Source organism: Trachypithecus francoisi, unplaced genomic scaffold (assembly GCF_009764315.1).
Source record: "Trachypithecus francoisi isolate TF-2019V2 unplaced genomic scaffold, Tfra_2.0 Lachesis_group16, whole genome shotgun sequence".
In the NCBI taxonomy this organism is placed as follows: Eukaryota; Metazoa; Chordata; class Mammalia; order Primates; family Cercopithecidae; genus Trachypithecus; species Trachypithecus francoisi.
The window spans coordinates 78,199,571-78,271,659 of record NW_022681461.1 but is presented as its reverse complement, the minus strand read 5'-3'; the positions used below and the strand labels follow the sequence as shown (position 1 = coordinate 78,271,659).

General features: G+C 41.9%; 1 protein-coding gene across 1 annotated transcript in view; it reads right to left on the bottom strand.

Moving 5' to 3' along the window:
• LOC117099260 (small EDRK-rich factor 2-like) overlaps positions 1-195 on the bottom strand; it is a 3,080-nt gene extending 2,885 nt beyond the window's left edge. The window contains exon 1 of the mRNA XM_033238713.1: positions 1-195. This exon is cut by the window's left edge and continues 61 nt beyond it. Coding sequence (XP_033094604.1) covers positions 1-151 — 151 coding nt within the window. The 5' untranslated portion in view covers positions 152-195.
• Positions 196-72,089: the final 71,894 nt, after the last annotated feature.

The window sequence follows — 72,089 nt, the reverse complement described above, 5'->3', positions numbered from 1 at the left end:
TGAGCCACCGTGCCCGGCGTGGGTCCTCCTTCTTTTCATTTGCCCTTTTCTGCTTCTGCTGAATGGTCTCCAAGTCCCTCTGCTTGCAGGAGGAAACAGAAAGTCCATCACATTGGTGCTTTCCCTTAACCAAGTCACTCTGCTTTTTCATATTCTTCTGGGGGCAAGTTCACCACAGTCATGGCTATGGCAGGGCAGCAGCTCTCACCTGCCTCTGTTGTGTCCCCTCCTTCTGGCTGTATCTCACTTAATACACTCTGTATACAGAATTGTATCTTTTTTATCTCGTAGTTTTAACTACAGTTAACTATTACAATTAAAATTAACCACAATTTCAATCCTTAGTAACCCTAATTTCCAGTGAAAAACCTAGGAAGTAATTTGAACTGTTTTATATCAGTTTTTATAGGTAAAAACCATTTCATAATTTTTTAGGAAGATATGTTCCCAGCAGGGCATGGTGGCTCACACCTGTAATCCCAGCACTTTGGGAAGCCAAGGCAGGAGGATCACTTGAGCCCAGGAATTCGAGACCAGCTTGGGCAACACAGCAAGACTCTCATTTCAAAAAATAAAGATAAAATAAAATAAAAGAGATGTGTTTCCTCAATTTTTAAATTTACTAACAGATCTAAATATATTTAGCTTTTCTATATGATATAAAATAAGATAAAGTATAGAAACTTAAGCTTATGTTTAACAATGAATGTTTTGGTATGTTATAATAACTTAGAAATGACTCAAACATTTTATTATTATCTATTACTTAATTTAACATAATGTGTCTTTAAGATTTTTAAATTACTGAAAAGAATGTTCAAACTATGACACAGGCACACTACTGAATGTCTTCTTCAGTCATACTGAGTCTCGAATACCACATGGCACCCAGGACAGCTATGAAAGGCAGGGACCTTCTGAAACCTGAATTTACACAACAGGTGTAGACGTCAGAACACAGGACGGAGCTGTAAAGAGAATGCCTGGAGGATCTGACTCTTCCTAGTATAACTAAGAAGCAAAGCTGGGCCATATCGGGTCTGGCTCTGCCTTGGAGCTGGTGCCCCAGGCATTGAGAACACAGGCTGTGTCCCCAAGCCCACAACAGCCACTTGGCCATGTCCCAGTATCCAGAGGCTCAAAACCAAATACTTATGTAAGCTCATAGTAAGATGTGTGCAAGGCTTCAGGGAAGCCCAGCAGCCAGCCCTTATAACTTTAGCTTACAGATAAATCAAGCAAGTATCAAAAATATTACAGAAGCAGCAGTTTTGTTACCTTAAAACATGTATTAGAGACAGCATAAACCTGTCTGATCAGTAGATCCAGGCAAAAATGTTTGAATTATATTTAATAGTGACAATTCTGGAGATATTCCTATTTTACTATACCAACAATTTTAAAACTAGTTTTATCTAGCCAGTATCATTTTAGAACACATAGAAATATCACATACACCTAACATATATAGATACATAGATATACAGACACACAGAAGCACGTCTTATAGCTTTCATGAAGGTTTTTCATTGGCCAGTTTACAAATAATTTTTCTTTCCTCTATTCAGACTATCCATTTTCCAATTACCTATTTCATTGTCCTAAGTAATTGTTAGTTATAGAACCGTACATTTACACTTCTAAAGGGATGCCTCTTAGGTGAAACAAAGGAGAGAAAATGTGTATCTCAAAAGCACAGAGACTTCAGGCCTAATCATCTACCATCATTTGCTCAGATCAACAAAGGAGGATGTAGGTAAGGGCCTAGTTAAGACAAGATGGCCAGGAAAATCACCTTAAAGGTAAGACATGTTATGTAAATCTAAACTACCTTTCAGACTCAGTCCTCCCTCTCTTCCCAGTGCACAGAGTAGTCAATCTTAAAATCAAGATTTCCTTTATAGACATATTTTTTAAAATATAAAATGGTTTTACAATAGCTAGCTAAATGCCAGAAAGATGTATTTTGGAGACCAACTTAGTTCAATAGGTGGACTTTTAAACTTAGTGTCTGTTTCTTAGCTAAAATTACAGACTGCAGGGTGAAACCCATTAACGAATAGGGCAGGGAAAGCATCCCTATGCCTGAACTCAGCATGGATAGCTCTGAAAAAGAACCAAGCCCACTTGACCTGAGGCCTACCTTTTATAAATACTACAACCAACTTTCTTTTCACCTTCAGGGCAGAATAGAAACTAAGCCAAAAAGTGAGCAGCTTCAATTTTTCTTATCAATTAGTTGCTTAAGCTTTCTATTTGCCTCTCAAAAAGCCTTTTTAAAAAGATAATAAAAATGTCAGAATCTTTTTAGAAGCTTCTGCCCATCACTAAGCATTCCTGGATGCGCCTAATGGAGCCCTCACTTTTAAACGCCTTTCTTAAAGTGCAGCGTTGTTCATTTGGAATGTTCTACTGTACTTTTAAATTATCTTTAGTAAGATTTCATCAACTTTGTAAGTGTTTTCTTCTTCTGTAGCTGGAAGATGGAGAGCTCAGTTCTTCAAAAATGAAGGGTCCTATTGTTGCAGTACTTTTCCTTAGCTCAGCTAAAGACGGGGTTCTTGTTTCATGGCCACGAAAAATTAGGCTTGCAGACAATTTGAAGGGTGAGTAAGGCAGGGTTTTATTGCGTGAAAAGGGAAAGAATGGGAAACAGGGGCCCTTGGCAAAGCCAGAGTCCCTGCTGGTGCGCTTCCAGCTTCGCAGTTTGAATCCCAAGTTCCACACAGGAGGAGGAGGGACCAGGCTCCTCCCCACTGCAAACCGTGCGAACTTCTGTGACTCAACTCAGTGTGCACTCCTCCCAGTGCGCAGGCCAGCTGGGGTCTCTCTGAGGACCCCTTCTCACCTGGCTGTCTCACTATTTTTACATTGAATCTTGGCTTTAGCTTTCAGATCCCTTTGATCAACTTAGCCAATAATTCATTCCTACCTAAGCACAGAAGAAAAAGGATTGGTTACAGCTGGATGTCTGTTTAAACAGTTGGCTGCCTTGGATTGGCTGAAACTCTGTAATTGGTACAAGAATAGGTTACTTTGTGTGTGACTTTGAAAAACTTACTTAAAACTCAGTGAGGCCGGGTGCGGCGGCTTACCTGGGAGGCGGAGCTTGCAGTGAGCCGAGATGGTGCCACTGCACTCCAGCCTGGGTGACATAGCGAGACTCTGTCAAAACAAAAAACAAACAACAACAACAACAAAAAACTCATTATGCCTCACTTCCCATATCAGCAAAATGGGAATATTAATAGTTTCGACCTTGAGGGGTGACTGTGAAGATAAAATGAGTCAATGCCTTCTTTGCCTTCCCTGCCTTCCCAAACTACCAGGCCAAAGCCATATTAGTATATATCTTAATATATATTAGAAAGATATATATCTGTATGTGTATATATATATTAAGACGGAGTCTCTCCCTGTCGCCAGGCTGGAGTGTAGTGGCACGATCTTTGCTCACCACAACCTCCAACCCCCTGGTTCAAGTGATCCTCCTGCCTCAGCCTCCTGAGTTACTGGGATTATAGGCATGCACCATGAAGCCCAGCTAATTTTTGTATTTTTAGTAGAGATGGGGTTTCACCATGTTGGCCAGGCTGGTCTCGATCTCCTGACCTAGTGATCTGCCCGCCTCGTCCTCCCAAAGTGCTGGGATTACAGGCGTGAACCATAGCAATCGGCTTGTATATATTTTTAAATTCATGTATTCATTGATGGACGCTTAGGTTTACGTAGAGTTAGGGATGTACGGAGACAAAATCTCAGCAAATTTCTGAATGCTAGAGTTCCCAAGGCATTTTCTGCAGGATTGTCATTTACTACCAGTTTTCGTGTGACCCAGTCAGACACCTAGGCCTGTAACTGGATCCAATCTAGTTAATTACTGGATCCAATCTCATCCTAGAGCCAGGACAGTTTCTGTTGGGAATACTAAACTCGGTTTGGATAAAAAATTTACTCAAACAAACTCAAATAGGTCAAAACACAAATCTATGGTGCCTCAAAATCCAAGAGAGAACTTACCCAGCTGCTGTGAGAGAGCAATGGACACAGTGGGCCCAGTGAGAACCTTGCTTGGTCACTCAATGCTTTCAGGGCTCCCTGGAAGTTCTACCTCAAACCCACTTCTGATGCCATCTGTTGAAAGAAAAACTTTAGACAAATTAAATTTAGCATAGTTTAATTGAGCAAAGAAGAATTCATGAATTGGGAAGTTCCCAGAACCAGAATAAGTTCAGAGGAACTCTGCCCCATGGTTGGATAACATTTATGGAGAGAAAAAGGAAAGTGATATACAGAAAATGGAAGTAAGGTACAGAAACAGCTGGGTGGGTTACAGCTGGATGTCTGTCTTATCTGAACACAGTTTAAACAGTTGGCTGCCTTGGATTGGCTGAAACTCTGTAATTAATTAATTGGTACAGGAATAGGTTACAGTCTGGTTACACATCCAGGTTTTTCTTTTTTTTTTTTTCTTTCCTTTTTTCTTTTTTTTTTTTTTGAGACAGAGTCTTGCTCTGTCGCCTAGGCTAGAGTACAGTGGTGTGATCTCGGCTCACTGCAACCTCCAACTCCCTGGTTCAAGCGATTCTCCTGTCTCAGCCTCCTGAGTATCTGGAATGACAGGCGCCTGTCACCACATCCAGCGAATTTTTGTATTTTTAGTAGAGACAGGGTTTCACCATGTTGGTCAGGCTGGTCTTGAACCCCTGACCTCATGATCTGCATGCCTCGGCCTCCCAAAGTGCTGGGATTACAGGCGTGAGTCACTGCACCCGGCCCACATCCAGTTCTGTACACTTCAGGATATATAGAGAAACCTTTGCATTGAGCTTAAAATATGTAAGGAGGCAGCTTTAGTCAAAACATAATTTAACATTAGTTACCTGATGTTGAACAAGTCATTAAACCTGTCTGTGCTTTGACTTTTTTATCTGTAAAATGGGGATAATATTAGCTCCCACCTCCTAATGCTCCTTGGAGGATTAAATGAGTTGATATCTCTAAACACTTACAACAGTACCTGCATTAATAAGCACTATACAAACGCTAATTCAGATCATCATTGTATTCTATAAGAATCTAAATAACTCAATAATCCCATTCAATAATTCAATATTTCTGAGTCCCATTCTGTATCAGGAGCAGCACATGGATGGGAGGCTCCAGATAAGCAAGTCCTGACTTTGGACCCCAGGGTGCTTACAAAATGTTTTTAATGGGAGAAACATGAAGGAAGAATTTACCTGATCCAATCTTGGGCTTAGAAAAGAGCAAACCTCTATGAAAAAGACCTGGGCCAGACATAGCAGCTGTATCTATCTTCATTATATGGGTAGAAAGGTGAAGGCCTCGAGTGAGAAATATCTGCTGCTACCTGTGGGAGATTGTAATTTCCAAGAACGACAGCAATAATACCTCCCATTCCACATGGTTTTCTGGAACCTTGGCACTTCCCCATCGTGAAGTAGAGTCTAATTCTCTCCTCTTAAACCTGGGCAGGGCTCCCCGCTTGCTTGGAAGAAACAGAATGCTGTGAAAGTGACACTGAGTGATTTCTGAGGCTAGGTCATCAAGATCAGGAATAGGGATTGGAGGGGGCTTCTGCCTTTGTGGCGGCAGCATTTGCCTTTGGAGCTCAGAGCTGACACTGAAGAAGCCTGAGGCTGTCGTGCTATGGGGAAGCCCAGGCCACATAGAAAGGCCATGTGCAGGTTCTCTGGATGACAACCTCAGTTGTGGAATGAGGTCCCTACTGGCAGCCAGATATGTGAGTGAATACACTTCCAGATGCCTCCAGCCCTTATCTGCTTTGTCTTCCCTAGTCTGAGTTTTCCCAGATGAGGCTTCAGACATTGAGGAATAGGGTAAAACTTAAAACTTGTTCCCTTTGCAAATCTCCAACCCACAGAATCAGTGAGCATATAAAAATGGTGATTCTAAGTCACTAAGTGTTGGAGTGATTTGCTATGCAGCAGTGAAACCGGAACACTGCAATAGGCACTTCTTTCTCTAGAGATCTTAGAGCAAGAAAATGTATTCACAGCACAGTTAGATTTATTTCTTAATGAATCTAGAAAATCCCCAGTGATTAAACATGTTGCAGCTGGAAGTTTCTAGAGTTGCCATCCTTGCCAGCATCAGACTGTGATGGTGCCCTTAGAGAGTCATCACCAGCATCACCAGCAGAGAGGGCAAGGGGGGTGATGCAGACTCCTCACCTGCCCAAGACTGTTTCACAGCTCTTCTGTGGAGCCAGTGCAGATTACAACAGCGCATGCAGATGAAAGTACCAGGTTAATAATGGTAAATGTTAAATCCACCTGGAGGAATGCAATTCCCCTTAAAAGAAGAGAGGAGCTTTTCATTTGATTTGTGAGATGGTTCTCACATTTTCCAGCTTCTGTGATTCATTTTACTGTCTGATGTTTTCTTAGAACTCTATATTTCATGTCTATTATTTAGTTCTATTCTCACAATCAAAGTGGGTAGTAGTTTGTCAACCTCATTTTAGAGATGTAGAAACTAAGATTCAAAGACTAACTCAGGCCGGGTGCAGTTGCTCACGCCTGTAATCCTAGCACTTTGGAAGGCCGAGGCAGGTGGATCACCTGAGGTCAGGAGTTCAAGACCAGCCTGGCCAACATGGTGAAATCCCATCTCTACTAAAACTACAAAATTAGCTGGGTGTGGTGGAGCATGCTTGTAATCTCAGCTACTGGAGGCTGAGGCAGGAGAATCACTTGAACCCAGGAGGCAGAGGTTGCAGTGAGCTGAGATCGTGCACTGCATTCCAGCCTGGACAGCAAAGTGTGACTCCATCTCAAAAACAACAACAACAAGAAACTAACCCAGAGCACATTTATCTAATCAATGGTAAAGCTCAGACATAACCCCATGTTTTCTGATTCTGAATTCAGGTCTCTCTTATCATTGTACTCTGGAAAGAATTACTGTCCTGGAGCAAAAAAAAAAAAAAAAAAGAAAAGATTTTTGTTTGTTCTAAAGTCATCAGAAGAGTGCTCATTAAAGGTGTGACGTTTCTTACTTTTTAGTTCTGTCCAAAGTAATATAATTCTGCACTTCATCTGTGCAAAGAATTTAGTTTTCTGTTCTGAGTGCCAGCTTCGTGTACTTCTTCCCAGGAGTGAAATGAAACAAATGTCATGATGGCTGATACACTCCTGCCCTTCCCCAACCCTCTGAAAATGATTTGAAGTATTTGCCAACACCCATGGTGTAAATGCTCCTATCATGGTTGTCTTCAAGCAACTAAGTTGATGTCATTCACCATTAAATTGAGAAGAGATAGGCACATTGAGCTTTTGAGAGCCAGCACTAGCCCCCTCTAGCAATGGATGAAGCCAGTGCAATTATAGGCAGTTTGTAACTGTTTCTTCCAAAGCAATCAAATGTCTTCCACTCAAAATTTTCAAATTATTGAAGATAGTGAAAAAAGACAGTGCTGCTATTCACATGTGAGGACAGGACTATTTTTGCTTCTATAAAAGGTCACACTCTGAAGCAGCCATCAACTCTAGAAAGCTCCTTGTATCTGTCACCAGTAACACAACCGCAATGATACAAGTACTGAACACAAACCTAGTGTGGTGTGACCATCTTGCTTACATTGGTGTGGGGGTGGAGGGCAGTATTGTAGGGCTGAGTTGGAGCAACCGACAAGTCTGGAAAAGAATCCCACAAACTTCAGTCGTACTCCCCAAGTCAGTTTTGATAGGCCTGAAGCTTATTTGGTTGCCTTGGCTCCCACCTAAGGAAAACATTGAAGGGGAAGAGGGTCCCCAGTGTTTGCTGGGACTGCTCCTCCAAGGGGTGACTCATTTAACCAGGAGGGAATGCACAGACCTCCTTCTTGCCCCACTGGTCTCCCCAGTGTCTCCCTCTCCATTTTCTTTGTTTTCTCTTCCCTGTCCTTTTTGTCCCTAGATGTCTAGTAGCATGTCCTTCTTCTCCCACAAAAGAGCAGATGGAGAGAAGTGGGTGGAGACCTCAAGAAGGAATTTGGTTCAGATGGAGCTAAAGATCTAAGAGGTGTTGGTGCCTGGAGGCAGCTGATTCCAAGGGAGTGGACAGTGAGTTTCCCAGCATGAGGATGGACAGCTGGTGGGGATTTGACTACACTCTTCAGGAGTCAGAAGCTTGCATGAAGGAGGTAGAGGTGGTTAGAATACATGTGAAGGTTTATGATCTGGCTCCTGCCCTCCTCCCTCCCAATATCTACTCATTTCCAAACTGAACTTGCCATTCTTTCAAACCCTAGCCCAGTCACACTTTGCCACTGCTATTCTCTTGCAGTAAATTTCCTACTCTGACCCTGCCCTACCTTTGTAATTCATGCTCACCATTTGACACCCAGCTTAGGTGTCACCCCCTGAGAAATCCTTTTCTGACTTCAGCCTCACCTTGACACACAACACACACACACACACACACACACACACACACACCACACCATACCATACACACCACAATATGAGCTAGAAGTGCAGCCTTAAATTCTGGCCCACAGTTGCCATGGTCTGAATGACCCCAGTCAAGACCTTCCACCCTCTCAAGTCACATTTCCTCATCTGTAAAACCAGGGGTTGGGTAAGCACTTCAGTTATTCTGAAGTTCTGAGGAAGTGTACACCATGAATATGTGCCCACACTGGTACAGCAAACAGCACAGCCTCTTCATTCTATTCTAAGTAGAAAAAAAAAGCACCTGAGGTCAAAGCAATTTATTTGCAGGTAATCACAATGCAGCTTTGCCCACAGTGGCTTTAATTCCATGCTGACATTTTCGAGGAGCCTGGCTTAATAGAGAAAAATGACTCTATTGCCTAAACAAGACAGACTTTAGTAGGAGTTGAGATGGATAGTGGGGGAACTTTTATTTACATGTCACATTTCTCTAATTCTAAGGAATTTAAGCATCCTCTTTGCTTTCCATTTCCATTTCCTACCCATCCCATTAATAAAGATTAATGAGAAGACTAGAATTGGTTGAGAAAAACAAATCAAAATAACAATTTTCAGTCCTTTTGCCTAAAAACATGGCATGCTCAATTTGAGCAACTCATAAAATTCCATCCAGTTAAAACTGTGGCTATTAGGCAATTAATACTTAGTTTTGGTTCTGCTTACTCTCTGGAAAGTCTGTTTTCCAAAAGCATAAATGTGACAGGAAATTTCTTCACTCCATTTATCCCTAGTAGTTTAAATATTATTTCATAATTGCAAATGGGCTTTTTCCCACTTCCTGCATAGGCAGGCTATGGCTGGTCTTCTTTTTGGTGGTATGGGCATGGTAATATGTTTTTTCCCAGAGTGACAGAGAGAAGCAATTGAGCTCATGGATGAGAAAACTCTCTCTCCAAACTCCAAGAAAAATGCAAGGAGGCAGCATTGCCAGCAGTGGTCCCGGACAGGCTTTAAGTTCTAGGAGGTCAAGTGTCTTTTGGTCAGGATTACCCTGGGCTCTCTGGAGAGAATGGGGTGATACTCAAGGAAGGCCTGTCAGATGGAACTAGGGGAATACAGACCCCGTTAGCACAGTTTTTTTTTTTTTTTTTTTGAGGCGGAGTCTCGCTCTGTCGCCCGGACTGGAGTGCAGTGGCCAGATCTCAGCTCACTGCAAGCTCCGCCTCCTGGGTTTCCGCCATTCTCCTGCCTCAGCCTCCCAAGTAGCTGGGACTACAGGCGCCCGCCACCTCGCCCGGCTAGTTTTTGTATTTTTAGTAGAGACGGGGTTTCACCGTATTAGCCAGGATGGTCTCGATCTCCTGACCTCGTGATCCGCCCGTCTCGGCCTCCCAAAGTGCTGGGATTACAGGCTTGAGCCACCGCGCCCGGCCTGGACCCCGTTAGCACAGTTTAAGAGGAGTCTCAAATTGAAATGCTTGCACAAGACAAAGGTTTCTCCATGTTCTTTATTTCTCCTTTTCTTTCACAACTTTTTCTAAAGGAGTGACATTTCTTGCCAGTCTAGTTCCTCAACCTCAAAATTCGAGGAATTTGCAAATAGTTATCACACGTGGCTCTGCCTCAAAGTTTCCTCGTGAACACTTCCATCCCACGTCTAAAAGTATGTCTATAAAGAGTAGATCTTTGGGTCCTTTGGTGCACTGGAAAATTTTAAATGCCAAAGCAGTATTATTTATACTTACCCTTGAGTGCAAGTGTTCCTCTGAGAATAACACTTAAGAATTCTTTATATATAAGGAATGGCTTCATTAGACATTTAAGACTTAAGGGACCAGGGCATCGTGTTTTCAATAGAGGCTTCTAGATTTATGTATTTGCTTCTCAGCCTGACAAAGTTCTGGCTAACGATCTGTTGAGGAGGAATAAATTCATGCACATTTACAGCTCCTTCCAGTCACACTGAAGACTGAGCTACACTGGTCCTGTCCTTATCATTTATGCTGCCAAGTAAAATGCAGTCCTTCATGTTTTACTCACATGTACCAGAAAACCAGCACCAGAGAAGGACTAACCAGGTTAACTCTCCATTTAGAAGAACGTGTCTCCTAGACTCACGCAAAGGAATGGATCTCATTATTCAAAGTATCAAACAGGCAGAAGATTTGAAATGCCAATCATTTTTTTGTGTATGCCAATAAATGCTTTCTTCTGAAGAGTATCAGGAATTCACTTTAATAAGACCAAGTGTTTCTTGATCCATTACTTTGTATTAGGCATAAGGATGACAGAATACAGAGCTGATTAAAGCCCAGCACCACCGGTAGAAATATACATCTCACATCTAAGTAGTGTCTCACAGATCATTCTGTATTTGCCCATCATCTTTAAATTCCCTCAATACTCTTTCTTAGAAACTAAAGATCAAAGAGGAGACTTGACTTACAGAGGATGCACAAAGAGTCTACCTGTGAGTCCATGTCAACTCTCCCAGGTTCCTGCTTCTCAGGTTTTCCCTAGGGCCATGGGTTGTGTTTCTAGGAAGCAAGAATCTAGAATCTGGACTACTTGGGGATGACAAATGTTGAATTGAAATGAAGGAGGAAAACGTCCCTAAGATCTCAACACAGGGCAGTGCAAAAAGAGAGCGTGGCCAGACGGTGATCTGGGGAGGGGATAATTGCAGCAAGCACAGAACCTCTGACGTGGCTCTGGGCAAGCCCACCTTTGACAGATTGGCCAGAGGGTAGCCTTGCGGCAGACCCAGACTTCAGTTATATATCAGGTGTTTTTAGGACATCCAAATGTCTTCCCAGAAACCAAGAGCTTTAGACTTTTCCCAGACTCTTCTGAGATACTGGAGGTTCCAGGGGTTACAGCAACTGGGTTTCTGATCAAGGAATATAGTCCCAGCTACCTGGAAAGAAGGCCAAAGATTTCCTGTAACTTTTTCTCCCTGAGCAGGCTTCACAGATGCTGTGGTCATAATCTGACTGCTCAGCACTTTAGAATCCATTACCAGAAGCTTCAGTGGACCTGTCAGAATTCACCCTTAAGATTAAGAAGAGTAACAATAAAAAATGAAAGAGAAATTGGTTTCTCAGTAGAACTGAATAATTCTTCTTCCATTTGCACAAAAGTAAACACCTGGGTGAACTCCTGCTGCTACCTTACACTGCAGCGTCCAGAGCACTTACTTATATATTATTGCATGCCATTTCATGTTGACATTAGTAATTGTTGTTTTCTCTGAGTGACAAGGAAATTGAGACTCAGAGAAGTTAATATTTGAGTTTCTGTATCCAAAGCTGCTGCTTGTTCTATCACATTAATGGTGGTTCCATGATACTTGATGAAACTCAAGAGACCCCACGAAGATAATTTTGGGATGCTTTAGTAGAGAAAGAGAGGGCCAAGAGGCCTGCACCCTAACCTTGATTCAACCAAAGCAGTTACAGTTTTAATTTATTTTATACAGTGGATTTCATGTATTATTTCATTTGAGTCAAGAGTTCTGGACATTTAAAACTTGTTGCAATTCATGATTCCTGAACTTTTAACTAACACTTTCGAGTGAATAGGCCCAAACACCTTAGATCTATATCCACCTATATCCAACTGTGGAGTTGTTTGAACTTTGGATCATCCTGGGTGAAGGCCCTTATAGTAACTTGGGCCTCTTTGTCATTCATGGCAAACCCAACTGGGGCAATGAGAATGTTTTTATTCTTATTGTGCCACTGACTCCCTGTGTGACTTTGAGCAAGTTTCTTCTTCTCTCTGACTTCAGTTTTTTAATCTATAAAATGAGGACACTGGCCGGGTGCAGTGGCTCATGCCTGTAATCCCAACACTTTGGAAGGCCGAGGTGGGAGGATCACGAGGTCAAGAGATCAAGACCATCCTGGCTAATATGGTGAAACCCCATCTCTACTAAAAATACAAAAATTAGCTGGATGTGGTGGGGCGCACCTGTAGTCCCAGATATGCAGGAGGCCGTGGCAGGAGAATTGCTTGAACCCAGGAGGCAGAGGTTGCAGTGAGCCGAGATCGTACCACTGTACTCCAGTCTGGCGACAGAGCAAGACTCTGGCTAAATAAATAAATAAATAAAATAATGAGAACACTGAACGGGATCAGCTTCCAGGCTGGCATTCTGTGAATGTTGAGGGAGGGGTGGAGATTGTTGCAGTCTTCCAAAATAAAGTACTCATGTGTGCTGGCTCGAGGCCTGGCAATAAGGTTGCCAGATTCAGCAAGTGAAAATGCAGCACTGTCATTTAAATTTGAATTTTAGATACAAAACAAAGTCTTTTTTTTTTTTTTAGTATAGGTATATCCCATGCAATATTTGGGACATACTTACACTTAAGAATATTTGTTGTACATCTGAAATTCAAATTTTGTCTGAGTGTTCTGTATTTTAATTGCAATTCTGCTTTAGAAGTATGTTTCCTGTAGCAAAGAGTCAATATAAATAAGCAAACAAATGAACAAATGAAAAACTCTTTATTAATTATGGTCTTGTTGCCTTGGTAAAATCTTCCTCTTTCAATTTGTAACATCATAGCACCCAAAAATATTAAATGTAGAAGGTGATAACAGTAACATTCCCAGAGTTTCCTTTAATTTTATTGACTTATTTTTTAACAAATTTTTTCTTATTTTGACAAATTTTTTACAAATTTTACAAAGTTTTTACTTGTTTTAATTTACTTATTAATTAACGTACTTATTTGTGTTTAAGAAACACAATTCTGTGCCTGCATATAACACTTTGTTCTTGCATTGGGGATATCTCTTTTTTCATATCTGATGATTTAACAAAAGCTCTTGACTTGAACAAGCCTCTCTTCTCCCTGCCCCAGACATGTTCTTTCAGCCTAGACTCACACTGCCATCACAAGGAATTTTATTGGCTGTTTGCATTTCCTTCAAATTCTGTTACTTTGTGTTTTAATATGCACACACACATGCTCACACATACACGCTTCTCCAATCCAAACTCTTGCCCTTTTTGCTTCTCAACCAGTGATTGCATGTGGCTGGTGGTTTGGTGATTGTGAAATCATCTTGAAATATCAGTGAAGAAAGTGTTCCTCCTGCATTTGTGGCTAAACTCCCCTCAGGAACTTCAGGTTTCTTTCTGCCTCCTTGGGCAGAAGGAAGCACTCACTTGGGGTGGCCCTGGGGCAGGGAAGCAAAGAAGCTGTCAAAAGTAAGCCTTGTGATAATGGGCTCCTGGCATTTTTTCAGATGTCTTTTGCAAACATTATTTGGTCCTAATGGAAATAGCATGCATCCTGAGTAGAATCACTGGTGAATCTGGGCACTGCTGAACCTGTAGATCAGAAGGTATAGAGGGACTGGACCCTAAGCCTAGGCAGAGAGCCTCTCCAGAGCAAGAACTGAGTAACAAATGTGGCCCTGACATTGGCTCAATCCTTTGAGGGAGGAGGAGAGCTTTTCAAGGAAGGAGGTCAGTGCAGGGGGGAAGTTTGTGCTAGGAGCCACCAGATATGCAAATGTACAGTGAACTGGACCCAGAGTGGGTGTCAGCATTACTTCAGCGATGGCCCCTCCATAAAAGAAGTGGCAAGGGCCTTGTACGCAGGCCTTACCTCTTGATTTGGCTGAACATCCAGCTAAAGCCCCTCCACCCAAAGCCCCTACTAAAAATACAAAAACTACCCAGCCCCTATATGTGCTGCACATCCTGCACTGAGGATTATATAAAGAGGAGGTGTGTGGAGGGAGGGCCATGCCTGAGGGACTGGAGATTTGCACTTTCTTCCCGTGTCTACCGGAAACTTACTACAAGACTTCCGGTGTAGAGATCCATCTGGTCATAGAGCTTGGTTGAGCGAATTTCTAAGAAATGTTCCAGACTTGCCTTTCTGTGATTCTTTTTTTTTTTTTTTTTTTGAGACGGAGTCTCACTCTGTAGCCCAGGCTGGAGTGCAGTGGTGCCATCTTGGCTCACTGCAAGCTCCGCCTCCCGGGTTCCCGCCATTCTCCTGCCTCAGCCTCCCGAGTAGCTGGGACTACAGGCGCCCGCCATCTCGCCCGCTAGTTTTTTGTATTTTTTAGTAGAGACGGGGTTTCACCGTGTAGACCAGGATGGTCTCGATCTCCTGACCTCGTGATCCACCCGTCTCGGCCTCCCAAAGTGCTGGGATTACAGGCTTGAGCCACCGCGCCCGGCCTCTGTGATTCTTTTTAAAATTATTATTATTGTCACCATTATTGTGCAACAGTTCATTCATCCAAACATAGGTCTAGAAATAGGAAATTCTGCAGCTTAGGAAGAACAGCAACAGAACATATAGGACATACTTTTTTCCATGCATATTCACCCAGAGAGACTTTAAGAAATTAAGGTATCAAAACACAAAGGTATAGCCAACTTTCATTATATTCTATTCATATCTAATAAACACATATCTACTATGTACCATGCTCTGCTTATGGGACAGAAATAAAGCAGGCAGCAGCCCTGTCCTGGGAAGCTCACAGTCCCAAGGAGCCCTGGCAATCCCAAGAGCTGGGGCATTTGTGATAGAGAGGAAGGGCAGAGCCCTGCGGGGACCTGAGGAAGAAGTGGTGCATTTACCTCTGCTTGTTTCTCTTGTGGAAGTGATATGTGGGGGTGGAGGTGGCTTGAACTATTGGGGCAGCAAATAGAGGAAGTATATGCTATCAAAAATAGAGGGGCAAGGAGGAAATAAAAGTTCTTCTAATCTAACAGAAACACAGAGGGGCCTGACAAGGCCAAGGAATGAGTAGTTTTCCCTGGTGCTTTTGGACCTGAGCTGTCTCTAACATAGAACAGGGTTCAGGAAAGGGAACCTGCCACAGCCACATTGTGACACTTGCTTGGTGTCAAAAGGCAGACCAGTGGGTGCTCTGGAATCCCTTAGTAAGGGATATAGAGAGGGGCTTCCCATGGGAGGATAAGAAGGTTGCTCCCAGAGGTTTTGTGTTCCTCTTTAGGCCACCTGGTGTAGCCACTATCACAGATGGGGACAGGCTGGGCCCAGAGATGCCTTCTGTTCCGTTCCTGGACTCAGTGCTGAGGATGTGAGCCTCCCATCCCAAAGAGGGCCTCTGCATATCTCGGCTGCAGCAGTCCACGCAGAAAGTGAAGACTGACCAGGGAACCAGCGGCTATCCTGCTCTCATGACACAGGGCCCTCAAAGGCTCCCTGCCATGGAATGTGGGCATGGCATCTGTAATTGTCCTTTGTTTTACTTCCCTGGGACCCCCAAGTTAGGTCCTTTGGCCCTTTACACACAAGCTCAAACACTCTTCCACCTGAGAATTCACAGAACAATCCATCCACTCATCGTCTCCAGCCATTGCATGTTATACACAGTTCCTGGCCCATAGTCAGCAGTCAATAAATATTTAATGGGGCTGACTAAATACTCAAATGAATTTAATAAACAAATGAAGAACATATAGAAAGTGATCATAATGAAGTGTAACAGAGGGCTCTTTGGGATGGCATGTGAGCTGGGGCCTTAGATGCTCAGGGTCTCAGCAGCTCTCCCTTCTGCAGGCACGAAAGTCAGAGAGACACCCCAGCAAGAAAGAGAACATGTACAAAGCCATGGATGTACTAAGTCATGAGATCTATTTAGGGAATGTCAAGCTAGTGCCCAGGTTTTAGGGAAATATGAACCTAGAGAGACTGGCTGAGGATATGTCATGAAAGCATGCAATGGAGTTCAGATTTCACCTCATCAGAAAAAAGAAACTATATAGATAGTGTAAGAACTTTATTTCCATTGGAGCTCAAGAATCTTCTTCTAGACGAGGTGCAGTGGCTCCCACCCGGAATCTCAGCACTCTGTGAGCCTGATGAGGGCAGATCACCTGAGGTCACGAGTTTGAGATGAGCCTGGCCAACATGGTGAAACCCCGTCTCTACTAAAAATGCAAAAAAATTAGCCGGGCATGGCGGTGTGGGCCTGTAGTCCCAGCTACTAGGGAGGCTGAAGCAGGAGTATTGCTTGAACCAGGGAGGCAGATGTTGCAGTGAGTCGAGATTGCACCACTGCACTCCAGCCTGGGCAACAGAGTGAGACTCTGTCTCAAAAAAGAAAAAAAAAAAAAAGAATATCCTTCTAGAAGCCTTTTCAAGTTTGTCTAAAACATTCTTGAGTTGACTTTAATATTTCTTTGTCACCCTTAAACAATGCTGTGCTTCTGCAGAACACTCTAGACTTTCCAAATGTGGGTATGCCCCACTTTTGTTTCTGCCTCTGCTGATGCTGGCCCACACTGATGCCTCTCTGCCACCTTTTCCCCCACACTGTAGCCTCCAAAGTCCAAAAAGCTGGGATAGAATCGGTCATGTAAATTATAAGTCTTGGGGAATTCCATGCTCATTTTATTTCAATGTTGCTAAGGCCAGAGCAACAAGGGGCTAATAGAGCGTCATAGAACTCAATAGCTCTCAAACTCCAAGTCAGAGAGCTCCTCAAAAAATCCTCATTGAGATTATTTCTTAAGTCAATCCTCATATCTCCTCTTCAAGGCAATTCCAGCAAAGAATATCAGTGGCTGGGTCCAAGCCTCCAGAACTGACAGAGAATACATGTTCATGGTTTAAGCCATCCAGTTGTGGCACCCTGTCACAGCAGCCCTGACAAACTAGTACCCACACATATTCCAAAACGGACTGAGAGCCTTTAAAGCTATCTTATCTTCCTGTCCCAGGAGCAATGCTCTTGCCTGTATTCGAGGTGGACTGTATTCCTGGGCAGCAAGGTCCAGTGAGTTCTTAAGTGCATTCTGAAGTATCTGCAATCACATCGCTGCATCCCACTGGTGCTCAATAATGCTTTAGTTTAACCAGGTTTTAAGTCGTGGCTAAAGCTTCATTAGAAAAATGATGATGGGAATTCAGAATATGGGAAATATTCATCATATTCTTCTTTTGTAAAACTTTCCATTTTCTATGGCCCTTGCCATTTCTCTGCCATTTGTACACATACATATGTACTTGCAACCTTAGTCCACATTCATCTTTGTGAAGTCTCCTCTTTACCCTGCATGGTATTGTTATATCATCTTATAATGTCTGCCTAATATTCCATCTGGTCGTTATACCACAATTATTTCCCCATTACACTCTGGCTGGTCATTAATTTGAACTTTTTTTACTCATTTAGATAATGTTACAAAGAACATTTTGCATGTATAAAAATTTTATTCTTTTGTATAATTTCTTTTGGATACATTTCTAGGATCCATTTACTGGCTCAAAGAGTACACAGAGTGTCAAGGATTTTGTTACATATAGTTCACTTTTATTTATTTATTTTTTAAGAATCTAGTTGCTGTTTTAAAAAATTTCTTTTCTTCTTTCTTTCTTTCCCTCCCTCCCTCCCTGCCTCCCTTCCTTCCTTCCTTCCTTCCTTCCTTCCTTCCTTCCTTCCTTTCTTCCTTTCTCTCTCTCTCTTTCCTTCTCTCCTCTCTTTCCTTTTCTCTTTCCTTCTCTCCTTCTCTCTTTCTTTCTTTCTCCTTTTTTTCTGAGACAGGATCTCGCTCTGTTGCCCAGGCTGGGGTGCAGAGGCCTGATCATGGCTCGCTGCAGCTTCGACCTCCTGGGCTCAAGTGATCTTCCCATTTCAATAGTTGGCTCATTTTAATAGTTTATTAAATGGCCTCCTGAGTAGCTGGGTCTACAAGAGTGTGCCACCACGCCCTACTAATTTTTGTATTTTTTCTAGAGAGAGACGAGCTTTCACCATGTTGCTCAGACTGGTGCTTTTATTTTTATCCTTTAAAAATAAATTATATTATGTTTATTTAAGGTATACAACATGTTATGCAATACACATAGCAAAAAGGTTACTATAGTGAAGCAAATTAACATACCCATTATCTCCCATAGTTACCTATTGTTTTTTGTTTTGTTTTTATGATAAGTGCAGCTAAAATCTACTCACTTAGCATGGATTTCACAGAAGTACAATTTTATTGCCTATTGTCCTCGTGTTGTACATTAACTCTTTAGATTTGTTTATTCTACGTATTTTATTAAACCATTTTTTCAAAAGAAACCCCCCCTAAAAAAAATACAGGGGTACCAGAAAGTATGTATCAAATAGTGCTTCCTTATACTTCATATTTTTATTTCCTGGATTAAAATGTATGTATTTATTCTGTAGGACTGTCCTTGTGTTAATTGATATTTACCAACTACTCTATTGGGTCCTAATTACACTGGCTGTTTATACATCACAGATACTAAGTCAAACTATCTGTGCCATGTTTTTGAAAATAGTTTTTCTTTTTGCTTCAGTGGCACTTGTTTTCTTAAAGAAAGTTACATTTTATTCACAGGAAATTGTTAGAGGGTTGAATTTTTCATTCTTTTGAAACTTACACTATTTGTTTGCTATTTACCAAATAAACATTCCTCTAAAAATTACAATTAAATGTTCAGTTCTGTTATTTTTGTGGCTCATTATAATCGTTTATTTTCAACCCATTTCGAGTTTTTTATATAAGGTGTAATCTAAATAAATTTATCTCTAAATTGTGATCCAGTTACATAAAATAAGTACTTACATGTGTTAATTATCCCAGTTAGTTTTGATGCTGACTTGATCACATGGCAAATTATGCCATGGACTTTTTTCGTTATAAAAATTTATGTTCTTTATTCTTTAAGTATTATACATTTTTATTATTGTTGCTTTGTGATATGGTCTGCTTCTATTATTGCTTTTTTAGCATTATTATTTTTTAGCATTATTTTTGTGTATATGTTCTCATGCATTTATTTTTCTTAAGAGTTTTAGATTAATCTGTGCAGTTCTAAAAGGAGATCATTTGATGTTTGGGTTAGGGCCTGTATAAGCTTGCATCCGTTACTGGGTGGGTCAGGATAGAATGGCCTGGAGCAGTTTGTTCTAAGTGGTGTAGTTGGATGGAAAGAGCTGGGCTTTACGATTGGATATGTCTAGGGATGAGCCCCATCCTACTACCAGCTAGCTTGTCCAGGTTGAGTAACCAACCAGAGCCTAACTCCACTCCTAACCACATAGTGGTAGTACAGCCCACCTCAGGTGGAGTTGTTATCTTGGCTCTGCCACTGCCTGCCTGTCACTCAATCATTTCCTTACATCTCTCTCAAAGGGGGGTCATTCTAATTAAATGAGAGAAAAAGACATGTGAAACATTCAGCATAATGTCTGCCACAGTATCGGCAGCTAATTTTCATTTCCTTTTTATTTTCTCCCAATCACAATTTGTAGCTTCATTTGAACTTCTTAAGCTTCCTGCAAATGTGGATGTGTTTGAAACGGATTCCTCTGTCTCTTTACAAGTGCATGGCTGTTTCTGACTGACACTCAAGGATGTTGTAGATTATTGTCCTTTTCTTTTGTTCCCTGCCCCTTTGTGAAGCTCTTGTATAACTGTGGATGGTCCACGGTTCTTTTCAGGCTCTTATGGATTTTTTAGGTAGATGCAGAGCTACCTTTTGGCTCAAGGTTTCTGAAAGTCATGGTTGTGTTCCTAAACAGATGCTAGAAACTGTCAGTTCCTTGAGCCATGTGAAGGGTGGCCTCTACCCAAATTCAGGAGTTATTCTTGGTTCGCTCCCTCAAGGACTATACTCTTGGGTACCCAATCTTTGAACCTCTCACCAAAAGAGCTAAGTTCTTCCACAGGAGGATTTCAGGTCTGATTTCCACCTCTGCCCCACTCCCACCCTGTCCTCAGCCAGAACCCACATGACCTATGGTATTTTCAGATTAGGAGTCACCTTTTGGCCTCCTGTGGACTTTTCTTTTTTTTTTTTTTTTGAGACGGAGTCTCGCTATCTGGCCCAGGGTGGAGTGCAGTGGTGCAATCTCGGCTCACTGCAAGCTCTGCCTCCTGGGCTCACGTCATTCTCCTGCCTCAGCCTCCCAAGTAGCTGGGACTACAGGCACCCACCACACGCTCAGCTAATTTTTTGTATTTTTAGTAGAGATGGGGTTTCACTGTGTCAGCTAGGATGGTCTCGATCTCCTGACCTCGTGATCTGCCCACCTCAGCCTCCCAAAGAGCTGGGATTAGAGGCGTGAGCCACTGTGCCCGGCCCTCCTGTGGACTTTTCACTATTGCAAATGCACATCCGCCAAGCAAGTAGTCCACTCCAGAGCAAGGTAACACGTGATGCAGCTGACTCAGGAATCTGGGAATGGGGTTCTCATCTTGGTTCTGCCACTGCCTGGCTGTAAGTCATTCATTTATTTACATATCTCTCTTATCCAAAAATTATTTGAAATTGCTTTACAACTACAGGAAAAAGTAGAAATCATAAAACGAGGAGGAAGAAAATAGGAAAGTAGGGGCTGGAGAAAAAAAATGGAGACTGAAATGACAGAAACGCAAGTATGAACCCCTGTGCACTTGTATTTGACCGCATTTGACCTTGAGTTTCCTAGCAGTCAGAAGAAACAGAGAAATGTTTTGGGCAAATTAGTTTATCTCTAAATCTCGATTACATCGTTGATAAAATGGAAATAGAAACACCTGCATCAGAAGATTGTTCTGAAGATGGCATGAAATAAGGGATGCAAAACCCTTATGTATAAATGTACAACACAGAGTAGGGACCTCACGGTTGCTAGTTTTTGTTGTTACTGTTATTTCTGCTAGCAGCTGCTTTGGGGTTAGACATCAGCACTATAGCTGGTACATAGGTTGACTCAGCTCCAGAGGTCCTGTCCCCTTTTCAGCGTGGCGCAGTCTGAGAAATGACGATGTGAAGTTAACTATACCACTGATGTAAATGTGAGGTGTGAGAAATTAAACTGCTTCCAACAGGTATGATGACAGGTAAGGACAGTGATGTCACTTTGTGTCACAGGACACAAAGGAACAATACCTTTTAGATGGAATAGATGTCCCACATATTCCAACCCACTGGCCAAGTAGTGACCTCAGTAGAAACAAATGCTAGAGCTTAAAGGCCTCCACAGCCCAACCTCCTCTCTTTTCAGGGTGAGGGAGAGAGTTGAGTTTTCCGGCATTACACAGATAAATGCTCAAATTCCAGTTCCTTCTCTTAAAGTACCCATGGATGGGAGGTGACAAACGTGGATTTGAAGTAAAGAAAAAAAGATGCTGATTTATTTATAGTTTAGGGAAGTGAAAGTCAGCTTGAGTTTGGACAGTTCATTGTTTCATTGTTATTACTTTCAGCGCAGTGCAGTTGTCCATCCTTCTTTCCTCTGCTGGCCCTGGCAAGTCAGATCCCCTGGAATGTGTTTAGATGTCTTGTGCAATTTCTATCTGATATGAAGGAATGTAGGTATTTAAAGGGCCTTGTTTTCCTAAATACTTTTATACTTTGACAGAGAGTCTCACTCGAGCACATCTTTGGGCTATTTAAAACACACAGAGGAATGCCTTCCGCATGTGCACATGTGCCCTGGAATCTAGGCAGAACACCGGTTTATTTTGACTGGCGGTATTTGACACTCTGAATCACAGGCCAAGTTCGTCACGGGCTCCTCTCTGCCTGTTCCTAGCAATTGAAAGCCCACATGCATGTAAGAAGCAGTCAGAACGATTATGATGAAATGATGTAGAAAGAGAATCTAGCTCCCAGCACGTGGTTAAATTCCTCGTGTCTAGGCCACTTTGTGCCAAATGTTTGGCTCGCAGTTTCACACGCACCCTCATCTTCCCCTCCCATCAACTTGGGGAGGAGGGCGATATTATCAGCCTGCGCTGTTCACAAAGCCACTCAGAGAAGTGGGCTGACGTGCTAGGATCACGGTCATAAGACAACCCAGGTTCCAGACTCCAGCAAAGCCTAGCACCACTTCCTTGATATCACTGCCATCTACTCTTGGCGAAAAGAAAAGGAAAGGAAACAAACAACTCCAAACCCCAAATTAAATCAATGATTTCCAAACAAGCTTTATTTTCTCCAGTCTTTGGTGCAGCCTTTGGATGACCACTTTGGTATTAGCTCTCCCTTAGTCAACTGTGTGCCTGGGAGATGAGTGTTCATACTCTTTGGTACAATGGCGAAGTAATTGGATGATTTTAAATCATTTATTTGTGAGGTCCAAAGCAGTGGTGTCTGTGTATCTGGCGAGTTGTACTTCCTCTCTTCCCTCTCCTATTTCCCTTTCTGAATTGGTCACTTGGAATGCTGGGCTCCATGCGCATCTGTGTGCACTTGAGATCTGAAACCCAAGCCGGTGCCACCACCAGCTGCAGAAGCATGCCACTCGCTGTCATTTTTGGAAACCAAAAATGACTGGTCACATAACGGTGATTAGATAAAGCTTGTAATTTGTGTTTGCTGTAGTCAGCGACGTGGTATTTTGGGACAAACAGCCACTCGATGCTACATATAGCTTGGAATTTGCGGCTTTTTTGTAACCTGCCATTGTATGGTCAAGGAGGTAACGGAGAAAGAGGGGAGAGAGAATGGATGAAGGGAGAGAGGTCAGGAAGCCCCCCTCAGCAGACAGGCAGAGGACCAAGGAAGCTTTAGAGCTCAAAGAGCCTGCAGAAAAATCTGTAGGTGACTCACCCTTAAGAGGGACCCCATTCTATGTCAGGCACTGCCTAAATTCCTGATAGTATAACCTTCCTTTCCTGACAGTTGGAGACTCTTGACTCCCAGTGAGAGTCTCAGCCTTACTCCAGGCTCAAGAAACCCTAAGCTGAGCCAGCGCATGACTGAAGCAGCTCAAGTTCAATTCTCCAGTTACTCAGCTTCTTAGTCTGGTTGATAGGTATTCTCTGATTGGCTGCTCAGCTCTAAAAGGCTTTCCTGTCCCCAGTTCTAGAAAAAAATGCCCTTGCCTTTCCCTGAGTCCACATCTCAGCTGGATAAAACCTTTTTCTGTTCACCAAACATTGACCAAGGGCCTTTACGTGTCAGGCCAGAAAGGATATTGGGGATGTGGAAATAAGTCAACCCTGCAGTCACTTGTAAGCTAGAGAAAAGCCAAGACTCTTTAGGAAGCTGCCAATGTTGTTTTAACCAGACCCCGTTGTTCCAAGCAAACTGGGAACCACCGTCCCATCAACATCCCCTAGTTGGAGTGGGAGAGAATCAATTTCCCAGGAAAGTGTGGTGCTGCAACTGCAATATAGAGAAATGGGGGCAAGAAACGGGAGACATGCAAATCAAGAGATTTCTGATAATTGCTCATCAATACTCCCAGTTAAGGGCTTAAAATTAAAAGCCCAAATCTCAAAAGTTCATTAGCCTCTTGAGGTAACGTGAATATGCAATAGAATTATCAATACTTGGTGAATTGCTTGTCCGGCAAATAAAGAACAATTTGTGTTCCAATGGGAATCTTCAAGGACTTACAGGTACTCCACAACATGAAAAGCAACACTGATTACAACAAGAAATCATACTTAGGGCCAGAGTGGTGGCTCACACCTAAAATCCAAGCACTTTCGGAGGCCAAGACGGGTGGATCACTGGAGGCCAGGAGTTTGAGACCAGCCTGGCCAAGATGGCACAACCCTGTCTCTAGTAAAACTACAAAAATTAGCCAGGTATGGTGGCTCAGGCCTGTAATCCCAGCTACTACAGAGGCTGAGGCACAAGAATTGCTTGAACCTGGAAGGAGAAAGTTGCAGTGAGCCGAGATTCCACCACTGCACTCCAGTCTGGGAGACAGAGTGAGACTCTGTCTCAAAACAAACAAAAACACCCGAGAAATGTTACTGAGGAAATCATCTTTGTATCTAAAAAGTAATTCTTTCTCTTCCATTGGCCAGGGCCCAGTAGCTGTGTAGGAATAGCACTCTACTCCTGAAGGTGTGGGTTGGGAGCTATTGGGGACCTGCCTCTCATGGGTTCTTAGAACAACCACTCACTGCTTCAGGTGGAGGTTCTGCCTTTGCCATCATTTCGGTTTCCTTTTGGGCTTCCAAACTCATGCCTTGAAAGCATTTCCCAGGTGCCATTTCCGACTCTTGCTCAATTGTCTCTGCTGTTGACACTGCCATTTACTCCAGAAATACACAATGGGGACTAGAAGAAAGGGTTTTCTGTAGCATTAGCATTCCTTTAAAAATTTTTAAAACTAGAACCCAGGAGTCCTTAACAGGTTACATTAAAAAGTCTTTTAGCCATCCCCGTGTCTAATATTTTGTGAAGTGTGTTCCAGGGAACCCAAGTTCTATAGGATTCTGAGGATTACATGAGAAAAGGGGCAGGGATATGATGGAGACCTCTAAGTTCAAATAAGTTTCTGGAATGCTGACTTTAAATAAAGTTAAGCAGGTGTCTTTACTGTAAGAGTTCTCAGACTTTCAAATGCCTCAAATCTGTGGTAGATCTCCAAGAGGGGCATGTAGTTACAATGATTATAAAAGTTATTTGACAATGGAATTTTCGTTCTGAGGTGAGACAGAGTAGCACACAGATTTGAATTTTATATTAAGCCAATATTTAGCCAGTAGATGATGATGATGATAATTATTATTTGAGATGGAAGCTTGCTTTGTTGCCCAGGCTGGAGTGCAGTGGGATGATCTTCGCTTACTGCAACCCCCGCCTCCTGGGTTCAAGTGATTCTCATGCCTCAGCCTCTTGGGTAGCTGGGATTACAGGCACCTGCCACCATGCCCAGGTAATTTTTGTATTTTTAGTAGAGACGGGGTTCTGCCATGTTGCCCACGCTGGTTTCCAACTCCTGACCTCAGGTGATCCACCTGCCTCGGCCTCCCAAAATTCTGGGATTACAGGCATGAGCTACCGTGCATTGCCTAGTCAGTAGATTCTGATCAGATCTTTCCCACTTCTTCAACTGATTGCTTGAGCCCCAAACGCCCTGTTAGCAGAGAGTCTCATTCCCTGGAATTATCCAGGAGCACTGTGCCTACCCAGGCCCATTGCTGCACTGTATTTCCCTGTCTCCAAGTTGCTCTTGAGAATACTGGCCTGCCCATTCTGGCATGCCATTGTTAGTCCCATCCTAAGTTCCTTTCAAGGCGACTTCTGCTTTTACTGGTCTTTTTCTTCTGATTCTCTCATGCTCAGTCATTGTTCCCCAAAGCAGAACAGCTATGTCTGGGGCTCTGGGTCCGGGGAGGTCCTTGCACTGAGAGAACACCAGGACAAGATCAGCCCTTCCCATAGACACTTAGGTTCTCCTGCTGAGCCTCTCTGCTCATGGTATGGACACCTTATTACTCTAAGATGACTTCATTTGAGGAATCAAGTTTGTTCCACTTTGCTACCAGGTCTTGGCTGAGGCCATCCTGCCCACTCCAACAGGTCTTCCCTACCTTAAATACTGGGAAGCAGGCCCTGGATTCTTTTTACGATTCTTTTTTTTTGAGACAGTGTTTCACTTTGTCACCCAGACTGGAGTGTGGAGTGCAGTGGTGCAGTCTTGACTCACTGCAGCCCCCACCTCCCGGGTTTAAGCGATTTTTTCTGCTTGAACCTCCCAAGTAGTTGGGATTACAGGCACCTGCCACCATGACTAGCTTGGACCTGGATTCTTTATGCAAATTGATCCATCTCCTTCTGGAAGACTGGTTCTGTTTTGGCAATAGGTATCTCAAGGAGTGCTGTCTTTGTTCAAAGTCAAAAAGGCACAATAAATTTTGTTGTAACTTCCGTCTCTGTGAAATTTACATACTGAAAGTTCATTTCCCTGAACAAAGAAGGTATATCCCAAAGTAAGTACTCATCTCTAGTCCCAAATAGGAAAGAAAAATGTTGACATAATTGAGCCCCCCATTCTGTTACATAGGTTTTGGGGACACTGACTCTAGTTCAACTCTGTTACTTAACAGATGGGGAAACTGAGGTGCAGAGAGTTGAGGGAACTTGTCTAAAGACAAAGAGCTAGGATGTGGCAGATCCAGTGTGGAATCAGGTTGGCCTGACTCCTAATCCAGAACTCTTTCCACTGTTCCCTCAAACTTAAGACTTCCTGATTATGGCCACAGGTCTTAAATAAGAATCATCACATTCAATCAACCAGTATTTTATTTGACTGTGATTTTCTTTGAGGACACAAATACATGTAAGATATAGATTCTTCCCTTAAAGCCCTTATTATTTGTAGAAGGCAGTAAGATGTACATAAAAAGTTGTGCTAAATTGTAGAAAATGCCATGTGACCCCTATAGGAAGCAGAGATTGTTGGAACAACTTGGCATCTGGGTAGCTCAACATCACTTTTGTTAGGGAGCAAGCATTTGAGCTGACTCTTGGAAGGATTTGGACAGAGGGAGAGAGGAGATTGAGAAAGGGGGGGGAAAAAGAGCACTTCTAAGTAGGGGCATTTGGGGAATTGAGAGGGAAAGAATGGGCTGGGTAGGAATTGGGAAAAGGCCTTTTAAGCAATGGAGTTAGCATAAGCTCAGGGTTAGAGGTGTGAAGTGCTTAGCATGTTTTGGGAAAGGTTGCTGGTTATCCATCATGTTCAAGGGGAGCTAGAACAATGAGGGAGGATGACTCCTTCACCACGTAACTGGGTGATCAATGGAAGCATGCTGACGAGAGAGCTGTCCAGAATGACTGGGTTTTGATAGCTTCACATCTCAGCTCTATCTTCTGGATTCATCTCTGGGCCATATCTTTCAGGCATCGTTTAGGGTACTGTGAGTAGATCAAAGTTTCTGCTTTTGGCTCCATCTTTACTGAATTTACAACTCAATCCAAGCTCTGTCTCCATAATACCAAATATCTTAATACAATGTGACGAAGATACAGCATTGTTTGGGTCGTATCAGGAAAAACATCTGGATATTTGAAAACATCTGGACAGTTTGCCAAAGTAAAGTAAAACAATACTTTGTATCTCAGAGTTTAGTATTATGGGACATAGACAATGTCTGAGTCACCAGTATGTCTTTAAGAATTTGGGAAATGCATTCCTTTGAAAAGAGAAGAAAATTGTCACCAATAGCCCCACTTCTGTCTCTTGTTCACTTTCATCTTTCCTATTTGTTGCAGATATGACGAGCAATTGCACTTGAAATGTTACAGAACTAGAAGGTTCACCTCTAATTGCTATTTCTCTAGGGACAATAAAAATAGGCCACCCCTTCTGTTTATTTAAAATTTAGTTTATTCATAAACCTGATATATATTTATTAAGCCCCTTCCTAGTTTGAGGCCCCGTGTGTAACCTGAGGACAGAGATGACCAAGACACATGCCCTACTTTGCAGGAGATCACTGTCTCATAATCAGGTCTTTTTTTTTTTTTTTTTTTTTTGAGATGGAGTCTCACTCTGCAGCCCAGGTTGGAGTGCAGGGGCGTGATCTTGGCTTACTGCAGCCTCTCTGTCCTGGGTTCAAGCAGTCCTCCTGCCTCAGTCTCCTGAGTAGCTGAGTTTACGGGCATAAGCCACCATACCTGGCTATTTTTCTTTTTTTTTTTTTTGTATTTTTAGTAGAGACAGGGTTTCACTGTGTTGGCCAGGCTGGTCTTGAGCTCCTGACCTCCGGTGGTCTGCCTGCCTCAGCCTCCCAAAGTGCTGAGATTACAGGCATGAGCCACTGCACCCAGCCATCAGGTCATCTTAACCGGATATAATCATGATTTCATTCGTTATTGCTGTTAAAATATTCTATTATATGAATATACTGCAATTTATTTGTGCTTTGATTGATAAGACAGTTGGTTGCTTCTGGTTTGGAGCTCTTATGAACAGAGGTGAACATTCTAGAACATGGACTTGTAAAAATTCTGTTTAGAGTAGCTTTAAAAATAATCGCTGGTTTTGTTTTATTTTACCTTTTTGAGTTAAAACATACATTAAGTGCACTAATCTCACTGCTGTTGATTGTTTACATGCGAATACACTCATTCCTACCACCAGATCAAGATATAGAACACTCCCAATGCCCTCAAAGGCTCTCTTATGCCACCTCCCAGTAAACACTCCACTCCTCATAACCACTGTTTGGACTTCAATCACTGCAGACTAAGTCTCCTGTTCTTAAACTTCCTGTAAATATGATTATATACAAATGGCTTGTTTTGGCCCCCTCCCTCCCCCCCAACCCCCCAAAATATGCAGCTATGCAGCTGAAATAGGCAGTTTCTGGCAGGGCCTCTTTTTTTTTTTTTTTTTTTTTAACTTCCACTCCTCTGGTGAGCAGACACAGTTATCGAATCCACCTCTGTGAATGCTTATTATGGAAGAAATGACTTGGAAGCCAACAAAGGTTGAAGGGAAGGCCAGCTGGACTACCTCCCAGGGCACCAATCCATGGGCTGAATTTCCTGGGAATGAATTGGAAAGATGGAGGTCATTTATTTAGAAATCCGGGTGCAACAATTTACTTAATTGGCAAAATATAAATCTGTCCCTTTCTCACCCAAGACAAAATGTCTTTGAGTGGAAGTTAAAAAAAAAAAAAAAAAAAGGCCCTGCTAGCAATTGCCTATTTCAGCTGCATAGCTATATATATATATATATATATATATATATATATATATATCTTTTGACATGCTCAGGCAAAAGCAGTCAGCGGAGACTCTGGAATCAGAGTATGTTGATGTGGTGTTCTTTATGTTAGTGATTCATTTCATTATCTCAATTTAAGCCCTTTAGTAGTTCTCTCAGTTAGTTTGCTTCAGAAAATCACAAAAGACAACTGCAGGTAGTTTCAGAACCACAGAAAACTAGCAAAACCCACAAAAAACTAGAGACTGGGTTTTGCTCTGTCACCCAGGCTAGAGTGCAGTAAAACAATCAGAGCTCACTGCAGCCTTCAACTTCTGGGCTCAAGCAGTCCTCTCCCTGAGGCCTCGCAATGTGCTGGGACTGCAAGTGAGGGCCACCTTTCCTGGTCCTCCCCCGCTTTTTTTTTTTCTTAATGAACATTGAATCTCCTTTGGTCTTAGGAGCGAATTATCAGGAGACTCTTTTACTGAATGTAATCTGTATTAAGAGAAAATAATTGGTTTTGTCATTCCCCCTTTAAAAATGTTGAACATTGGCTGGGTATGGTGGCTCACACCTGTAATCTCAGCAGTTTGGGAAACCGAGGCAGGAGGGTTGCTTGAGCTCAGCAGTTCAACACCAGCCTGGGCAACATTTAAAGACCTTGATTCTACCAAAAATAACAACAACAACAAAAAAAAAACCTTAGCTGGGTGTGTTGGCGTGCACCTGTGGTCCCATCTACTTGGGAGGCTAAGATGGAAGGATTGCTTGGGAGGTTGAGGCTGCAATGAGCTCTGATGCACGGTGCCCCCACACTCTACCTTGCGTGACAGAGTGAGAATGTGTCATTAAAAAGTTGAAAGAGTATTTGAAGAAAATTGTTTGGTGTCACAAATTATAATCCTGCCAGTCCTTACCCCCTACCCCATGAAGATGAATTTAATCCTAATGGATTTTTCAATGAGGTGAGAATACATGGAAGAGAAAGCAAGGTTGTTCATTTCCGATTAGAGGGGCAGTTGTGATTGTCAACAGGGCTGATCAAGTTTGGGAAAGCGGCTGCAGAGGGGTGATTGTTTACCTTGCCTGCATTTTGGAATTGTATGAGCAGTCCCTAAGGCCTCTGATGGCTTGTAGACTGGGTATGGGGTTATGTACAAGCTCCCCAGTTGACTACAGAAAACAGCCAGGTGGAAGGTTGCTGCTTAGGAAATGGTCCAGCAGCTAAGAGAGGTATTTTTCCTCAAAAGGATTCCAGGGCCCAGGTTCTCAAAGTCTGTTCCACAGGCCAACAGCATCAACATCACTTGGGAACTTGTTAGAAATGCATAATCCCAGGTTCCACCCCAGACCTGCTATATCAGAAATGCTAGGGATAGGGAGGCCCAGCAATCTCCATTTAATCAGCCCTCCAGGTGCTCCTGACGCACTAAAGTTTGATAATGACTTATGTAAGGAAAGACGGCTTTTATCGTGTCTGGAATTAGTGGGTTCTTGGTCTCGCTGACTTCAAGAATGAAGCCGCCGACCCTCGCAGTGAGTGTTATAGTTTTCTTTCTTTCTTTTTTTTTTTTTTTGCGATGGAGTCTTGCTCTGTCACCCAGGCTGGAGTGCAGTGGCTGGATCTCAGCTCACTGCAAGGTCCGCCTCCCGGGTTTACGCCATTCTCCTGCCTCAGCCTCCCGTGTAGCTGGGTGACAGAGCTAGACTCTGTCTCAAAAAAAAAAATCAAGAGACAACAATAGAAAGATCATAATTTTGAAAGGACTTAAACTTAAGTACGTTACAAAATTCTTTAGCAAGCTGACATGCTAGAGAGAATCACGTGTCTTAATAAAAGCACCATGCCATGGACGAAAAAAAATATAATAGCAAAGTCTAATAATCTCTTAACATTGGTATCACCTGGCTGCTTGTTAGAACTGGAGAACCTCAGGCCCCGTTTTGACCTACTGAATCAGAATCTGCATTTTAACAAAACCCCTAGATCTTTAAAAATATCTGTTAAAGTTTGAAAAGCACTCTGATTTTCATAGGGACAAGAGAGAACCTTCTAAGAGATCTTAGAAAGTTAGAGGCAGGACAAGGGAACTGATTTAATTAGCAGTGTTAGAGAGACTAACCAATCCTGGCCGAATAAAAGAAACATCTGGGAATTTTTTTTTTTTAAATGCCTTTTCCCCAGTCAAGCCCCAACCCACACCAATTCCATTAGATTCTCTGGGACTGGGGCCCGGGTTGGTATTTTAAAAATTCCCCAGGTGATTCCAAGAGGCAGCCGTTGGTAGGGTGTATTGACCCATTTGGTTCTAGGCATTTTTCACTTGATCTCATTTAATACTAAAAAAATCAACTTATTTTGCTCATTTTGCATACAAGACAACTAAGGTTGCAAGCAGACCAGCAGTGAGTAAATTGTAGAGCTGAAATTCTAGCCCAGATCTCTCTGACCCCAAGTCCTGAGTCCTGACCGACTGAGGGAAATCAGCTGCCTCTGGCTGGCTACTTACCCAGGGCTCTTCCGAACCCCTCCAAATTCTCCACTTAGTTGCGTGTTTCATTCTTCAAGGCCAATTTTCTCAGTAAAGTGGTTTCCCATCACCTGAATCCAAACTGATGTCTTTCTGCCACACTCCTACCATGTTCAGTCACGGATAGCTGGTGACCTCTTAGTGGCTCTGAGTTAAAGTGTATGAAAATGTCCCACCCAGCCCAGGGGGCCACTAGGTCCTTTCTGTGCTCAGAGCAGATAAGCACCACAGACAAGCACCCTGCCAATCAATTGCTGATTATCTCATCTCATACAGTCCACTCCTGACTTTGCTCATTTCCAAACATCAGAAACATTTCCTGGAGGCAACTTCCCATTCCCTAACCAGCAAGGGTCTGTTGCATGACTGTTGCTCCACAGATCCCATTTTTGAAAAGAGTTTGACCACCAGACAAATAATATTTAGTGAATAATGGTTGATTTTACATTAAAAATCAATCACATCACTCAGAGTTTTTTTCATGTGAGAGATAACCAGGGCCTGCAGGCTGATTTGATACACTTTATACCTCTTAGCCTGGACTTCTGGCATGTTCTTCATTTCTGAACATCCTTCCTCCCTATTGCCCTGTCTTCTCCTAGCCACTTCACACTTCAGCTCCAATTAATGCCAGTTCCTCTGGGAATTGATCCCAAATTCCTAGGCTATGTTGATGCAACTCCTTTGTGTCTCTATTAGTCTGTTCTCACACTGCTAATAAAGACATAAGTAAGACTAGGTAATTTATAAAGGAAAGAGGTTTAATGGAATCACAGTTCCACGTGGCTGGGGAGGCCTCACAATCATGGCGGAAGACAAAGGAGGAACAAAGACACATCTTACATGGCAGCCGGCAAGAGTATGTGCAGAGGAACTGCCCTTTGTAAAACCATCAGATCTCATGAGACTTATTCACTATCACAAGAACAGCACTGGAAAGACCTGCCCCCATTATTCAATTACCTCCCACTGGGTCCCTCCCACTACCTGTGGGAATTATGAGAGCCACAATTCAAGGTGAGATTTGGGTGGGGACACAGATATGTCAGTGTCCCACAGCACCAAAGTCCCTCTGTTCATTAATGATCATTTTTCATATCTCAATTATCTGTTAGTAAATGAAGTAACACTTGTTTAGCACCTAATACTTGCTTGGCCCATTATAAGGGTTCAATAAACTTTAACTGCAATTATTTTTTATCTATATCGTCTGCCCTTCCTCACCTCCAGCAAGCATTTTTTGAGTGCTAACTCTCTTCTAGACACTGAAATAGAAGCATACCCAGGCTCTTTTATCTTAAGCCCTATTATAATCTTGTAGGTCCTGCTAGGCCTATTTTACAGGTGAGGCCAAACAGATTCTTCAAGCTACATAGCTTAGAAACAGCAAGACTGTTTCTTCCCCGAGATGAGAAGCAAGCAGCTTGAGGCAATGACTTAGCTCATGATCACAGAGAGCAAGCCTGGACTCATGGAAAAATCTGGGGATTCAGGCCCAGCATTAGGGTTAGGCTATAAGGCCATTATGCAAGTACAGAGTTACATCTTGTCTTTGTTTAAAATTTTGGTATTTTCTTCATTGACTGTTTTTGCTTTAACTTTTATTATTTTTTAATTGTTTAAAATTTATTTTATTTTTATTTTGATTATTTTTTGAGACAGAGTCTCATTCTGTTGCCAGGCTGGAGTGCAGTGGCGTGATCTCGGCTCACTGCAACTTCCACCTCTTGTGTTCAAGCACCTCTTCTGCCTCAGCCTCCCGAGTAGCTGGGACTACAGGTGTGCACCACCATGCCCAAATAATTTTTGTATTTTCAATAGAGATGGGGTTTCACCATGTTGGCCAGGATGGTCTCGATCTCTTGACCTCATGATCTTCCCACCTTGGCCTCCCAAAGTGCTGGGATTACAGGCATAAGCCACCATACCTGGAAATTTTTATTTTTAAAAGCATTGCATTACAAGGTTATTTTATCTTGATTACCGGGTTTTGGCACTCCTTTAAATTTTGTGCCTGAATCCAGTGTCTCGGCCTCGTTAACCTACTCCTGGCCCTGTGAGGACATCCATACAAGGCAGGATTTGACTTGATGTGCAACATAGTCACTCACTGCCTGCTCCCCCAGCTCAGTGTGGATTTGTATTAATAAACTTCACGGTCACGTCTCAGGTCTTTCTGTTTCCCAGTAATTTGTTCAGGCTTCCCCTGCTCTGTGAAACCCTGATCAGTACCCAGCCCTCTCCTTCTGCCCAGGGCCTGGTCAGCAGGGCTATTTAGCACCAAAAATGTTTTGAGTAATGCTCCCCAATGTCCTCCAAGGCAAAGACTTTGGCTTTCTTTTTTTCTTTCTTTTTTTTTTTTTTTTTTGCCCATGCAGCCTTTTGGGGGATAAATGAACACATTCCTTTGGACTTTGTAAAATGCTGATGAAAACTTCTGGACCTCATATCACCTTGGCACAATCCTCCCTGGCCTATTGCCTTCAATTGCCTACTACCCTCATGCCTGCTGGGATCTGGAATGTCAATGCATGTCATAATTGGCCTGTGTTTAGCACTTATTATTGTGAGAAACCCAAAGAATGGACTTAGAGACACAAAGAACAGCAAGAGTGAGACTTTTAACAATGGTCTTGCAAGATCGGGTGTCTGGTAGACAGGTACACACAGGGCAGCTACAGAAGATAATTTATCTTTTAGCATGCAAGTCCCTCCCACAGTTCCTTATTGGTTGAGTACTATGGGGTTACAATTTTCCTGGACATTGCCTAATTTTCATTATACCCCTTGTAAGGTTAGACCCCTTCCCCTTTCCTACTTAAGTTTTGATTTCCCAATAACAAAACTTTTTTTCCTTTTATGGACTGACCCCTCCTCTACATTCTGTTTGCTTATTGTGACCTCCTAGGTGCATGAGCCATTCGGTTTGTCACATTCGCAGGCTGGCTGCCAGTACTTAGATTTATCATGCTTTGAAAATGGACCATTTAAAATATTTTCTCACATTATGTACCAGGCACCACCTAAGATCTTTACATATATAGTTGTACCTTGGTATCCATGGGGGATTGGTTCTAGGATCCCCCCAAGGATACCAAAATTTGTGGATGCTCAAATCCCTGATATAAGATGGTGTAGTATTTGCATATAACCTATGCACATCCTCCAGGATACTGTAAATCATCTCTAGATTACTTATAATACCTACTGCAATGTAAATGCCATGTAAAAACTTGTTATTCTTTTGCTTTTTTTTATGTTGTATTTTTTTATTTACTTTTTTTCAAATATTTTTGATCTGCAGTTGGTTCAATCCAGGGATATAGAACCTATGGATACGGAGAGTCAACTGTATTTACCCAGTTAATCCTCATAACAAACTTATGAGATGGCTATTACTGTTAATCCCATTTCATAGATGAGAAAACTTGGGCACAGAAAGAAAAGTAATCCTTTCAGACTCACATAGTTAATAAGTGGAGTAGCTGAGATTTGAACCCAGGCAGCCTGGCTCTGGATCCCACTTTCTGTCTACTACTGTCTCTTCCTGATGCTGGTAGATGAGTCCTTAAACCATTGAGGACTGCCTGGGAAGTTGCTTTATTTTACTCTAGCTTGGGGTGGGTTAATATGAAATGAACTATGCTGAGGATGGAACTGTAAACTCCTCTGTTATAGGCTGAATGGTGGCCCCCTAATATTTATCTGTTGAAGCCCTCACCCCAGTTTCTCAGAATATGACTGTATTTGGAGACAGAGTCTTTAAAGAGGTAATTAAGTTAAAATAAGGCCATTAGGGTGGGCTCGAATTCAATATGATTGGTGTACTTACAAGAAGAGAGAATTTGGACACAGACAGGTACAGAGGGAAGACCGTGTGAAGACACAGGAAGAAGGTGGTTATCTTAGTCCTTTTGGGCTGCTATAACAAAATACTGTAGACTGGTATTTACAACAGAAATTTATTTCTCACATTTCTGGAGGCTGGGAAGTCCAAGATCAAGGCATCAGCAGATTCAGTGTCTTGTGAGGGCCACTTTCTAGTTCACAGACAGTTCATTATAAGTAATCTAGAGATGATTTACAGTATCCTGGAGGATGTGCATAGGTTATATGCAAATACTACACCATCTTATATCAGGGATTTGAGTTCACAGACAGCACCTTCTTGCTGTGGCTTCATGTAGTAGAAAGGATGAGAAATCTCTCTGGAGCCTCTTTTACAAGGGCACTAATCCCATTCATGAGGGCTCCACCCTCATAACCTGATCACTTTCCAAAGTCTCCACTTCCAAATGCCATCACCTTGAAAAGTAGGATTTCAACATATGAATTGGGGGTGGGGGAGGTATACAAATAAAAACCATAGCAACAGCTATCTACAAGCCACAGAGAGCAGTCTCGGAGTGAAACAACCTTGCCGACGCCTTGATCTCAAGACTTGTAGCCTCCAGAGCTGTGAGAAAATAATTCCCATTGTTTAAGCCATCCAGTCTGTTATACTTTGTTATGGCAGCGCTAGAAAACTAACATAATCTCCATAGCATAGATCCAAGTGAGATACAGAAATGCTTGGAAAACACACTTGGGCTGAAGCTTGCTGGCACATTGCTTGCTCCTTCAGCCTCTCTCATTAGAGCGGCAGCTAATGTCCTTCTGAGACTCGAAGGAGCAAGAGAGCAGTCGTCTGTGGTCACAGTTTTCTTTTCTGATATCCCTGGAATGCATATTCTCTGCCCGCTTTCTACCCCTATCAACCTTGTCAGGCCCCCATTACCTTTGCCTGGATTACTGTGCCATTGGTCAGCCTGCCCTTCCTCCTCCCGTGCACTTCATTAAAAGCTTTCAGTTCAATTTTCTGAAAACATAGCTCTAATCGTGGAAGTCATGCTCCTACTCTAAAACCTTTCTTGGCTCTCCATTTCTTTTATCTTTTTTTGTGTGTGTGTGACAGAGTCTCTCTGTTACCCAGGCTGAAGTGCAGCGGTGCAATCTCAGCTCACTGCAAACTCCGCCTCCTGGGTTCAAGTGATCCTCCTGCTTCAGCTTCCTGAGTAGCTGGGACTAGGCACGTGCCACCATGTCTGGCTAATTTTTGTATTTTTAGTAGAGACAGGGTTTCACCATGTTGGTCAGGCTGGTCTCGAACTCCTGACCTTATGATCCACGAGCCTTGGCCTCCCAAAGTGCTGGGATTACAGGCGTGAGCCACCGCACCCAGCTGGCTCTCAATTTCTTAAAGAGCAAAACCTAATTCCTCAGCTTGCTTTGATCTGCTACACATCCAGTACTCAGTGGGACCTGACACTCCATCTCTTTCCATACCCTTCTCTGGGGTCCAAAGGCAACCACCTGCATTTACTCTCATATTCCTCCTGCTTCCCTGTCCCTATACCTTTGCTCACTCTGTTCCCTCTTCCTAGAATGCCCTTCTCTCCCTTTGCATGTTTGAATCCTATTGATTTCCCAAGCACAGCTCAAATTCCATCTCCTCCATGAGGCCTTTGCATCCCTGGCTGTTATCTCTTCCTTTTCTCAGACCTCACCACATCATCTCTCATGGCTCCTAAGTTCTTTACATTATATAGTTGACCCTTGAACAACACAGAGGCTAGGGGCACCGAATCCCCACACAGTTGAAAATTCCCATATACTTTTTGAGTCTCTAAAAACTTAACTGCTAATAGCCTACTTTTGACCAGAAGCCTTTTTGGTAACATAATCAGTAAATTAATATGTATTTTGTATGTCATATTATTATATATCACATTCTTAATTCTAAAGTAAGCTAGAGAAAAGAAAACGTTATTAAGTATCATAAAGAGGAGGCTGCGCCTGGTGGTTCACTCCTGTAATCCTAGCACTTTGGAAGTCCAAAGTGGATCACTTGAGGACAGGAGCTCGAGACCAGCCTGGCCAACACGGTGAAACCCCATCTCCACTAAAAATACTAAAAATTCAAAAATTAGCCAGATGGCGTGTCTGAACCCAGGAGGCAGAGGTTGGAGTGAACCAAGATTGTGCCACTGCACTCCAGCCTGAGTGACAGAACGATACTCAGTTTCAAAAAAAAAAAAAAAAAGAATCATAAAGAAGAGAAAATGCATTTATTTCTTAAGCGGAAGTGGATCATCATAAAGGTATTTATTCTCAATGTCTTTATATTAAGTAGGCTGGGGAAGAGAAGGGGTTGATATTGCTGTCTTAGAGGTAGCAGAGGTAGAAGAAAACCCACATGTGAGTGGACCCATGCAGTTTAAACCCATGTTGTTCGAGGGTCCACTGTAGTTATTTATCATATGCTCCACCCTAAACCCCTCCCACATTTGCAGACCTCTGGAGTGCTTTCTGGAAGGGAAGTGGCATGGTGACTTAAAAAAGGAAAGACACATAGGACTAGAGAACCTGTATGTCTAATCCTGTGTCAGTCAATTGTTAACCACACTAGGATGGGGACCCTCGTTCCTTAAATCCTGAGTAGCCAGCACACAGGAATTCAAGAAAATCATCTATAAGCAGGGGGGCAAATCATTTCATCTCTCTGAGGCTTAGCTTCTTCATCAATAAAATGGGAATAAGGATCTGGCATGCTCGCTTATGCTTATCATTCCAGCACTTTGGGAGCCCAAGGTGGGGGGATCACTTGAGGCTAGGAGTTCAAGACCAGCTGGGCATAGTGAATCAACCTGGGAGTTCATCATGAGCTCCCATTTAAAAAATACAAGTAGCCGGGCATGGTGGCTCACACCTGTAATCCCAGCACTTTGGGAGGCCAAGGCGGGTGGATCACGAGGTCAGGAGTTCAAGACCAGCTTGGCCAATATGGTGAAACCCTGTCTCTACTAAAAATACAAAAATCAGCCAGACATGGTGACACGTGCCTGTAGTCCCAGCTACTTGGGAGGCTGAGGCAGAAGAATCGCTTGAACCTGGGAGGCAGAGGTTGCAGTGAGCCGAAATCGGGCTACTGTACTCCAGACTGGGCGACAGAGCGAGACTCTGTCTCAAAAAAGATAAATAAATTTAATAAAATAAAATGAGATGGAGACAAAACAGTGATAAGAATACAAGCATATAGGATAATATTGATGAAAAGTATTTTGCAAAGAAGAAATTCTTTATAAATTGTATTTGAATGTTCCATCAACTAAACCACTCATTTCCTGTAAAACCATGACGCTCCACTACATTTTCTAATTTAGCCAATATAGTAGTCACCTTTTATCCATAGTTTTGCTTTCTGCAATTTTGGCTACCTGCAGTCTGAAAATATTAAATGGAAAATTCCAGAGATAGGCAATTAATAAGTTTTAAATGGTGCACTGTTCAGAGTAGTGTGATGAAATTTCATGCCATTCTGCTCTGTGCTTCCTGGGACACAAATCATCCTTTTGTCTAGCATATTCATGCTATGGACACTACCCTGCTATCAGCCACTTAGGAGCTGTATTTGTTATCAGATCACCTGTTGAGGCATCACAGTGCTTGGGTTCATGCAAACCTTATTTTATTTAATAATGTCCCCAAAGGGCAAGAGCAGTGGTGTTGGCAATTTGGATATGACAAAGAGAAACTGTAAAGAGCTTCCTTTAGGCCAAATGATGAAAGTTCTCAATAGAGAAAGAAAAAAATTGTATGCTGGGGTTGCTAAGATCTGTGGTAAAAACAAGACTTCTAGCTGTAAAATTGTGAAGAAGGAAAAAGAAACATGTGCACAGTATATACAGGGTTTCAGTCATCCACTGGGGGTCTTGGAACATATCTTCTGAGGATTATGGGGGAGTACTGTAATAAGTGCATGATGTGTTTCAGCCTCTCTGCTAGGTGTGGTCCCTCATTTAATCCTCCCAATGGACTTAGAAAGGAGGTGGTACAGATACTATTCCCATGTTACAGAAAACCAGGGCTTCTGACATGCCTGATCTAGGTCCCAGCCTCTCCCACACAGCTTCAGGAAGTCACTGGGACCCAGGGAGAATTGAACTGGGCTGGAAGAGAAGAATTAGGGAACTCAGCCTCGATGGGTTAAATTGGAGCAATGCCTCTAACTGGGTAGTCAGATTGATTTCCAAGATGTAGTAGGACTGTGATTTCCCCAGCTGGGCTGGACATAATCTTGCATCTCAGTCTTCATGGGCCTGGCTGGTGACTGTGAGGATTTAGAATTTCTAGGCCCGAGCTGGCAGTGGTCTCCCAGAGTCAGGAGTGGGGTAGCACTGATGAGTCGATAATTAGGACACTTCTTTCAGCTGGAGATAAAGTCCAGAGCCTCAGTCCAGCCATTATCCTGCCAAGCCTAATAGAGCCAGATTGATGGATACAGCGAGGAGGGAATTGGGAACATTCTTGTGCACACTATATCACACTCAATAACTGCCTGTGCACAATGTACGACTCTTATACGCCATAACAAAATCCATTTTGAAACAGCTCTGGGTGTGTCAGCCAGCTGCAAAGCATCTAAAGTATCCCTGACGTTTGGGCTTTGGTGGAACTTGGGAGAATGCAGCGACTGGAGAGCAAATGCGCGTGCACACACACGAGCCAAGAGAACTCTATCGTAAGGAAAACAGATGCTAGCACCACAGCCCACTGTACATCTTATACCGTATTTTTGCAAACACACTAATCCTTCTTGTTAGACAAGAACAGAACCCCCCAAAATGCTTTCCATATGTCCCATTGTCTTCCTGGCCCTTTAATTCTATCTCAAAACCCCCCAACTTAGCAACCTTCATATTCATGCTAAACATATTACATCAGTTCTAACATTGATATGTTTAATATGAATACAATTAAAGTTGCTTCAACATAATCCTGTTAAGATAAACAGCATTGCTATTATTATAAACATTCCTGCAAGGCCTCTTGTAAAATATTATCAATACTAATAGAAATTTCCCCCACTCCACATACTTGGACTAAACAATGCCACTGCCTCCCTACTAGTAACAAATATGTCCAATGATTTAAACATGGGTGCATCCAATGTAAACACCATTATAGCTAATGTAAAACAGTTACCCAGCCCAGCAAATCCTCCACCAGAAAGTTGCCGAAGAAAAAGAACAGTTTCCTCGGCAAGAATGCATCACAGCCTGCTGGTGACATTTGCAATAGATTACTTAAGCCCATAAAGAAATGAAAATTGCAGGCCCAGCTTGAGCCAGAAATGATGAAATTGGAGCGCACAGGCTAAGTACAGTGTGGCACAGACTGGCTGCTGCCCAGGGTCTGCAAGCCCTGCGTGGGTTGGAGTGCACCTTTGTTGAGTCTGTGCATGCATGACCTCTGACACGTCATGTCCTTTCGGTATTGCATTCAGTTCAGTGTTGCATTCGGAGGGCTGGATTCTGTACATGGCCTCCACACGGGTAGGCATGAACCTGAAGACTGACCTTTTCACAGCTGGAGCACTCACCAAAGCTGTGTGAGTGTGAACACGTGGGTGGATTTCTCCCTATAATGACCTTGCCTGGTGACATGGTTTGGCTGTGTCCCCATCCAAATCTCATCTTAAATTGTAGCTCCCATAATCCCCACTTGTCAAGGGAGGGACCCAGTGGGAGGTAATTGAATCATGGGGGTGGGTTTTCCCCATGCTGTTCTCGTGATGGTGAATAAGTCTTATGAGATCTGATGTTTTTATAAAGGGCAGTTCCTCTGCACGTGCTATCTTGCCTGCCGCCATGTCAGACATGCCTTTGCTCTTCCTTTGCCTTCTGCCATGATTGTGAGGCCTCCCCAGCCGTGTGGAACTGCGAGTTCATTAGACCTCTTTTTCTTTATCGATTACCCAGTATTTCTTCATAGCAATATGAAAATGAACTAATACCCCTGGGCAGCGTGGCAAAGAACAATGCTAAGGATTCTGCCTCATACTGTGGAGATCTTTCTTCTTCAGACTACAGAGAAGGGCAGGGTTTTAGGGAGGACACCTACTAGACACTTCTCCAGAGTCAAAGCAGGATTATATTTTATCCGTCTGATGCTTATCTCACCTGGTGCCTCTAAAATCAGCACACAACAAGCCTCGGCCATGTTGACATCAAGCTCTTGTTTCATTCTTGCCTGTCTCTCCCTTTCTATCCACGTCCATGATTTATTGGCTCCTCACCTGTTGTTTACATCTCTTATTTCTAGAAACTTCTTGGATGTGGTTCCAGTGATTCTATTCTTACTCATTTTTAAAAAATAAATCATTCAACCCCACTCCTGCAAAATACCCAAATTCATCAAGCTCTGGCTTCAGGGGCCTCTGAAAGGTGATCCCAGTAAGAAGCATTTGAAAACTTTTCACCCTCTCTCACTCAGTTGCAGACAGCCTCAATGTGACACTGTGAATCAGTGGTCCTGACTTCTCATTGCCCCTCAAGGGGTCTCCCCAGAAAATTTCTGGAGGGCAGTCTTACCCTTTGGAGCTAAGCTCTATAACATCTATGACATTGTCCCCAGAATTAGAAGTTTCTGTTCTGATACAGAGAAAGGAAAAGAACATTTTCTAATTATTTCCACTTAAAATATTTTAATCTAAATTAACCACCTCTGCCTTAAATAATTTTTGTGGAAAATGTAAGTAATGTTTTCCATTGATGACAGAACTTGTCTACAATCAAACAATTCTCATTTTCTTGGTGTGACTGTGAGAACAAGAATCGGTATGTGTCCTTCAAAAATATCGCTCCCAGACCTGGCGTAGTGGCTCACCCCTGTAATCCAAGCACTTTGGGAGGCTGAGGCGGGCAGATCATTTGAGAACAGGAGTTCGAGACCAGCCTGGCCAACATGGCAAAACCCCGTCTCTCCTGAAAATAGAAAAATTAGCCAGACATGGTGCTGCACACCTGTAATCCCAGCTACTAAGGAGGCTGAGGCAGGAAAATTGCTTGAACCTGGGGGGCAGAGGTTGTGGTGAGCTGAGATTGTGCCATTGCACTCCAGCCTGGGTGACAGAGAGAGACTCTGTCTAAAAATAAAAATAAATAAATAAATAAATATCACTCCTGTACATGTACCCTGGAACTTTAAAAATAAAAATAAAAATAAATACACACTGGAAAGTTCATCTGGCACTTAGAATTCAGTGATGTTCAGGGTTCCAGTTTTGGTACTATTAACATTTAGGGTCAGATACTTTTCTGTAGGCGACTATACTATACAATGTATGAGATTTATTTATTTTTGAGACAAGGTTTCACTCCATTGTCCAGGCTGGAGTGCAGTGGCAATGTCTCGGCTCACTGCAACCTCTGCCTCCTGGGCTCAAGCAATTCTCCTGCCTCAGCCTCCTGAGTAGCTGGGACTACAGGCACACACCACCATGCCCAGCTTATTTTTGTATTTTTTGTAGAGACAGGGTTTCACCATGTTGCCCAGGCTGGTCTTAAACTCCTGAGCTCAAGCGATCCACCTGCCTCTGCCTCTCAAAGTGCTGGGATTACAGATGTGAGCCACTGCACCCAGCCTACTACGTATGCTATTTAGCTTAATTCCTGGCCTCTACCTATTAAATGTCAGTAGCACCTGCAATCCACCCCCCAACCCTGACGTTATGAAAATTGTAGATATCTGCCGACATGGTCAAATGTCCTCCAAGGAAGCAAAATCTTACCTCTTCTCCACTACTGAGAACCACTGAGCATTTGGATGAATCAAAGCATCTGACAAATGAGTGAAAACAAATTGAGACATAAATTCTTTTTCCCTTGCTTACTGCCTGTGTGGTCTTATTAGGCAAGAAACTTAGTTTAGCTGAGCCTCAGTTTCCTTATCTGTATGGTAGGATTGATAATACCTATGTAACAGGGGTTGCGGGAAACCACCCAGGTTTTCTGTATGTAAATTCATGATGTCAAATTTATGGCAGCTGTATTCTCACTGGGGCCCCTCATTAGGCACCTTTTCCTTGAATGAGCCTATGGCAGCCCAGAACATAAACAGGGCGTTCTTATTTCCCCAGAGTCTGGAAAGATGGGGAGTTGGAATTCCATTCCAGCTAAACATCATGTTTTTAATGCTGGGCAACTCTTTCCTAATAAAATCCAAAACCATGTAAACACCAGTATAGTTTTCAATTTGTAGTCAGATTAGACGCCAGGAGCGTTTGGTTCAATTTGATTTTATTTTTTAAGTGATATCTTTACAGTGGATTTGAAAGCAAGCTTTAGAGTGGATTTGAAAGCAAGCTGTCTCTCTGGAGAAGTGTAAGTTTTGGAAAGCAAGTTTCCCTGGAATGTTTCAGCTTTAATCAGGGTAGATGGAAGAAAAAAATAAAAAGGTGGTTAAGCCACATGATAGAATGTCTGGACCTGGATTCATCAGCTCATTTAGGAAGCTCTCTATGGAGCAAAATATGCCCAGAAAGGAGGCTTTGTGTCATTCTAAAAGCTATTTTATGTTCTTGGAAAGGCAGGTGTGTGTTAATATTTATACTCTGAGTGTTCTGTTCTAAGCATCGCATACTGCAAATGTATCTCCAAAGTCACTCCAGGAAAAAAAAAGTCATTTTATTGAGGAAAGGGGCATAGTTCCCCAACTCCCACATCCTCATGTCTGTGAAGCTCAGAATTTGCATCATTCTATCACTGTTGTTACCAATAGCAAAGAGCTCTTACTTCACATCCATTGAGCATTCCTGTTGAACACTGGGGACCCAGGGATAAATGGCGAAGTTTCTTCCCCCTGGGATCCACAGCCTGGCAGGAGGGTGGGAGAACAGACTCTCTAGGGAGCCTGAGCCTGTTCTTTCTCTTTTCTGTGACAAGGAATTAAGCCTCAAGAGGTGGCTTGGGGTGAAATCGTTCTTTTCCCCCCAAAGTTCTGGGAAGAGCTGAACTCTGAGCTCCATTGGAGTGGAGGGATCAAGGTACAGAGGTTCCTGTCACAGGGCCAAACCCGAGGCCAAACTGTGTGTGTGTGTGTGTGTGTGTGACAGTACATTTTTAGATGATGGAGAATCTGAAAAGTGAGTGCAGGGAGAGCTCATGGGGGTGCCTGGCTCTGAGCCATTGTCACTGCCCAGGGAAAGGGGCTGGCTACAGGGCAGCCTGAGGCGAACAGGCCATGTCCTATCCCAGGCTGGGCTCAAGAGAAGTGATGAGACACCCAGGAGAGCCTTGGCTTCCCCTGTGAGCTCTCCTTCCCACCGTTGTCAAGCATGCCCGTGATCACTCCACAGACATCTCTTGGGCACTATTGTGTTTAGACTCAAGGATCTCCCCCAACAGCCCCCACGCCCAGCCATCTTCTCATTTTGACTAATGTTGCCCAGGCCTTCAGTTTCTCTAATTCCAATGGCTATCGTAATGCAGATAACTCCCTTATCTTTCTATCCAACCAAGACCTTTTTGTGGAGCAGCAAGTTGATAGATCCAGCAGCCTCCTGGGAATCTCTTCTTGGAAGCCCCTTGGGTACCTTCATCTGCTGCCCCCACTGGGAAGCCTCCCCTGAATCCAGCAGACATTGGTTCCTTCCACTTCCCATCATACTGGGCACCACCCTTATAGCATCGAACAGGTTGTCCTGTGGTTGGTCTGTGCCCATCTCCACAGTGTCATGTCAAGGCTTGGTGAAGTAGGTGCTCAGTGAATTCTTCTAGGGCCAAGTGTCTTCAACAATTAGGGCTCTGAGAAGAGCAGGGCCACGAAGAGGGCATCTCAAACTTGCAAATGAGCACATGTCAGAGTGTGATTTTAGCAAATTTGTAAAATTAAAGTTGTCACATGGGAACTCTGACAACCTCCAGCTGCTTTTCTGTGACAAGGAGACAAGTGAAAATGTGACCTGCATCCCCTCCTTCTTCCCCACTCTTTCCAAATACCACTATGGGTGCACAGAGCCATGGTAAAGGGCTTGCCAAGGGGCGGTGGGCCGAGGGAAGGGCAGGGCCTCACTGATTACACATTCATTATGGCTTAACCACCTCTGCACTTTCCTGCAGGACTTAATACAAATCAGAGAGACCAAGGCGGTGGGCGAGCATCCTTGTGGTTTGGAAGGCATAGCATCTTCTGCTATGGTGACAGAGAAAGGATGTTAAAGCAACAAGGACTGGATCATAAGGTGAAAACAGCCTGGGGGCAGTGGCTCACACATGTTGTTCCAGCTACTCAGGAGGCTGAGGCTGGAGGATACTTGAGCCCTGGAGTTTGAGGTTACAGTGAACTAAGATGGCAACAATGCATCCCAGCCTGGGTGACAGAATATAAAGTGAAAACAGATGTTCCCAACCCAAGAGGAATAGTCTGCCCATGCCTCACAGCAGGAAAGGGAAGGTGGATTGATTCACTGAGATTCCCAGGGGAACAGGCAGGGAGATAAACAGCAAGTGGCAGCAATGTACCGGCAATACCTGCTAACTGTGTGGGACCCAGTTGTGGAACACACTAGCAGGACAAAAGAAGAGATCTTATAAACAGGCCTTGGCAGAACATCCAGAGAGATTATTTGGAGATTCTTAGTAGTTCTACTTGAACTTAACTCCAACTAAGAAGGACGGGGATCAGCTCTTACAAAGCAGAATTATGTAAAGAGGTTGCTCTCCTGGGTTTGTTTTTCCTCAGCACCATCCCCTGTAGGTAATAGCGAGTAGGGCAAAACCTATTTGTAACAATCTTAGGTGTGGAGGAGGAGAAGAGGCTCTAACTACACCTGGGAAGATAGAAGCAAGGTTGTCACTAGGAAGGTTGGATTCACACTGTGGAATGAAAGCTAAATACGTTTGTCTAGAACAAACAGACCTATATAGCACTTGCTACGTGCCAAGAACTCTCCCAGGTGCTTTACAGATATTAACTTACTTAATCTTCAGAACATCTCTATGAGATATGAATATTATGTCCTCATTTTGCAGATGAAGAAACTGAGGCACAGAGCATTTGAGCTTACATAGCTCATGAGTGGCAGAGGTAGCCTCTGAACCCAGGAAATCTGCCCCAGAATCTATGCAGGTAGTCACTGCATTGTGCTGCTGCTTGCACGTGATAGACATGTATGCATCATTTTAAAAATGAGGTTTAAATACTGTTTTTCAAATTCTTCCTCAGTAAGGGATTGATAGGAAGTCTTAACGAGGTAAGCCTAGATGTTTAGAATTTATACAGGTTGAGTGCAGGTTTTCCTTCTTTGTTGTACAAAGTTGATTGGCCCTCCTCTGTGAGCCTCATCATTCTTACTATATTGTGTGTACACTGCCTTTGTGTTAGGATCTTTATTATTAACTGTAGAAAATTGGCAGCCTTGCTAATGCATTTGCTCACAATTCACTGCAAATACTAGAATGGTTATAAATAGCATTTTCCTGAGTCCATTCAGATTTCTTAAAGAAAGACCATAACTATGTGGCCTGTAAACAACAGAAATTTATTTCTGATAATTCTGGAGACTGGGAAGTCCAAGATCAAGACACCAACAGATTGGGTGTCTGGTGAGGACCAGTTTCCTTGTCATCTTCTCTCTGTGTCCTCATGTCCTTACACAGTGGAAAGGGTGAGGGATCACACTGGAGTTTCTTTTATAATGGAACTGCTCCCTTTCATGAGGGCTCCACCCTCATCACGTAATCACCTCCCAAAGGCCCCATCTCCTGATACCATCATATTAGGGATTATATTTCAGAATATGAGTTCAGAGAAGGAGGGGGTATATGCTTTCAGCCCATTTCAGTATTCCTAAAGTCTTTTTCTCTAAGTACTCAGAAAAATATCGATTGCGTGCTATATCTAATCAAGAATGGCTCTTCTTTCTGTGTTTTCATAAACTTGGAACTCTGTTTTTCTCCAGTCATGGTATTCCTGTTATGTGGCTAACCACCTCTGTCTTACATATGCTGTGAGTGTGGTGTGGGTGATGGGAACTGTTGCCTCTGTGCAGTCACCACCTCTGTGCATCTGCAGCCATACATCTTTGGTGATCCTGGGGCCACAGGATACAGAAGAGGTGGATGCTTAGCCAAGGAGAGTAAGAATGGGTGGGTGTCTTTGGGGCACCTGTTTGCTTACATATCAGGTCATGACTAACCTCTGAAATTGATAACTGCTGCTTCACCTTGGGCTTCCACAAGTTCCTCTTTTGGTTAAGTTTCTCCTGGAACCACACAGTGAAGGGGATTCTGAGAAATCTAGTTCCAGCTTACCTAAGTTACCACTGCAGAATGAAACACATTGTTGTGCTCTTTGAAAAAAAAATTGTTTTTGGTCAGCCATATTGTTGACTACTGTTTTGGAATGAGATGATGGATAAGTAAATAATCAGAAGTCTACTTGTTGAGCATGACATCGGAGAAAGGATGTTTGGATGGATGATTTTAAGATATTTTCTTTAGCTAAGATAGCCTGATGCATTCCCCCCAACCTCAACTCCCAGTGTAGCTAGCCCTGAGACTGGGGCCATAATCTTTGAGGTCCATTGGCTGAAATGATCTTTGCCCTGGAAAGTTGCTGGAGTGAGCACAACCAATTTCTTGTTAATCCTCAGGCCTGTCTCAGGGCCTGGGAGTTAATAAGAAATTTATCTTGATCCTCTGGGCCTTGAGTCAATGCTTTTATCAAGTGGCCCATACATGTATCTTCATATGGAGGTATATGCCAGCTCTTATTTGGTCATGAGCTCTAATTTTTATTAAGTAGAATAATGAGAGACTTGCCTAATGGATAATATTGTTATAGTCATGCATGTCATGTCTTCAAAGCTGGATGTCTTTCAGTATTTTTCACTGCTTGTACAATAGATGTGGAAGCAGAACTTTTCAGTCCCTGTGCTGGGTAGGTAATAGGCATCAAGTATCTTAAAGTCAAGGGTCATCCATGCAGCATATGCTAAGAGACTGCTGGCATTAGAGACCTTAGCCAATAAGTGCGGCTTCAGAGATAGCCTGTAGAGGGTTCAATGTGTGTTCCTTCAATGGGAGGCTGGTACGTGACTTCCACTGGTGTAGCAATGATAGGGCTGAAGTCCCCTTGCCTGGTGCTAGAATGGCAAGAGAAGGCAACTGTGCCCCCATCCCACTATAGGTGTCCTCTGCGGAAGCAGGCCTGAAGGGGAGAGGTTTTACATTAGACTTGGCTGTAAAGTTGGTTATTATTCTAGACAGAACTTTTTAATTATTAAAATGAGAGTTTTGCTTGAGGTCAGGAGTTCGAGACCCCCCTGGCTAACATGGCAAAACCCGGTCTCTACTAAAAATACAAAAATTAGCTGGGCACGGTGGCGTGCGCCTATAATCCCAGTTGCTTGGGAGGCTGAGGCAGGAGAATCACTTGAACCCAGGAGGTAGAGGTTGCAGTGAGCCGAGATCATGCCATTGCATTCCAGCCTGGGTGACAGAGTGAGACTCCGTCTCAAAACAAACAAACAAACAAACAAACAAACAAAACCCCACTGTTTTGTAAACTAAAGTAACCGGAAGACTTACTATCTAGGAGGAATGTCTGGAAAAGTTATGAGACCAATGTCCCATTCCAAGGGAGGGAAAGAACTTCTCAATGAGGCTATTAATGGAGAACGATGGAAAGGAATACAACTGTTTTTTGCATAAATCCTTCAGACTCTGCTCATCAGGTAAAAGCAGTTACCCTCTACTGCTTTGTCCAATTCAGAGTCACAGAGAGGAAACGCTCCATTTGGATGATAAGCCACCTGGGCAGGTAATTTGAACTTTCTAAGCTTTAATTTCTTATCTGATATCTAAAGTGTAGAAAATAACAGTGAATACCTTGCAAGAAACTTCTGAGTTTTAAATGAGACCATGCCAGGCAGTTAGTAGATGCTCAATAGAAGGAGGTACCCGTGTAGCAATCTCACCCTCTTGCATGAGCAAGGGGGTCCCCAGCTTAGACAAAATGACTTAATGAGTTGAGGACAAAGGCCAGGATAAAACTTGGTGGCCAGTAATACTTGCCACTTTAACTAAAAGGGAATTGGACTGCTCAGGTGCAAAACGAAGCAAGCATTCTGTTTGCTTGTAATGCTTTTCTCATCAGGTCCTGGGTTTAAATCGTGCCTAGAAGTGAGATGCTAGGAGAAGCTCTTCACACCAGCATTTGTGGCAGGTCCATCTGGTCCCAGGGAGAAATCCTGGACTTAAGGGGGAGGACAGGTGGACAGACTGAGACATGGGTCCTTCTCATGAGCTCAGGTTTGCCCTGGTTCCACTCTCTGGAAGAATGCTTGGAAGGATGACAGTGGAGTGGCAGAGTCTGGACTTGGAATTCCAACTCCCTGGTTCATGTTCCTGCTGTGTAGTCTGATTTTGAACACAAGACTTAATAACTGTGCCTTGTTTTCTCTACCACATGGGACTAGAGTGAGGATAAAATAAGATAGTGCCTGTGACATGCACTCAGTAAGGTTCTTTTGCTTCTTCCTCTTCCCTCTAAATTTGCTGCTGTACCTCCCCTTAATTTCTAGAGCCGTGGCTCTCCTCAAAGACTCCTGTTCTCACTTCCTACTAGTTTGAGTTCCCCCTTATCTTGATTTCCATGCTTCTCCCTATCCATTTGATCCTAGCTCCCTCTGTGGTTGGCCTCCTTGTTTGTCTCCGGTTGCTCTCTCCTCCCTTCCCATTGCCATCTCATTTTTTTCTCTCCCTGTCTTTCCACTACTTTAGTTTCTCTCTTTCTCCTCTCTCTCTACCTCTCCCTTTCTTTTCTGTCTGTCGCCGTTCTCTACTTTTGCATGACTCTGCACATTTGGACAGAAGTGTTTTCTACGCAGATGCTTTCTCTCCATTTTCTTTGGCCATCTGGCTGCATCTGCAGGCTGCCACCAGGCCAGTTGCCAGTGGGAGAGTCAAGAATGAAGACAGGAAGGGGAACCGGGCTAAGGGTCTGACAGCCTGCCAGAGAGAGCAGAATTGTCATGGAAATTCTGTAACTCTGTGTGCCTCTGTGTCCATTTTGGCCAGAGCATGACCTGCCTATTGGGGAAGAGGACTCCTATCTTGGGCAATCAATTAATTGACACACAAACAAAAATAAAATACAAATTATAAAAACACAAACAAAAAGAAAACTTCAATATCTCTATCCCCCAGATTAGAAAAAAAAAATAATTCTCACATCTTGGCTTCTTTCCCTCCCTCTCTTTGTCCCCCTGCTGGGTTCAGCAGATGTTCTCTTGGAAGAGAGAATGGCCCTTCATTGAGCGTCAGCCAGGAGACAGGTCATTTAGGAAAGCTGGTGAAAAGAACCATTGCTTCAGTGCCCAATTCTGTTTGTTTGACACTTGCCATAGAAATAGGCATTGCAAATATTGATTGCAATTCGCTTAAATCTGTAGACATAGAGATGAGTGAGGTCTTCCTTGCCACTCATCTGGCAAGGTGAGAGTCAGGTATACTGAGGATGAGAAGTGATGACGTATAATGTGATTCTGGCATGTTACTCGAAATAAAGCAGATCTTAAGAAATGTTACTTTTCTTTCCTTTAAATTATAGAAATAATGAGGAATCACAAATTGCCAGCTCACAGCATCTTTGAGGTGGGAAAAGCCTCTTAACACAGAAATCCACCTCCTATGAGGCAGCCCTAAAAACTACAGGGGAAGTCTCCGCTTGACTCAGCCATCAACTGGGAACTCAGGCCCTCACTCCTTGCATTTTTGGTTAGCTGTCATTGCTAGGAGGTATTTTTTATTCTCATCACTTCTACTTCCCCAGCCCTAATACCCAATCATTATTAGTTTTCTAGAGCCACACAGAAGAGTTCTGCCTGTTTCTCCTTGTTACAGCCCTTCTAAAATCTGAGGCCACTTTCTGTGACTTTTTGGTGTCCTTTCTCCATATTAAGCATCCCCATGTGCTGAATCATGTCTCAATTGACTTGATTTCCTGACCTCTCACTTTCCTGTTGTCTGAAAAGTAATGTGATGCAATGGAAATATCAGACAGAGACAGAACCCTGTGAAGAAAGCTGTGAGTGACTCTGGCTAAGTCACTTCTCTATTCTCAGCTTTTTCTTTTCTTTTCTTCTCTCTCTCTCTCTTTTTTTTTTAGAAGGAGTTTCGCTCTTGTTGCCCAGGCTGGAGTGCAGTGGCACAGTCTTGGCTCACTGCAACCTCCACTTTCAGGGTTCAAGCGATTCTCCTGGCTCAGCCTCCTGAGTAGCTGGGATTACAGGCATGTACCACCATGCCCAGCTAATTTTTATTTTTTATAGAGACAGGGTTTCTCCATGTTGGTCAGGCGGTCTCGAACTTCCAATCTCATGTGATCTGCTCACCTCAGCCTCCCAAAGTGCTGGGATTATGGGTGTGAGCCACCGCACCCGGCCTCTTTTTTTTTTTGAGACAGAGTTTCACTCTTGTCACCCAGGCTGGAGTGCAATGGCACGATCTCGGCTCACTGCAATCTCTACCTCCTGGGCTCAAGCAATTCTCCTGCCTCAGCCTCCCGAGTAGCTGGAATTACAGGCGCCCACCACCACAGCTAGCTAATTTTTGTATTTTTAGTAGAAACAGAGTTTCACCATGTTGGCCAGGCTGGTCTTGAACTCCTGACCTCAGGTGATCCACCCACCTTGGCCTCCCAAAGTGCTGGGATTACAGGCGTGAGTTTTTAAATCAGTACAATAGGGGTGTCAATGCAATAAGCCAAGTACTGGGAATAGTGCCTTGCCCATCATAAGTTGTTAATTTTTACTTTCCTGACTATGCTATTCTGGATATGAATGATTTGCTGACATCACTTCCAAGTGTGGTTTGGAAGTGTAACTGACCACTTGCAGGAAACCTGCATGGGATCCCAGTAGCAGACACTATTTGGCTTCCTCATTTTAGATATACTGTACCAATAAGCACATGTGATCTTTCAACTCTTTTGTGTAAAGAAAGAAATTCCCTTTTATTAGACTCGATTCTATTCACCTGGCAACATAACATTCCCAGAACAGTGTGCACCCACCATTCCAGGGTGAGGGACCTCACCAGTGTTTGTGTGGCAATCAGGATTCCAAGACGAGCTGCTGGGCCACACAACATATTCAGCAGACAATAGAAAAATCACAGCTGCAAATGAATAAAAGAATTGCCAAGAGAAACCTGATCATCCTCTTCCAATTTTTGCCTTCATATTCATTTGAACTTGTAGACTTGTTTGGCACCTGTGTTTGCCAGGTGATAGCAGGTGCTATAGGTTTAAGAAAGAAAAGATCATAGAACAATATAGCATTGAGCAGAGTCTCCCCATTGACTCTGTCATTGTTTCTGCACATGGAGAGATGATGTCAGTGATCAGCTGCAGCTCTGAAATGCCTTGGTCCTCTTGAGGAATGCCAATTCTCTGGGAAAAAAAATGAAAATCCTCCGGGCAGGGAGACCTATGCAAGTTCTTCAAAGCAATGATGCTTAGACCCATAAGCAAAGAAGTATCTCACTCCAAATTCTAATTATTTCCATCTTTGTATATTCTCTTTTCGTTTTGGTCTCCATGTGCATACATTTTTCGTGTGAGAGGTCATAAGGGTTTCATGTAGTAATCTTTGTTTTTTCATTTACCATCATATCACAAAGAGCTCTCTGTATTACTACAAGATCTTTACAATGGATGAATAGTACTTTATTAGCTTCCTATTGCTACTGTAAGAATTACCATAAATTTAGTGGTTTAAAGCAACTTAAATGTATAGTCTCACAGTTCTATTGGTCAGAAATCTGGACCTCTCAAGGCTGACAGCAAGTGTCAGTGGCTCGGGTTCTTATTTGAAGGTCATGGGAGAGAATTTGCTTCCATGTTTATTCAGATTATAGCAGAATGCAGTTGCATGCTGTTGTAGAGCCGAGGTCCTCTGTGTCCTTTCTAGTTGTCAACTGGAGCCAGACCTGAACTGGCAGCCTCATTCTGGTTCTTGTATGCAGGTCCCTACACCTCAAAACCAGCAATGGTGCATCAAATACTTCCTACTTGGAATCTCTCCAATTTCTCCTGTGACACATTTTTCTGCCCCAGCCAGGGAAAGTTTTCTGATTTTAAGGTCTCATATATTAGATTGGGTCTATCTGGATAATCCCAGGATAATCTCTCTATTTTAAAGTTCATAACTTTAATTACCTCTGCAAAGTTCCTCTTGTCATGTTATGTAACATACTCACAGGTTTTGGGGATTAGGGCATGGACATGTTTGAGAAGGTCATTATTCTGTTCACTACAAAAGCTTAAACTAATTATTACCTGTTGTTGGATATTGAGACAGTTTGTAGTGTTTTATTTGTTTGTTTGCTTTTATAAATAACACTGCAAGGAATGCCTCCAATAGTTAGTTTTTGCTTTAGTTGGACTAGTTGGTTAGATAAATTCCTACAGGTGGAATTACTGGGTCAAAATTATGAAAATCTTTACAACTTGATTTGTAGTACTCTATTGCTTCCCCAAAGGATTATACCTGTTTATATTACTATTTAGATTTTACTATTACTATTTACTATTGCTATTACTAGTTATTTTACTATTACTAACTATATTTACTATTACTATTTAGAGTTTATCTGTACACGTCTACCTTTTTCCCTAGCTATAAAAGGGGATGAAAGAGTGTCCCATTAAGTAGGCATTTTGTCTTCCAGATAAATGCTAAACAAACAAGGACTATCATTATTTTTTGCTTACCCCCATAGTGCTTCATAGAGTGCTGAGCTCATACCTGATAGCAGTGGTGTGCTAGAACCAGCAGGTACCAGTTGTAACAGTTGCGTGCATCGCTTTCTAACTTTGCACTCAGTGGTGACAACCCAGTAGCTTCAATCAGCCACAGTGGAAATATTTACACCATGGAAATGGGCAAACACTATAAGAAAATGCTTTATTTTTTTCTTTGAGAGCCACTGGTTGATGAGTAATCAATGTGTCTTTTTAAATTTTGGTTTTGTAGTTGTCCTTGGGCTCTAGAAATTTACTTTTGTCAAGCACATTTTGGAAAGCACAAAAATTTGAAAAGTAACAGAAAAGTTGTAAAAGAGACTACAATACTTTCAGATACAGCCTCATGTAGAGAAACAAGTACATATTTGGGAACAAGACAGATTTTGTTTCAAATATTGGTTCCACAAAACTATTAGCTTTGGCATTTGATGGAAGTTGCCAGACTTCTCTAAATCTCTGTTTTTTTAACTGAAAATGGGAAATTCATACCTACCCTAAAGGATTGTTGGGAAAATTAAATGATATATCAATATAAATGATACAAAAGGTATAAAAACAACAAATATAAGTCATTTAAGTAGGAATTCATGAAGTGGTTGACAACTCACCCTTATTCCAACTCAGCAGATGGCTCTATTATATTTTACCACTCCAAAAACATTGTTATTGCTACCTTATATTTGAACTTCATTTACAATATCCAGAGAAGCAATGGTAAATGCATTCACAAAGAATACGTCCTCTACTTCCCATCTTCTTTCTTTAAATTCCCAGGGAGATTTATAAATTGAGAATTAGGATGCATGACTAATTTACATCAAGACCCTGGGCACTATTCGGATTAGTGTTCTATGTTTCAGAAGCAGTCATTTATTCAACAAGTATTTATTGAGCTTCTATATTTCTGCTAGTAACAATAATTCCTTTCATTTCCATAGCTCTTAAGAATTTACAAAGCAAGTTCACACCTATGATTGTATTAAGACCTCATAACAATGAGATGAGTTAGATTTTATTACCTCATTTTAAAGATGAGCAAACTCGGGCTTAGAATAGAAAAGCCACTTTCCCAAGGTAGCCCAACTAGTAAAAAACAAACAAACAAACAACAACAACAACAAAAAACAAGTGACATCAATCATTCCTTCACAGTGAATAAGAACAGATACCTGTCTAACATGTGAAAGCAAAGCACCTTGGTTGGTTAGTCCAACCGGGTCAATTAATTTGTAACGATGCTTTACACAGCATAATTGCTATTCCCAAAAGGAATTCACAGGATACTTCTTCATGTATTATCTCAACTGAGCCTCACAAAAAACTGTGAGGTGTAAGAAGAAAGAAATATGTGACCAAGACAGAAGAGAGGGAATAACTGAGCATCTAGTATGTGCCCACCTTAGGTCCTATGACATTGATTTGGATTTCTTAGGAGATTGAGTCAGAGGCAAAGATCACGTAATGATGTGTTCTTGGGAATTGTACTCTCAGGGAAGCAAAAGTGAGGGGGTAAAGGGAAATGAGAGATAGCAAGATAAAAAGCAAATATAAGATGGCAGCTTATTGAGCTGAACATAGCTTCTCAAGAAAATATAGTAGGTTGCTTTGTCATGTGAGGAATCTCAGAAAAGGCTATGGAACCACTGTGATTTGGTCGATTCTTTCCTGTCTCTTGACTCTAATGAAGGACAAAATCTATCTCAAGGGCATTGATGAAAAAAATGTACCATGCAAGCTCTAAGTATAAAAAGCCATAGAATATTACCAAAGATTAAAAAGAATGTTTCATAATGATAAAGGAATAAATTTGTCAGGGAGAGCTAATATTTGCAATTATATATGCACCTAATTACAGAACTTTATGAAGTAAAAACTTGTAGAATTTTTTAAAGTATAAATAAATCCGTAGTTATTGTAGTATTGAACACTCCTAAGTAATCAGTGAGATACATGAAAAAATTAGTTACATTATAAAATACTAACCAACACTATCTATAAACTTATATAGATAAAACTCATAGAACATTACACTCAACGATGGAAGAATACACTTTCCCTTTAATTGCACATTGAGCATTCACTGATATAGGCCATATTCTGGGCCACAAAACAAATCTCAATAAATATAAAGGGATTTCAATCCTAGAGAGTATTCTCTGTACTCAACAATATTAAATTATCAGTGAGTAAAAGGAAGATATCTAGAAAATTATCCAATTTAGAAAAAAAAATAAGCAACATGCTTGTAGATAACTCATGGGTCAATAAAGAAATCACAAAGAAATTAGAAAATATGTTGAACTGAATTATAATTTAAAAAACAACATTTGTGGGATACAGCTAAGGCAATACCTATTGGGAAATCCGTAGTTTTAAATGTCTATATTAAAGAAGAAGAAAGGTCTGTAAGTTCTGTGAAAGTTCTGAGATTTTTTTTTTTTTTTTTTACTTGCAAGCTAATAAATTAGCTGGCACTGTTTCCTGAATGGTGGCAGAAGACATGAGACTCCTGGGTCAGAGACAAAGGACTTGATTATGTACAGCATAATCAAGAGCAATAGCCAGAGTACCAGCATTCATACTGATTCCCTGAATCCCAATTCACAGAGGGTGAAAATAAGAGGGGCAAATGACATTTAAATATGCAGTGGGTTGTGTTATAGGAGAAGAACCTCAAGTTCGGGAAACATGGATCTTTTATAATGGACAGTAGCCTCTCTGACTTTGCCCCAGAAGGAGACATTATATTTATTACATTGAAAAGTGGACACACTTGCCTTTTGCTCTGTTGCGATTCACTATCTTTATCTTTCAAGGTGGTTTTCCCTATGTTCATCCTGAGAAAGATAGTGTAGAACCAAGGCAGTCAGTGCTTCTTCTTGCAAGAAGTGCAGAAACATGAGAGATCATGATTTATCTTCAACAGGGTCTACACCAATGATCTAAACTTCCATTTCATGAAGCCAGAAAAAGAAGAGTAAATTTAACCCAAATAAGTTGAAGGAAGGAAATAATAAAGGCAAAACCAGAAATAAATAAAATAGAAATGACATAAGCATAGACAAAAGATTGTTCGTTGAAAAGATCAAGAAAATTGATAAACTTTAAGCATAAATGATCAAGGTAAAAATAAGAAGACAGAAATAATCAATATCAGGAATAAAAAAGACTGTACAGATTCTACAAACATTCATACCAATAAATTTGTATTATAAACCATTTTATAGAATAAAATCTGTCACCTTACATAGAATGGATAGATTTCTTTAATAATGCACCAAATTAAGTTTTTATTGTTGTTGTAATAAATTATGACAAACTTAATGGCTTAAAACAGTATACAGATCTATTATCTTAGAGTTCTGGAGATCTGAAATCTGAACAGCTCCTCACTTGGTTAAAATCAGGGTATCAGCAGGTCTGCATTCCTTCTGGAGGTTCAAGGGAAGAATCTACTTTCTTCCTTGCCTTTTCCAGCTTCTAGAGGTCACCTGTATTCTTTGCCTCATGGCTCAAGTTCTCCATAGTCAAAGCCAGCAATATTGAGCTGAGTCTTTTTCTTGCTGCCATCTCTCTGGTTTTCTCTCTTTTGTTTTCCTCATTCATTTGTAAGAACACTTGTGATTGAATTGGGCCTACTCAGATAATTCAGGATCATTTTGCCATCTCAAAGTCAGTTCATTAGCAAATTTAATTTCATCTGCAATTTTATTTCCCTTTGCCATGTAATTCAGCATATTCACAGGTACTGGAGATCAGGATGTTAACATCTTTGGGAGGCAATCATTATGCCTACCATTCACATGTTACCTGAAATGAAACAAGAAGAAATAGAAAATATAAATAGCCCTACATTTACTAAAAACTAAAATAGTGATTAAAAATCTGTTCACAAAGAAACGTCTAGGCAGAAATGGCTTTTTCTAGTGAATTCCATCAAACAATTGAGGAAAAAATATCAATTGTACAAAATGCGTTAAATAAGAGGTAAAGGAAGTCTTTCTAACTTATTTTGTAAGTCTGGCATTGTCTTAATACCAAAACCAGTCAAATATATAATGAGAAAAGGGACTGGTATTTTGAGACTAAAGCTAGGATGACCAAAAATTTAGGTTTTCCCGGGCCTTATCCGAGCTTTAGCACTGAAAATCTCACTTCAGTGCCAGGAACCTTATATAATATTCCTAATAGACATAGACACAAAAATTCTTAGCAAAGTCTTAGTATATTTAATTTAACAAGCAATATGTAACAAATATAGTATAATATGTCCAAGTGGGATTTATTTCAGGAATATAATATTGCTTTAAAGTTCAAAAATCAAGTAATGACGTTTAACATATTAACAGAATAAAGGGAAAAGATTATTTTTCAGTATTTGCAGACGAAATATTGACAAAATTCAAAACTCATTTGTAATGAAAAACACCTCTCAGCAAACTAGGAATAGAAGGTAACTTCCTTAATCTGAAAATAACCATGTATAAAAGCCTACTACTTATATAATAATTAATGGTGAAATATTAGATTTTTTTTCCTCTAAGATGAGAAACAAGGCAAAGGTAATACCACTACTGCTCGATCTTGTACAGACAATCTTTTATAAATATATAACAGTAACTATAAGAATAAATAAAATAAATATAGCAAAATATGTACATGACTTCTACATTCAATACTACTAGGCATTGCTGATAGAAATTGAAAAGATATATAAAAAAGATATACCATGTTCCTTATTTTTAAAATATGATATAAGATTTTAATTCTCCCAAAACTGATCTATTGATCCAATGTAATCATTTGAAAACGTAATAACTTAGAGTGGCCAAAACAATTTTGAAAAAGAGAAAGCTGAAGAATGTATTCTACCTCATTTCAAGGCTTAATATAGAGTTATAATCAGGATCATATGATATTGGCGTAAGGATAGACATAAAGATCAATGAAATAGACTAGGCAGTTCAGAATACATCATTGATTGATTTCAACAAAGGAACCAAAGCAATTCAATGAGGAGAAGATAATCTTCCCAATAAATTGAACTAGAACAATTGAATAAAATGAAACAAAAATAATCCTTGGTCTTTACCTCACACAACAAATACAAATTAACGTAAAATATATCATAGACATAAACATAAGAGGTGAAGCTTTAAATCTTTCAGAAAAAAAAATAATAAGAGAAACCTTCTCAACATTGGTGTAGACAACTATTTCTTAGACAAAAATAGCATTAACCGTAAAGAAAAAATATTTACCTCATCAAAATTAAAATCTTTTATCCATTATAAGACACCATTTAAAAATGACAACACAAGCCACATACTAGAAAAAAAATCATATGACATACATCTGATGAAGGACCTATATCCAATGTATTCTTCAGAGTTCTCTAGAGAAACAGAAGCAATAAAATACAGATACAGATAAAGATATAGATATGTCTAATAATACATACTACTTGTTATTCTGAGATTTATTATGAGGAATTGGCTCCTGTGATTATGGAGTCTGAGTAGCCCCACAGTCTGCCATTTGCAAGTTGGAAACCCAGGAAAGTTGGTGGCATAGTTCAGTATGAGTCTGAAGACCTATGAAGCAAAGGATCTGGTGGTGTAAGTCGTAGTACAAGGGCAGGTTAAGACCAACGTCTCAGCTCAATCATTCAGGCAGAATGAGCAAATTCTCTTTTCCTCTGCCTTTTTTTTTTTTTTTGAGACGGAGTCTCACTCTGTTGCCCAGGCTGGAGTGCAGTGGCATAATCTTGGCTCACTGCAACCTCTGCCTCAGCTTCCTGAGTAGCTGGGCTTACTGGCACCTGCCTCCAAGCCTGGCTAATTTTTGTATTTTTAATGGAGATGGGGTTTCACCATCTTGGCCAGGCTGGTCTTGAACTCCTGACCTTGTGATCCACCTACCTTGGCCTCCCAAAGTGTTGGGATTGCAGGCATGAGCCACCATGCCTGGCCTCCTCTGCCTTTTGTTCTATTCGGTGCTCAGTGGATTGGATGGTGCCCACCTACATTGGGAAGGGCAATCTGCTTTACAGAGTCCAATTCAAATGCTAATCTCATCCAAAAACATCCTCAAAGACACATCTAGAAATCATTTAGCCAAATATGTGGCCCATAATCAAGTCAAGTTGACATATAAAATTAAGCATTATATCCAGGATGTGTGTGTGTGTGTGTCTACCTGCCTATCTTTCTACCTATCTAACTACCCATCTTACAACTCAATAGTAAGAAGACAAATAGCTCTGGTTTTTTTAAAAGTGCAAACAATTTTGAGAAACAATTCACAAAAGATATAGGAATAACTAATAAGCACATAGCAACATTAGCCATCAGATAAATGCAAATTAAAATTTCAGTGAGATACCACTACATATCCACTATAATGGCTAAAGCTAAAAGGACTGACAATATTAAGTGTTGGTGAGATATTTGGAGCAATCAGAATTCTCAAACATTGCTGGTAGAAATGCAAAATGGTAAAAGAACATTGAAAAACTCTGGCAATTCTTTTATGAAGTTAAACATACATTTACCATAAAATTCAGCAATTCCACTCTTAGGTTTTTATCTTAAAAGAAATAAAAACATATTCTTACCTCACACTTGTAAATGAATATGCACAGCAATTTTATTCATAGGACCCCCAAATTGGAAACTATTCAAATGCCAATCAACTGTTATATAAGTAAACAGATTGTGATATATTCATACGAATGAAATTCTATTCAACATGAAAAGAAACAAACTGCTGATGGAAGCAAGAACATAAATGGGTCTGAAAAACATGCTGAGTGAAAGAAACTTCACACAATACAGTATATGATCTATGATTCCATTTACCTTAAACTCTAGAGCTGAAAAAAGTAATCTATATCAGGAGAAAGCAGATCTTTAGTTTCATGGGCTGGGACTGAAGGTGGAAACTGATGGCAAAGGGGCATGAGAAGCTTTCTGGGTTGATGGAAGTGGTTTTTATCTTGATTGGGGTTGTGACTGCTAGGTGTGTAGGTGTATGCATTTTGTCAAAACACATCAAACTGTACAATTAAAAAATGCATTTTATTGTATGTAAATTATACCTTGAAAATTTGGTTAAATAATATCAAGCATGCTATTCCCCACAGATCTCTCTGTATACCAGTAAATACTCCCTGGGATCCAACGAGGAAGCTTACAAACTAAATGATCTCTTAGCCACTGGGATAATCCAATGTCCTGAGTGGACTCCTGCATTATCCTCAGTTACAGTCACTCAAGTATATTTAGAAATGCCTGGGTATGCCTTTAGGGTCCAACTAGGCATTTTATCACAAGGGACCCCAGAGCCTCCTGTAGAAGAATGTATCATCAGGAAGGATAGAGTGGACCATCCAAGCTTTGTACACATTGAATAGTCTGAGGGGTTTGGTCACAGCTTGGGCTCTGCCACTTAGATCACTTCTGGTGCAGCCTGCCTCCTAGGGAGATGGAGCTGAAGTACAAGGGGGTGAAAACACCAAGGACTGGTCTTCTGTGGTTTCTACAGAAGAATGACATTGGTATGTATGGCTTTCTGTGCTTGAGAAGGCTGGTGGACAAGTCAGAAACAGTACAAAACAGCATGGACATTGTGGCATAAGAGCAGAACAGAATGGCCATCTCCAGAAAGGAAGGAAGAACAGGCATCATGCTCTCATGGGTACGGCAATGATAGAAGCTGTGACTGATGTCTGGACCTAGGCACCAGCGCAGGCAGGGAGACAAAGAGCAGACCACAGAGCCCTGTAAGATGCACATGAGGCCTCTTAGGGGAGTGGGTGGGAATTTCAAGGGGACTGAAAGACTTGGGGTATAATCAGAGAAATACTTATTCATAATAGTTACCATGGTAGCCTTATGGCTCTAAATTGAGTATGCCTTTGCCAACCCATGATGCAGGCAACAAAAGATTTGATAAGAACAGGTAAACAAGACAGGAAGGGGAGTTGTTTGCCTCTGTATGCAAACCTAAAACCTTAAGCACTTCAACATGCTAGATGATAAGGTACGTAATTGATGTGGTCATTGATTTCAGATCACAAAAGCAGTTACGTTAGATTTACAGGTTCACCCTAAGTGTGAGTCACACCCCGCTATGGTCCAGTCCCTAGTGATGTAAGTTCATACCTTGAGAACATGCATTAGAAATATTGGTAGCAATCTCCTCAGTGAACTTACATTTTGTAGCTTTTGTTTTTCTTTTTTCCCTTTGTATAGTGATCAATTTTGATATAAATTTGCAGAAGTATTTAACAGAGAAAGCTTAAAAATCTTTTTTAAACAATGGCCCATTTGCCATAGTAAAGAGAACCATTTATAGTTTGAGAACCATTGCCACAAAACAGAGGCTGAGAAACTACAGCCCACAGGCCAAACCTAGCTCATCTGTTTTTCTGCAACCTATGAGCTAAGAATGGTTTTTATAATTTTAAATAGTTAAAAAAAATAGAGAATACTATTTTGTGGCATGGAAAAATTATATAAAATTCAAATTTCAGTGTCCATAAATAAAATCTCACTGGAACACAGCTGGGCTCATTCATTAACATATTGCTGACTGTGGCTTTCATGCAACAATGGCAGAGTTGAGTAGTTGCAACAAAGACCACTGTGCCGGCAAAGCCTAAAATATTTACTATCTGGTCCTTTACAGAAAAAGTGTATGCACCCTGCTCTAGAATGGTTACTACTCGCTTGAATCACATCCTGGTAATCCAGTCTGGAGCTATTTGAAAGTCATCAGAACTAATGTATTTCTTCAAAAATTGTCTTTATAAGCTGTGGGCTAATCCCAATAGGTCTGTCCCAATTAGTCCCAGTTACTGGTGTCAGCTACTGTCCTGCCCATGGTTTTCCCATGGGTGCTCCGTGGCTGCCAGCACATGGCTTGGCTCTCCCCTGTCTCCTGAGGAAAACTGCCTGCTGCCTTTGTTGTTCTGGGCATTTCCATTCACGTTTTCACCAAGCCTGACCCTGCCTGGCTTGTAAAATCTGATGGGATCTCTGCCCAAAGAGGCATGGCTGCAGGCAGGTGGAAGTGCCACTCAGAAGAGGTGGTAACATGTGAGTAGAGGGCAGGCTGCAGAGAGATGGCTGGCACCTCGCTTTCCGTACACCTGAGCTATGATCACTGAGCTCCTGGGTTTCCTGAACGTGAAACTCACACACTGCTTAAAACAACTCATTAGCATGCCTGGGGAGAGCTGAACTTCTCAGAGAGAAGAGAGTTGGCTTCTCAAAAGTCTCAAAAGTCCAATGTTTCCCTAGGAAGGAATTTACGGGAGTGGTGGTAGGGCTAGGGTAAGAGACTCCTCTACGTGACCAACAGCACTGCACTAGGTACCTTGGCAGGAGCCAAGCAAGGTAACCAGTCTTATTACACATACGCCGCATGAGGAGTGAGAGATGTTAGAGCTGGGCCAGTATGGAGGCAGCTGAGGTACACTGGAAAGAATACCAGTGCTTAATGCCAGAAGGATCTGTCACTTACCAGCTGTGTCTTTTGGACAATTCACACATTGCCTCTTGGAGCCTCCTCTGTGAACTATTTAACTCATGGGGCAGTTGAGAGAATCACATTAAATAAAGCAAATGAAGAATTTTGCCAACTGCAAAGCCCTCTGCAAATGCAAGCGGTTATTACAAAGCAGCTTGTGAGAATCATTCTTTTTAGCCCCCTGTATTGACAAGGGAGCCACTCTCTGGTTAGAACTAGGCCAAAAAAACTGTGCCTTCGACTTCTATAAAAATCAGTTTAGGTCTTTCCTCACCTAGATATTAGGTTGTGAGGAATCTTTAAAGCCCTTTAGACATTCCATCCCATCCCTATGCCAGCTTTCTTTGGCATTTAGCTTCCTCTCTGCAAAATCTCTCCCAGATGGTTTGCCAGACTCTGCTTACATACTTTCAGCAATAGGAAGCTCACTCCTTGTAAACGTTTTAACTCCTTGTTAAAAAACATCCCTCTTGTCTTTGTTTAGCTCTGACCACTGGAAAGTTCTTACTGGGCTGAAATCCACATGTTGATCTTTCACTTACAGGTCTTATTTTCATCCCTCCTGTTCACCCAGAACAATTCCAACAAATGCATTCTCCAACTCTGTAAGATCAATCCAATTTTCTTTATAAATTACATGTACCTTAGAATCCTCACCTTTTTTATTTCCCCTAAACTAGAGATTATCAAGCTTATTAGTTCTAAACTCCTTTATACTCTTAAAAACCTTGAGGCCCCCAAATATCTCTGTTTTATGTGGATATATAGCTACCGATATTTACCTAATTAGAAATTAAAACCAAGAAATCTAGAAAAATATTAATTCAGTTAAGAACAAAATTAATAAGTTCATTATATGTTAACATAAATAAAAACTTTTATAAAAAATAACAATGGAGTCCAAAAAATATTTAGTGGGAAGGACGGCTTTGCATTTTTGCTGCTCTCTTTAATACCTAGCTTAATAGAAGACAATGGGGTTCTTACAAGATATAAAGTGGGAAAAGTGGGGAGTATTTCAGTAGCTTTTTTAGATCATTGCAGATGTGATATGTAACCTCAAGAAACCTCTGTATACCTATGGAGAGTAAAGGTAAATACCCATGGAGAGTTTAAAAAAGTAAATAATTCCCAGGTATTGTTATAACATTATTTTGACCTCACGGAACCCCAAAAGGGGGCTTGGGGACCTTAGGGGTCTTTAGATCACATTTTGAAAAGCGCAGCCTTAACCCATGATTCTTACAACTTTAGGTTTGTTCCAGTGGCAACTTTTCAGAAATGGAAACAGAAGCTCTTCCTCCATGTCTCCCACCTACTTCTTTTCTTTAATTCTGATTACTATTACAGAATGGATTTCAAGACAAAAATGTGACTCCCAGCCTGATGTCTTTCAGGTAGAGATTAAACTGATCATATCTCAGAATTTTCTGCCAGCTAGCATTGTGCCTTTCTGTAGTATATGACCTTGGGTACTCAAGAAAGATACCTCAATACCTATTGTAAAAATAACACGACCCCAAGAAGACAACACAGACCTGACAAAATACAACGTCCACTTTTCACAATGTTAACTGGTGGGCTGCATCTGAAACATAGGACTGTGGCCTTTTTTTTGCCTGGTAGCTCAGTATGAGCTGCGACACTGACCTGTGCACATTCTGCCATCATGGCATAAGCTCACAGAACCAAAGTCCCTCAGGGGCAGGAAGGGCAGCACCACTCCCTCCTCTGCAGCTCTAGCTCTCTCTACAACACCCTATCCGTCTCTCAAGATGGGCATGAACCCAAACTTCTTTGTGGGTTTTGCTGATCAAAGTTTTTGTGGCAGGGTTCGAGAAGGACACAACCCAGATATGTTCCCTTCAGACCAGATCTCCTTCCCTTGGTTCACTGCCTATCTCCGTAGGAATAGTAGTCTCCAGGACCTACCATTTATTATATTTCCCATCTTTGGTCCCTTTATCATTCCCTGGCCTCTTCGTTTCTGATCTTTTGGTGTCACTAAGTTGCCAGGGTGTTGATTTTTCACAGCAGAGACTTAAGAGCCAACAATTTAAGTGCTCTTCTTTTTGGTACAGAAGTCGCACCTCCATGTTCATATCTAGACCCTCATATACTACTCGAGGCAGTTAGTATATACCTTGGCATTCGTTTCTATGCACACACTCCAGATTTTACTGGAGGGCCCCACATAGGCGAAGGAGCTGGGCCAAAGGATCTCTGTTTTCTCTTGCAAACCTGGCTGATCTAGTTCCCAGAAAGCCATTTGTCTGGGTCCATTTTCCTATTTGACGTATGTTGTGAATCAGTAGAAAAATGGGAGGGCTATCATATATTAATTATGTGCTATATGCCAAGGTTTCCCAAACCCTAGCTAATTTAATCCTCGTTATACAGGCAAGGTGGGTTTTCATATCCCCATTTTACAGGTGAATAAACAGACTAAGAGAAACTGAACAGGATTGCCAGGTAAAAAATGCAGGACATAGGCCCAGCATGGTGGCTCATGCCTGTAATCCCAGCACTTTGGAAGGCTGAAATGGGCCGATCACCTGAGGTCAGGCATTCAAAACTAGCCTGGCCAACATGGTGAAACCCCATCTCTAGTAAAAACACAGAAAATTAGCCAGACAAGGTGGCGCGTGCCTGTAATCCCAGCTACTCAGGAGGCTAAGGCAGGAGAATCGCTTGAACCCAGGAAGCAGAGGTTGCAGTGAGCTGAGATTGTGCCACTGCACTCCAGTCTGGGCAACAGAGTGAGACTGTCTCAAAACAAAACAAAACAAAACAAAACAAAAGCAGGACATACAGTTAACTTTGAATTTCAGATAAACAAAACATAATTTTTTGCATAAAGATGTTCCATAGACTATTTGGAACATACTTATATGAAAAAAAAACTTTTCACTATTTATCTGAAAAGTTTGAGTTTAATGGGGCTCTGTATTTGCATTTGCTAAATCCAACAACCCTAGAAGTGAAGTAACTGACAAGGCCGGACAGTGCAGAACTGCCAAGAGCTGAAATCTCCTTTTCACTCTCCTTGAGGTTCTTCATCCTAGTCTTGCAGTCTGATGTCAAACCCTAACGCAAAATGGAAAAATGTTTTCTTAGATTCTTGCTGGCCCATAAACATCCATGATCCAAGCAGAGTCTGGTATGTGTGCCAGGTAAGGGGAGGAGAGAGGCCTTTGTATATTTCTATTTTTACTGGATTTTAAGATCCTCACAGGCAGCAACCACATCTAGTTCATCCTGTATCCTCAGCACAGTGGCTTGCATGCAGGAGGCACCCCCTGGAAGCTTGTGGCCAGTCCAATTGAGGATGCTGACTTCGGGTGGCCCGTGAGCTCTAGCTGTTCTCACCTCTTCTATCTTTGGCTTTTATTCTAATCTAGTTGTGAAGATGAGAAGGAGGAATCTCCATGTAGATATTTGTGTTCTTCTAGCATCAGGACTATGATTTAAGAGATTAATAAGGGACTTAGACCTGATCTGGCCTCACTGGCTGGTAAATCCAGTTCCCAGATTTACCCCTTGGAAAATGAAGGGTTCTGACCAAATTAGTCCTAAAGCCCTTTCAAGCTCTGCCATATCACAGGTGAAAAATTGTGGATGGCTCTGAAGGGAGAATAGGTATTTGGTAGCAATGACAGCTATGTGGAAATGCTCCTGGGGTAGCATTGCTGTGGAAAATCATTTATAAGGCTGAGTTGTCATTTCTCTTCATGCAGACAAGGAATTGGACAGTCTGGGAGTAATTCTGGTACACAGACACCCTAAGATGTTGGTCTCATCAGTAATAAGAGCAAAAAATATTACGACTGTTTCTCCCACTACAAGCAATGACTAAGAAAAATGCCCAGGTGAATGTGAATATGTAGCAGAGATCCAAAACTTTCATAGCTGGAAGATCCACTATTATTCTGCAGCTTCCAACATTGACCCACTGGGGAGGGCAAAGCTCTACTCTGAAAGTTATGGGTGAAGCACTGAAACAAAGTATCTCCTTTGGACCACTGATGCTCTGGGGATGGACTTCTTGGTGGCTTGTTGCAGAGGTGAAAGTGTAATGTCTGCATCTCCTTCACTTTTCTGTTTAACACACAGACTTTCCTTATTGGGTCTACACATGACCCAGTGTGTCTTGGCTAGGGCAGGTTCAGGTAACAGCTGCACCGCCTCAGGTGCTCCTTTTCAGTGCTGACCCTATTTACATCCAGCACCTGCTTCAGGCTTGTGCCCCGGGCTTGTTGATGCTCTATTCTCTCCAATAGAACTTTCTGGGATGAGTGGAATATTCTCTATCTGTGCTGTCCAGTACGGTGGCCATTAGCACATGTGGTTACTGAGCACTTGAGGTGTGGCTCTTGTGACTAAAGAACTGAGTTTTTAATTTCTACATTTTAATTACTTTTAATAAAAATAGCCACAGGTGACTAGTGCCACCATATTGGACATAGTGTAGCTATAGCCTGATTTTTTTCCATGACTGAAAGCACCCCACCTACTGACCTACTTTTCTTTCTCCCAAGCCACTGTTTGAAACTCACCTGGTGGCACAGGTGAGTGGTAGCACAGATCCTGGCTTAGAATTCAGAAGCTCAAGCCATCCTTGCATGGGTCCCACCAATCTAATCTGTTCTCTCATCTTTGGCAGTTCTCTTCTGTTCACTGCAACTTCCGCCTTCCGGGTTTAAGTGATTCTCATGCCTCAGCCTCCTGAGTAGCTGAGATTACAGGTGCACACCACCATGCCCAGCTAATTTTTGTGTTTTAGTAGAGATGGGGTTTCGCCATGTTGGCCAGGCTGGTCTCAAACTCTTGACCTCAAGTGATCCACCTGCCTCAGCCTCCCAAAGAGCTGGCATTATAGGCACAAGCCACCATTACCAGCCTGAGGGAATCTTCCTTCTATCTGAGCTACCTTCTCTTGTAGCATCTCTTCTCCTGCAGAGGTGGCCGGCGCCTGTAGTCCCAGCTACTGGGGAGGCTGAGGCAGGAGAATGGCATCAACCCGGGAGGCGGAGCTTGCAGTGAGCTGAGATCTGGCCACTGCACTCCAGCCTGGGCGACAGAGCGAGACTCCGTCTCAAAAATAAAATAAAATAAAATAAAAAATAAAAATGTGTCTTCTGGCCAGGCGCAGTGGCTCATGCCTGTAATCCCAACACTTTGGGAGGCTGAGGTGGGTGGATCACGAGGTCAGGAGATCAAGACCATCCTGGTTAACATGGTGAAACCCCGTCTCTACTAAAAATACAAAAAAATTAGCCGGGTGTGGTGGTGGGCGCCTGTAGTCCCAGCTACTTGGGAGGCTGAGGCAGGAGAATGGCATGAACCCAGGAGGTGGAGCATGCAAGTGAAGCGAGATCATGCTACTGTACTCCAGCCTGGGTGACAGAGCAAGACTCCGTCTCAAACAACAACAACAACAACAACAACAACAAAAATCCCAAAAAAAACCCAAACAAACAAAGAAAAAAAATGTGTCTCCTTTTGGCCAGGTGTGGTGGCTCACGCCTGTAATCCCAGCACTCCAGCAGTTTGGGAGGTCAAGACGGGCAGATCACCTGAGGTCACGAGTTGGAGACCAGCCTGGCCAACATGGCCAGCTCTTCTAAAAATACAAAAAAAAAAAAAAAAAATTAGCCAGGCATGGTGGTGCACACTTGTAATCCCAGCTACTCAGGAGGCTGAGGTGGGAGAATTGCTTGAACCCAGGAGGTGGAAGTTGCATTGAGCTGAGATTACACTGTTGCACTCCAGCTTGGACCACAGAGTGAGACTCTGTCTCAACAAACAAACAAACAAACAAACAAAAACCAGTGTCTCCTTTTAATCTGAAGCTGATTTCTTTTCCTGGAGTATCACGAGTGTTGGCCTGGTAGGGTCTTCTCTCCACTGAGGTGTTGCCTCCTGGACGTCACTGACCAAGCTTGACTATCCAGGAGATGCAGTGTCAGTCCCCTGTGCACTACTGCTCTTGGAACAGGCAAGAAATTGTCAGTTTCTGCTTCTGCCAACACAAACATCTAGTAAGCCAAAACGTTTCTTAGATCTGAAGTGATTTTTCTTCTGATGTGGATTCTGCCATTGTATCATATTGTTTTGATAAGTCATGTAATTTCTCTTAGGTATTTTAAATCATACTGTGACACTGCCCCTATACCAAAATGTCTCTGAGAAAACTGACTACCAAGGAAAGGGAAATAAAAAAGAAAACTAGGCTGGGTGTGGTGGCTCACAGCTCTCTGTAGTAATCCCAGCACGTTGGGAGGCCAAGGTGGAAGGATTGTTTGAGCTCAGGAGTTGGAGACCAGCATGGGCAACATGCCAGAACCTAGGCTCTACAAAAAAAAAAAAAAAAAAAAATTAGCCAGGGGTGCTGGCATGCACCTGTAGTCCCAGCTACTTGGGCTGAGGTGGGAAGATCACTTGAGCCCAGGAGGCAGAGGTTGCAGTGAGCCAAAATTGCGCCACTGCACTCCAACCTGGGTGACAGAGGGAGACTTTTTGTCAAAACAATAATAAGAATAACAATAATAATCAAGAAAACTAGCACTTAGATGAGCATCTACTTTACTTCAGGGCCAGTTCTTGCACTCAACTTGCATTATCTGATTTAATTTTTATAAATACGTTTTGCAGATGGGAGAACAGAGACTCAGAGAATGTATGCACCTCTTTTGAGATAAGCCTATAAATGCCCTTGTTGGATAAAAACCCGGGTTGGTTGCCTCCAAAGTCCTTTATCTTTCAATTATTGTAAGAAGAACTTATGGCAGGAAGTCATCCTGTATGGAGCAAAACCATGGCTCACACAAACAGTATCTCATCTATACACATACACAATGGGAAAAGAAGTGAGTGTGTCGAGTAAAAGACATCCAGCTCCAAAACTTCTTCACCTGCAATTTGTTCGAAGATGGATAATGAATATCATCTGAATTGTCAAAGAGCAAGAAGGGGGAGACATCTGGCAGAGAAGAGGGATGATTCCAATTTGCTAGTTATTCTAGTGGTGATTACTCATGGGGCAGCCAGAACAGAAATATGGATATAAGCTTGAATTTGTTGATTTTAGTTGCAATAGGGAACTCTGTGTGTGTGTGTGTGTGTGTGTGTGTGTGTGTGCACGTGCTTTAAAAAGCAGATTAAAAGATTCTTCTTACTCATAATAATGTCTACAGGATGTATTAGAATTCATAAAGTGCTTTGTTCATTCTGTCTTGTTGAATCCTTGCCACAGTCCACTAAGGATAGAATAAATGGGGCAATTTTATAGTGGAGGAAACTGTGCCCCAAATTCAGTCTCAGAAAGAACAAAGCTTGGGTTCACAAGCCAGTCTAAATCTCAGTCTTGTGTCACTTCATATTTGCCTGCAATATTTCTAGATTTTGCTCCTCCTATGATAAGTGCATAGGCAACTAAATAAATTTACTTAAGACTTGGAAAGGAGAATCATCAGGACATGTCTAAGAAAAGAAAAAGAATAAGATCTAATGTATACCAGTCAAAATAAATAAAGTAAAACAACATTCAACAATATGGATACATCCTAGTAATGTAATATTAACCATAATAATTAGATTTCAATTGATTAATTATGATATGACACTATTTTTATAAGTTTATAAACAAAATCTAACAAGTACACACACTTTTTAGGAATACATATAGGTGCAATAAAGCCATATATTAAGAAAAGCAAGGGAATGAGGAATATAGGAGTTAGGGTGTGTGAGAGAAGAGAGGGGAAAGAGTTTGTAGAGGAACCATGGAGTTAGATGAAGATTATTATGGAAGTTCTAATTTTAGTTGTTAGAGGTGGTTTTAAATGTATGAATGCATACATTTAAAAAAATAACTAACTAAATGGCTACTAAAATCAGTAAAAGTGAGTTATGCAAAAACTAATGATCAAAATATGTAATGAACCATTAGGATTAATTGTGTTATGTTAACACAATTAATGAACCATTAGGATTAATTGTGTTCTGTTGTAGTCCAGTAAGTAAAACACAGCAACAACAACAATATAGGTCTCTAAAAGATAGTTGCACCTGGCTTAATATAATGGGACTTATTTCTCAAATACAATATCATGAAGGTCTAAAGGTCCTTTTCTATCCTATGGATGTGCCAGCTGGATTATGTGTCATGTCAGGTAAACAGGGGCAAAGAAGACAGAAGAAACACATTGACTTTTAACTACCTCAACCTGCAAATAACAAATGTCATTTCTGCTCATAGTTCATTGGCCAGAACTAGCCATATGGCCCCAGACTATTTGGTGGAGAAATTGGGTAATGCAGAGGAGGAAATAAATATTTAGTGAGCACTATCTGTCCCTGCAACACTTCTTTTATTTATTTTTTTCCTTGTTAGAGTTAGGATGAACAATTCTAAGTAAGATTCTATGTTTACCTATCCTTCTTGTGAGCTTTAAGAGACAGATTATCTTCATAAAAAGAGCTTGGGTTTGGTGTCAGACATATCTGGGTTTGAATCTTAACTCTCCTCTAAATGACTTAGGTGAACTTAAGC